The 72,089-nt window shown below is 43.6% G+C and overlaps 2 protein-coding genes across 3 annotated transcripts; one reads left to right on the top strand and one right to left on the bottom strand.

Annotated features, from left to right (window-relative positions):
- Positions 1 to 1,973: 1,973 nt before the first annotated feature.
- LOC148016285 (uncharacterized) lies at positions 1,974 to 3,347 on the bottom strand. Its single transcript, XM_087663890.1, has 3 exons — positions 3,046 to 3,347; positions 2,502 to 2,808; positions 1,974 to 2,180 (listed from the first exon to the last, which is right to left on the bottom strand). Exons 1-3 carry the CDS (start codon positions 3,345 to 3,347, stop codon positions 1,974 to 1,976), a joined length of 816 nt encoding a protein of 271 aa, XP_087520016.1.
- Positions 3,348 to 13,538: 10,191 nt separating this feature from the next.
- On the top strand, positions 13,539 to 71,155 carry ELO1 (Paxneb protein-like protein). 2 transcript variants are annotated; one of them, XM_087663563.1, is made up of 9 exons: positions 13,539 to 13,717; positions 13,820 to 13,965; positions 14,406 to 14,637; positions 14,737 to 14,842; positions 14,954 to 15,110; positions 67,991 to 68,069; positions 69,574 to 69,733; positions 70,104 to 70,195; positions 70,385 to 71,155. In XM_087663563.1, the coding sequence occupies exons 2-9, from the start codon at positions 13,832 to 13,834 to the stop codon at positions 70,562 to 70,564; spliced, it is 1,140 nt and encodes a 379-aa protein (XP_087519689.1). In that variant the 5' UTR covers positions 13,539 to 13,717; positions 13,820 to 13,831; the 3' UTR covers positions 70,565 to 71,155. The 2 variants fall into 2 exon arrangements, with proteins under 2 accessions (XP_087519689.1, XP_087519690.1); XM_087663564.1 differs by lacking the exon at positions 13,539 to 13,717 and having other exon boundaries at positions 13,768 to 13,965.
- Positions 71,156 to 72,089: the final 934 nt, after the last annotated feature.

Below are 72,089 nucleotides of genomic sequence, written 5' to 3'. Positions count from 1 at the left end.
GTGAGAAAGAGGAAAAATGGATCATCGAGTGGCCATACTTGTCACTTTTTGTGCAAAGTGACTTAGAGTTACGCTCGCTCACAAAAAGAAAGAGGACATTTTGATGTTTTTATCAAATAGCTTTAGTTAGAAACTAGAGTTTCGTGCGCGCTTTGCACGCGCAGAACGCTAGGCAGCTTCGCGGCAGCTCTGCACGCGAAGCTGCGGCTTCGCGACATGCAAAGTTGCTATCGCACAGCAACTTCGCTCAATAATCCATTTCTCATCTTTCTCCCTCCTATTTCCCCTCTCCATTTCCAATATGATTTATTTCTCTCTCTTTCTCTCTCCGACTCTTCTCTCTCTCTCTCTCTCTCTCTCTCTCTCTCTCTCTCTCTCTCTCTCTCTCTCTCTCTCTCTCTCTCTCTCTCTCTCTCTCTCTCTCTCTCTCTCTCTCTCTCTCTCTCTCTCCCCCAATTCTCTCTAAGCACCCTCTCTCTCTGTCTCGCACACATACAAAACTTAAAACTAAAAGTAGTTTAAAAATTTTGTAACACAAAATGCCAAACATAGAAACAATCTCTTCCATGCTCCATACTTACAAACTTTCCTCTCAACATCAATGTAAGCAATCATATGCTTGCACACGCGATACTTAGAAACAACAATGTAATACTGAAACGGGTCATAATCGAGACAAAGGCCAAGTACCACGAAAAGAATTTCCATAAGAGACCTAGTAAAAACGATGCCACAAAGGCCAAGTATAAGGCACGCAAGTGTTTCTAAGCACCATAGGCAAATGGCCGATGCCAACAAAAAAAGTGGTGTCTCGAAGATGCCTAATAGAAACAAAGCTTCCTCTTCTTTGAGTAATCATTAACAAAATCTTCCTCGTTGAGCAAAACATGCGAAGGCAAAGCCGGGAATGATTCCATAGTTTCCATTGGTAATCGTATGGGCGATGCAGTAGTTCTACCTCTCTCTTTACCACTGCATTGGAACAAAAATCACAAAATAAGTACGTGGAACAACAATGTTACACTAAAACGGGTTATAATTGAGACAAAGACCAAGCACCACAAAAAGAATTTCTATAAGAGACATAGTCAAAATGAAGCCACAAAGGCCAAGCATAAGGCACCGATGTATTTCTAAGTACCATAGGCAAATGGCCGATGCCAACATAAAAAGGCAATGTTCCCAAGATGCCTAATGGAAAGAAAGCCTCCTTTTCTTTGAGGAATCATTAACAAAATCCTTCTCCTTGAGCAAAATATGTGAAGGCGAAGTAGGGAACGATCCCACTGTTTCCATTGGTAATCGCATGGGCGATGCAACAGTCCTACCTCTCTCTTTACCACCTGCATTGGAACAAAAATTACAAGATAAGTACGTGGAACAACTAACAAAGATCATTCCATCCCAACAATAATAATACCTGGTCGAACATTTGTGAACCACTCCGTAGGTATTGACAAACGTTGATGTAGCGTCACAAAACAACCCAAATCCTTAAACCCATACTTGAACCAATGCCTCGGTATCTTATCAGTATGAGAGCATTGAAATCTCTTCTTATGGTCAACCTCGTACATATGCACCCGGAAACATTGTGTGTATCCAAGTGTCCTTCTTATGATATCATCAGGAGATATAGTGAGTGATGTGCACTGTAGCTCCTTTTGATAGTTAGAAGCTGGGTAATAGTGCCACTCTAGGGTAGGCATCTGCAAAAGTCAAATAAATAGTGAAATCTGAAAAAAATATACTTCCAAGAGAGCATATGCCAACCAAACAGGGCATAGAGAGTAGTTCACATATATACAAAACCATCGTCCCTGCATGGTCGTCAATAACTACATCTCTACAAAGAAAGCAATAGAGAGCAATTCACATATATGCAAAACCAGTGTCCCTAAATGGTCGTCAATAACTACATCTCCGCAAAGAAAGCAATGCACATTACTGCACCTTTCGAGAAGAACATCCTTCTATACAATGTTTGTGGTCATATCCCCATCCTCTTCACCCAATAGCACATTCACACCATGCGAAGATTTTACCCTTGAAAATCCAACATACAGCTGACCATGTGTAAATACTGGTGCCTTTAGATAAAGCCCAACAATGAACAAAGTCTGCCCCTGTGACTTGCTGATTGTCATAGCTAATGCCAACCGGATGGGAAACTGTCTCCGCTTCATAGTAAATGGCAATTGTGTAGCATTCGAAACAAAAGTACTCTGGGGAATAAAAACTTGTTCGCCCACATTTGCCCCTGTTATTATTTAAGCATCTATCACTTTCCTATTGAAAGCTCTACATATCAATCGCGTACCATCACACATACCCCTTCCTGGATTTAGATTTCTAAGAAGAATAATAGGTGCATTTATCTTCAGCAGCAATAAATGAGGAGGAAATCCACCTCCAAGGTCCAATGTATTTAAATACTCAACAGAGTACAAAAATGAGCCATCGGTCTCTGCAATTGAATTTGCACTATAATACTAAATGACCTCCCCTGGCATTAGTTGCAATGCACGATCATTCAAAGTAGCCACCTCTGTATTCTGCGAGGCAAGTATAGCCCGCTCACTAAAATACGACGTGTAGTCACCCACATTGGACACGTCACTGTAGACACTATCAATCAGTGTTTCGATAGACTGCCCTTTTAATATCATGCCAGGTGGGACACACAACGTATCACAACTTTCGGTAACACCCTCTCCATCCCCTATTCCTTGAATCCAACAGATGAACCCATTGTCCACCACACTACCAGCTATCGACACTCGCATGTTGCCAAATAGCCTTAGCACCCTTATATAACGCCACAAATCACAGTAACACAATGCAGCATTAACAATATCCTCACGTATTCCCTTTACCACAACTGGCAAGACCTGTCTAAAATCCCCCCCAAACAAAACAACTTTTCCACCAAATGGCTTATCACAGCTCATAACATCTCTTAGAGTTCTATCAACCGCTTCGAAGGCATATCGATGGGTCATAGAAGCCTCATCCCACAAAATAAGGCTTGTTTGTCTCAATAACCGAGCAAAGTCACTTTGAACAGGAATATTGCAAGTGGATTGATTATTTAATTCTACTAGGATTTTAAACAACGAGTGAGCTGTACGACCACCTAGCAAAAGCAAGGTAGCAATGCCACATGATGCTGTTGCCAATGCTATGCGACCACCACTGCGCACCTTTGCAAGTAAACATTTGTATAGGAAAGTTTTCCCAAACCCACCAGGACCATCCAAAAAGAATTCATCCCCAGCATCTGTATCAACAGCATCCATGACTGCACCAAAGGCAATTCTTTGTCCTTCATTCAACATTCCCTCCATGGATTCAGAAACCCTATGTTGTTCTGATATGTTGTATGCATATTCATCTTGCAAAAGAGGGTTAGCATGCAGTTGTGATTTTGGTTAATGAGGTTCAGGCAACCCATCAAAATCACAGAGTCTTCGCCCTACATGACGTAAAAGGTCTTGCAAATGCAACAAAGTCATGTTAGATGCCTCATGCTGCAGAACACCAAGAGAGGCGTGCACGTGCTGTAGTTGCAATCTATACATGATATCCTCTACTATTGGCACCAAAAATCTTTCCCATAGATGGCCAGGCCGAGCTGGCTCACAAAAGACCAAAATTGCAACAAATAAAGTTCGGAGTTGAGCACCAATTTGCACAGAGGCAACTTCTTCTAAGCACACAATATATTCATCATCGCTCTTCAACATGCCCCTTGCAATGCAAGCATCCCTAAAAGTATCATAGATCACACTATCAATAGTACGCAAATCTTCAAAATAAGTACATCCCCGACACTCTGTTAAAAGCATCCGCAAATAGTAGAGCTCACCACAGATAGGCACCACAAAATACATCCGACCACATGTATTCCCACGCTTCCTTCTAGTCCACATCTTATGTCGTGCATTCCACACCCAATACATTGGAAAGTCCTGATAGCGAATAGTCCTAGCCTCTGGATGAATGCCGTTGCACACAAACCATTCAGTAAGAGTAGTTTTCTAGAGGTCTTCATTCCACACAACATCTGGTATACTATCTGTATCCCGAAACACCACATAGTTCTCACCAGGTAAGTGTACCTACAAACATTGTATATTAGGCTTTTCATCATGCAATGCATAATCATAGATCCGCCAACACGCCTCAGAGGCAAAAACATATCGTGCATCCAAATAACTTTGTATCTCGTCCACCTCGTGAGCATCGCCACCATTCCAGACTGAATCAACCCCAACAAAAAATTTGACAGTTGCACGATCATGCCCCTTGTACACATACTTATACAAATACTTAACAGCCCCAATTGTCGAGCACACCTCCACATTTATGTGTGCATTGTATTTCTTACTCAAGAATGGATTATATGGAACAATCCATTGATTATCAATAACATTACCATTTATGATCACAGAGTTTTCATCATCTCGTCTTCAATAAATGGGATAGCTAGAACTATCAACCGTTGTCATGCCCACTAATTTTCGCGGGTAATATTTAGTACATCTACCCTTGTCCATATAGGGACTCTTGGGGTTCAATCCTCTGCAAGGGCCATGAATGTTGCACTTTGAAATTGTCTCAAATAAGGCTGTAAACTTAACTCTATTGGGTAACTCAGCACAAACCAGTCTATCGTAGTGACATGCTTCAGAAGGTTTGAAAGACGGCTCTAAAATTAGCAAAGTATGAGAATGTGGTAGCCCCCTCTTTTGGAATTCAATCATAGTAACATAGACTGCAACCTTTCCAAAGAGATCCTTCCGCAACAACATATATATTAAATCAGCATGCTTTTTATGAAACACGTGAGCAATCAAATCCAGACGGTCATAAGTACTTTGCCCAGGCAATAAAGCATTAGTTATCTCCAACCACTTTGGATTGCATGTCATTGTTATAAAAAGGTCAGGTTTTCCCTTACATCGCACTATAGCCATGGCATCCTGATATAATTGATACATGTGCCTTGGTCCACCTGTGAATGATGACGGTAAAACTATCCTCTTGCCAACAAAGGCACCAACAATCGGCATTGTCCCATTATCGTTTGCCCCCACCATGTCTGCCAAGCCTTTATAGGCCTCCGATCGTAACACTGATTGATTCTGGCGACACCAAATTAACCTAGACTGCTCTATACTACAATAAGCATCAACAATAAATTGCTGCAATAGTCGACCAGCACACAATATGCACACCTCAGTATCTTCGCACACTTGAAGACGAAATGCATAAAACTGTATCTGGGTAACACTATTTTTATTGGACAATTCATATATGTTAACAGGAACACTAACATTACTGTAAAGAACCTTTACATGCCAACCATCATCCCCCATAGGAAAAAGGAGGACATATAGCATTGGCATATATGCCCTATGCAAGTTTGAAATAGCAACACATCGACCTGCCCGAGTGTAAACATGAATATCCCGACGATCAAGAGTACCCTCGTCACCCTGCCCTGGCATGATAGCTGCAACCTCAGTTGCTACAGGAGCAGAGTATTGTTTACTGGTTCTTTGAATACCAAAAATACTCATTCTTAGTTCCTGCACGGGATTATTTTGCAATTGCAAACTCACTGACTTAAAAGCACGTGCATATATGTTGTGTCGATGCATCATACATTGAAGCTCCCCTAGCAAGTTTGGTAATAAATCATGCATAACCCCCAGCCTATTAAGCAACTCATGCTCGGTATCATAAACATAGAGTTGTGCAAATCTTGGCCTTTCTTGACGCTGCACATCAGGAAGCAAAGTACCTATACGGTGATAAACAGAGCCATGCACTCTAAAGGTATAACCATTCCCGATAACAAGTAGCTCGTCAACATTAGCTTCGAGTGATACAAATGCAAGAGAGTTGTTGTATGCTCGTATGTTGTTTTTAAATATCCTACTCTGAGGGTGCATACCATGCAACAAATCATGCAATGGCTGTGGTGGATGTTGCAATGGTGGCAACATTACTTTTCCATTTCGACAACAGTGTCTTCCAAATGAAATCGACCCTTGAACCCAAGTCTCGCATCTCCACAACTTAGCTGAACACCTTTCACACATCACACAAAGACTCCCAATGGAATGCACATCCAACTCTTGAAATAGTAGTATCATCTGTTGCAGGCAAAGCATTTAAAATGGAGCACAATCCACCACTTTGGGGATAAAAAATAGCAATATTATGAACACGTGACTCATTAGCCATTGAATTTTCCACATTGTGGTGATTTCCAAAATCTAAACCAACATGCTGTTCAACTGGCTCATTATCCCCATTTACAAATTCAACACGGTGAGACACACTCTCACAAACCACTCCATTAAGATTTCCCCCGTGTTGGCACTTAGACATTGAAACATTATTAACGTGTGACTCGAAAGTCACATGATTAAGACCATTGCAACCACCCACTGATGGCAAAGCATTCGTCAAATCCACACCAAACTGTCGCAGGGCTTGAAATCCCCTAATGGTTCTATCCGGTGATGGCGTAGTTCACAATGACTACTTAGAATCTTCTCATGGAACGTCAGGTTTTCAATGTCTCTTCGAATGGATCTACCACGATCTAAAATCCCTTTTTGAGCCCTGAGTCTAGCAACCTGTTGTCGCTCATACCTTGTGGAAGTAAGCATGTCCCTATGAACACGCAACACATAGTCTATGCCAATTGCTCGTTGCGAACACCCCATATTAATCAGTTGGCCACAAAACCTATTATCAACGTATATACACATTTAATATTTAAATATCTAAATATTAAGATTAAATATCAACACAAAACCACTACAACCCAGTCAATGTATCTGTCTACAAAGACGCTGCGCCCGCTCATTAGAGAGAGAGAGAGAGAGAGAGAGAGAGAGAGAGAGAGAGAGAGAGAGAGAGAGAGCCTGGTTGTTAAGATAGAAGTAACCTTGGTAATAAACACATGCACAATTAATCCATTTCAATTAATTAACAAAAGAAAGTAAACATGCAATCGCAGAAACGACTACCAATACACTTTATCAAAGGCATGGTTTGATTTCAAAACTAAATGTATTGTGTACATTCGATGTACACAATATATCAAATCTAAATATACCAACCATCATTGGACTATCAAATGTGCTCCATGTAAATATCAAGAAAGAGACATCACGTCATACACACTCAATACATTTTACTCAAATACGATTTGTTATATCAAAAGTGTTACACATCTTAGCACTTTCCATGTAGGCTTTACAAAAAAGAAGCAAATATTATCATAAAAAGTGCTAGGCCATGCACTTTAAAATACACAAGACAATCTGAACCTATAAGTTCCAACCTAAGCAATTCTTGCATTATATAAAGAGATCCTTCCACAACACATACACATAGCCTCCTTAGATGCGACCGTTCATCTGACGGCTCAATTGTTGCAACAAAGCATTAAACCTACTAACGTTTATTTGAAACTGCAAGAACGGCAACCGACAACCTCTCTGGCAGATCACAAGTTCGTGGTCATCTCCAAGCCCCCAAACTGAAGCCCACATATCGTTCACCAGCAGATTCGTTAATCTGCTTGTCTCAGAAATAATTGCTGAAAGTGCCCTTACTTTACCACCCAGGTCAGTCGACACTTGCTGGAGACCACCCTGTGTGTGCTTTGTCTTGCACACAACACCATACAGACCTTTAGCTTGTTCATGTAACTCCATTGAGTACATGGCAAGCGCACTATCAACACGCATACATAAACTTGTCTGCATTTCCATCAACTCATTTATCTTGGCCTCAAGTTTTTTAAAGTCCGAAGCACCTGAAGTAGCCCTTGTGCTTCTTTGAATCTTTGTAACTCTTGTACATTTAGCAACATGCATCTCTTGTCCCCTTGCCACCTCTTTCATTTTTTGCACATTCATTCTATTAGAGGCCATACGTTGGCTGCAATGAAACATATAAACAATCATCTCCAAAAATATAAATAGTAGCACTTTGATGCAATCACAATTAACAAAACTATCTTTCATACCCATGCGAATAGCTCCAAGCTGGCAAGCGTCGAAGAGATGATGTCGTTGCCATTTTGTTCAATTCAACTGAATCCACTACATTCAATGGAGTCGAAAGCACTACATCAGGAATATCTCCTATGGCTTCGCTTTGTTCCATGGCTACACCAAACTTTAAAGAGAACATAAGAGTTGCACAACAAATAAATCTCAAAGCTATTTGCACACCAAATGTCAAGACATAAGTGATAGACACATTCACAACCACAAAACCTAAATGCATGAAACAATATATGTACACTATGCATGAGTGTTATCATGCATACATGGCACTCACCAAGTACTAGCCATGCATTGCCTAAAGGCCCTGTGAATGGATCTTCATTCATGTACATCCGCACAATCTTCTTGAGAGAAAAGAACGTGTCCTATACATGAAGGTATCCCCAGCCTTGAAATACTTATTGGTGCCAATCCCACAAGACACACAATAACTTACCAACTCACATTCGCAATCACAAACCCTAAATGCGCGAAAGAATATATGTACGCTACACATGAGTACTATCATGCACACATGGTACTCACCAAGTTCCAACCACGCATTACCTAAAGGCCCTGCCAATGGATCTTCATTCATGTACATCTATACAATCTTGAGAGAAAAGAACATGTCCTATACAGGAAGATGTTCCCAGTCTTGAAATACTTATTGGTGTCAATCCCATAGGACACAATAACTTACCAACTCACATTCGCAACCACAAACCCTAAATGCATGAAAGAATATATGTACGTTACATGTGAGTGCTATCATGCACACGTGGCGCTCACTAAGTACCAACCACGCATTGCCTAAAGGCCATGCCATGTTGATCTTCATTCACGTACATCAGCACAATCTTGAGAGAAAAGAACATCTCCTATATAGAAAGGTGTCCCCAATCTTGAAATACTTATTGGTGTCAATCCCATAGGACACACAATAACTTACCAACTCACATTCGCAACCACAAACCCTAAATGCACGAAAGAACACATAAGCCACCTAAGTATGAGAGAGAGAGAGAGAGAGAGAGAGAGAGAGAGAGAGAGAGAGAGAGGCAAACTATACAAAACGTCCCAACATATCAAAGTTGCAATCATTCTATGCATCTAATCCAATCTAAATTATAAAAGTACATTAGCAAAATTGCTTAGTAATTGAGAGAGAAACATAAAGAAACAAAGAGAAAGAGGGACTATTAAAATGGTTTAAAAGTAGTTTTATAATTTACAAGACACATACGATGTGTTTCAAAATGAAGATTTTCATCAAACAATTAATTTAAGAAGTCTTACAGGAATTACATATACCAAGCAAACCACGACAAAGAAGCACTGGTTAACATTGCCAAAAACCTATTGTGAACCACTATTCAAAGATGCAACGTTCTCTAGTGCATATCAAGGGCAATGATCTCCAATGCCAGAAGATGAGCCTGCACGGCGATTCATTTGCGTTAACATTGCTGAAAATCTATTCAGATAAACTTTCAAAGAAGTAAGTTGCACATCAAGAGCAATGTTCTCCTGTGCAACTAAGCTCTCGTTCTTGTATGCAATCAGCTCACATACTCCATCCTCTATACGACCTGCACTATCAAGAATATCTTTTAACTTCTCTTCTTGATCGTTCGAAGATCCAACACGCGGCCACCAATTTTTCTGGATATATTCATAAATGTCACCTATATAACCCTTGATCTCTTCTAACTCGCCCTGTATTGTTACTGCATCAGCAAGGTGCCCTTCATCTTTCTCTTCCAACATTCTCTCAATCCTCTGTAGACGGTCACCAATGTTCTCAGAAATTGAAATCGAAGCTTTTTGACGCCGAAATAGTGTCTTCACTTGCTTTTTAATCCCATCCAAACGACGAATAAATCTTAAGGAACCAACGGAACTATCATGCCTACAACATGCTTAAGTGCACAACAAACTGCATTTTTCCTTGTGGCCTCCTTTATTTTATGTGCATTCATTTTCACGTTACAAGTGCATTGTATAATATCTTCTACAGACATATTCTTGTTTGCTGTAGAAGACTCCATACTGGACAAAAAGCACGCGTTAGCTTTGAGAGATATATAAAATATTATCGAAATTTAAAAATAGCAAAAACTCCCATGTCTAATACTGCCAAAGTTCAACTAACCCTCTCTCCCTGCTTCTCCCTCTCCCTCTCTATGCACCTAACCAACTAACCAATGCACTAACTAACCAACCTCTAAACTAAAGTAACCTACCAACTAAACTAACTAAACCAAGTAAGGTAAGCAACTAATCTAAGGTAAAACCAACTAACTTACTAATCAATCATCAATTTGTTTATTAACTTACAAAAAACAAACAACCTATTTAACTCACTTACTATATTTAACTAACTTACTATTTAAACCAATAAATGCATCAAAACAAATTTACAACCTAAGAGAGAGAGACACAGAGAGAGAGAGATCACTGAACTAAAACAAACTAGCTCTAAACTATATCTAAAGTAACTAACACAAATAACCAATCAATCTAACTAACTATTCGATAGATAATAAACAAAAATAATTTAAACTAACTAATCTAATAAGCTAACGTATCTAACCAAACTAACCCTAAACTATATCTAAAGTAACTAACACACAATCTAAAGTAACTACTAACTTACTATTTAACTTAATAAACTAACTAAACTAAATAACCAAATTAACTAATTAAATAACTAAATAACTAACTAATTAAACTAACTAAACTAAATAAACAACCAAAACTAACTAACCACAAACTAACTAAACTAATCTCTCTCTCTCTCTCTCTCTCTCTCTCTCTCTCTCTCTCTCTCTCTCAAAACTAAATAAACACGACCATATAAACTAAAACAAAAAAACGAACTAACCCTAAACTAACACACAATCTAAAGTAACTAAGCAACTAATCTAAGGTAAAACCTACTAACTAACTAACCCATAACACATATATAAACTAAAACAAAAAAACAAACCAACCCTAAACTATATCTAAAGTAACTAACACACAATCTAAAGTAACTACTAACTAAATAACTAAATCCATATATAACACACAAAAATAATTTAAACTAACTTATCTAATCAACTAATTGAATAAACTAACTAAACTAAATAACTAAATAAACTAACTAAATAAAATAAACTAAATAACTAAACTAAATAAACAACCAAAACTAACTAAACTAGCTAACCACAAATCTAACCAAACCAACTAACAACCTATTTAACTAACTAACTTACTATATTTAACTAACTAACTTACTATTTAAACCAATAAATACATCAAAACAAATTTACAACCTCAGAGAGAGAGAGAGAGAGAGAGAGAGAGTAAACCATACCAAGCAAACCAACCTCTCTCTCTCTCTCTCTACTAAAACTAGAACAAACTAACTAACCCTAAACTATATCTAAAGTAACTAATACACAATCTAAAGTAACTACTAACTTACTATTTAACTTATCTAATCAACTAACTAAATAAACTAACTAACTAAATAAAATAACCAAAACTAACTAAATAACTAATTAAATAACTGACAAAACTAACTAAACAACCAAAACTAACTAAATAACTATATAAAATAACTAAATAAACTAACTAAACTAACTAATCACAAACAACCAAAACTAAACTCTCTCTCTCTCTCTCTCTCTCTCTCAAGTAAGTAACACATATATAACTAACTAACTAACTTACTATATTTCACCGGTGGTTATTTAACTAACTAACTTACTATTTAACTTATCTAATCAACTAACTAAATAAACTAACTAACTAAATAAAATAACTAAATAACTAATTAAATAACTAACTAAACTAACCAAACAATCAAAACTAACCAAATAACTAAATAAACTAACTAACCACAAGCAACCAAAACTAAACTCTCTCTCTCTCTCTCTCTCTCTCTCTCTCTCTTAAGTAACTAACACATATATAAACTAAAACAAAAAAACAAACTAACCCTAAACTATATCTAAAGTAACTAACACACAATCTAACGTAACTACTAACTTACTATTTAACTGATCTAATCAACTAACTAAATAAACTAACTAAACTAAATAACCACAAACAACCAAAACTAACTAAATAACTAAATAAACTAACTAAGCTAAATAAACAACCAAAACTAACTAAATAACTAAACTAACTAAACTCTGAGCTTAATGCCTCTTTGTGAGCAACAATGCAAATGTGAACAATGGTCTTCTTAGCACACATGGAAATGCAACAATGCAAATGTGAACTGAAAATTAGTGAGCCTAATGAATTAGATTTTCACTCGTGGTTATTTCATGAACACAAATTTTTTTTCTCAAGTAAACTAACTCAAGCAACTAACTAACTCAAGTATAACTGTCTCAAATATAACTAACTCAAGTAAACTAACTCACTCAAATAAATGCAGGCAGGAGAAAGTGGACAGAAGTATATTTACTTTACTTCTCTCTCTCTCTCTCTCTCTCTCACGACGGACGTCAGAGAGAGAGAGAGAGAAGCACGCACCAAAAAATATATCGCAACCAGAGCACCTTCGAAATGTCTGTGGCTTGATGCTAGCCTCTAAACATAAAAAATCTTGCTATAACACAACAATAGGAAATGTTTTTCCCAACTCCATCACGAGAGAGAGAGAGAGAGAGAGAGAGAGAGAGAGAGAGAGAGAGAGAGAGAGAGAGAGAGAGAGAGAAGTAAACACGCTTCTCTCTCTCTCTCTGACATTCGTCAGAGAGAGACTCTCTATAATGTCTGTGAGAGAGAGAGAGAGAGAGAGAGAGACGTGTCGTCAGAGAGAAGCACGAGAAGTATATTATATGTGACTTCGAAGCTAAAGATGTGGAGTTGAAGCAACTGAAGACGTGTGAAGCTGAGCTGAAGCGTGGAACTGAAGATGAGAGAGAGAGAGAGAGAGAGAGAGAGAGAGAGAGAGAGAGAGAGAGAGAGAGAGAGAGAGAGAGGACTGACCTGTTGCTTACTACCTGCTATTGCTGCTTGCTGGCCTGCCTCCTCCTGTCCCGTGAGAGTGAGAGTGAGAGAAGAAGAGAAGGTGGTGGAAGGAGACCACGTTTCCTTCTTTCTGCCCCCAATCATGTGACATAAATGGTCACTTACATTTCCTTCTGCTCTCAATCATGTGACATAAATGGTCACTTTGGTTTGGTTTGGAAGCTAGGTTCGGGAGCACTGTAGTGGTTCGACACTTTCCCGAACCTGTAGCTCAAATAATAATGTAGTATAGATGAAAGGCTCACAAAAGAGTGATAATGAGGGGCCAATAGAGTGACACTCAAGAATGCATTGTTAAATTATATAACTCAAGATTAAATTTATATATATAATATGAAAAAGAATTATATGATAAAGTTGAGTGCGGGAGTGTCACTTTGTTGATCCCTTTGGGGCATATAGCTTTACAAGAGGGCGTTAAGGAGCCTTCGGAGGTAGCTGTCGTTGAAGCAGCGACCTTGGAGGGTGACCAGGCAGGAGTGCGGACCTGGTGTCCTTGAAGTGGCAACCAACCAGGCAGCAGTGGTGGCCTCGACGTGACCAAAGCGGCGACCAACTGGGCGAGCCTTGAAGTTGTGAGTGGGCGGGTGACCAGCGCTCTTGTAGTGAGCATCTTCACCTGGTCTAAAACCTTCGAAATTAAAGACATAAGAAAGTCTAAAAGAATCTCACAGGCTTGTGTAATATGCATTCTGTCTGGTACGTAGCTCTAGCTAGCCATGGCATCGAGGGGACGCAGTACCATCTTCACCAGAAAAGGGTCATCCTCAGCGGCCCCTCTCGCTCCAGGCGTCGTGAAACCCGGTCCTCATGGCACGTCCCTGGTGTCCTCAGGCTTCTCTGATTTTGATCATATCCTATCATTTGTGACGAGAGTGTGTGTGTGTGTGTTCGCGCGCGCGCGTTTCCTGTTATTCATGATGAGAGAGAGAGAGAGAGAGAGAGAGAGAGAGAGAGAGAGAGTGTGTGTGTGTGTGTGTGTTTTAACAAGACAATTCAAGAACTGGTAGAAAAATTAGACTTGTAGGATATGAACAGTTTGAAGTTACATCAGACCATGAAATTTTGTTTCCGTTTTACATTTGGCCATAGAGACGAGACTCATATGCGTGCGTGCGTGTATGTGTGTGTATTCCTAACTTTGTACTTCATGGCGGGGTTTAGGCCTGTTACAGGATTCCAAATTGACAGGAGTTATACATTTTTTACTCTTATCACACATCTTTGTGAATCAAATTCTGCGTACTTGTACTTGTAACAAGGTACAGGAAGCTCCTTGACATTTTGCTTACAGATTTTGGGTGGGGGTCTACCAGTTGGAAGTCTGGTAATGATAATGGAAGACATAGATACTCCACACCATATGCTCCTCCTGAGGTATTTCATGGCTCAGGGTTTGGTTCACGGACAACCTCTTTTATTTGCCAGTTCTCTTGTCTCTCCAACTGCATTTTTAGGTACTTTACCAGGGCTCCACAACTCAACAGAAGGGCAAAAAGATGACCCAACATCGAAAACCTCAGAGGTGAATAACATCAGACCTACTGCTATTATTGATTTTGAGTCCTGTTTGCATTCAGAAAGGCTGGTCTCCATCCATGCTAATGATGAAAACATGCTACAGCTGGAGGGGTTGAGGATTGCATGGCAGTATCGCAAATATATTGACAATCAGCAATCTTTAGAGGATCGCAGGCAACGGCAGCAAGATTCAATCTCTCCATTGAAAGGTAACTGCCGACATGTCTTGTAATATTTTGTTCATGTAAGTCTTGAAGTGTTTTCATGTTATTTTGGGAGTCCTTTCATGGTTTCTTATAAAGCAAATTGTACTATTTTAGGTGTCAAGCAAGACTACTGCAACACTTTTGATTTGAGAAAACCATTGGAACGGCAGCTGCTGGCTTCTGCGAATGTTGAATGCATAAGTCTTTTTGCGGGAACAACTCTAGTGCAACTGCAAGAGCAATGCCAAAATTTCATTTCAAGAATATCAAGGTTGCTTCTCCTAGGGATAATCGCCCTCTGGATTGTTAGTTCTCCAAAGCTTTTAATATCTTAGTAGTATATAATATATAGTTTTTCTTTATTGCAATGTTTCTAGGACTAAGTTAAAAAAAAAAAAACTTACTGGTGCATGTGAAGTAACATACAGAAAATGGCACTAGGCAAAATAGAAGGATAAAGCTGAGTGATCCTGGAATCTCTCAAAGTGGTTTAGTGCACGAAGGGCCTCCATGATTATGAAGGAGGGGAAGGTGTAGATAGGGGGGAGGGAGCCACCCCTTTAGAAAGGTAACTGTGTTGATGAGTGTATGTCCAGCTCCATATCAGGGCATTGTGTGTTTAAAGTTTTGGTCCCAGATTTTTTGCCTACTCACAGATAGTCCATTTTAGGTCAGACAAATTATGCATTTCAGATCAGCCAGTTTTTACACTTTTGCCTATTTAAAGGTTCACTTTGTACACACTGCTTATGCATTTATCAGTATTTCATCTGGCTTTGGTGTTCATCTCATTCTCCTTCATTGACCACTCTTTCTTCGTGCACCTCTGATTTCTACATTGTACCAAAGCACAGTCTACATTCTCACCATTGAATATCATCATGGAAGGTGCAGCCATCTCTTCATAGTAGCATTGCAGTCCAAACACACGTTTCCTTGTGCCAAGAAATCCTTACAGGTGATTGTTTTGCTGGTGCAGCAATAATAGTTGGTGTGACTGGAGCAGTGCCCTCACAATGGAATTGCTCACACACTCAAGTGCCCTTAGCTAATGATGATCATCCCAATATAAGGAAAAGATGATGCAAGGAGAAGATGAAATACAACAACAATTCTTAAAGTACCAAGGGAAGGGGGGAGGAGAAGCGTCAAATGAAGAGGAGTGAAGTGTTTGTCTCAGTTGGAAACCTATGAAACGATTGACCTGTATGGTAGCTCCAAGGAAGGCTATAGCTTGGCCTTCTGTAGGGGAAGCCTCTATGTTGGTCCGAGAGGGTGAAGCTCAACCAAGGAAGTGTGAAGAAAACTGCTAGGGTTTGCACTGAGGACACATAGGGTATACGACCATGATAGAAACACAAAGAGACAGACACAGAGGGCAAAACTCAAACCCTAAACACAAAACTCAAACACAAGCAAAAGAAGGGAGAGAGAGAACACAACTCTGAAGTGAATGAATGCTATAAATAAATGTAAGAGTGTACAGTGTACTCAAGGGCAGAGCAATGCCAGATGTGACTTTCACCAGAGACGGATCCCAAGTCTGTGATCACTAGTCGGAGTGTAGGAGTGCTGAATAGTGAATGGCAGCAGGTTGGTCACCAGAATGCAGGAGTCTGGAGGTTGGAAACTGGTAAACGCAGCAGTGTATCATCGATCGGAGACTGGAAACTGCGCATAGTCTATTGTAAACAGCAGGCTGAAACAATGTCTAATGTGGCTGGTGATGACTGGATGATCAGATCGTAGTAGATGATGATGTCGCCAATAGCCGACGTCAGTATGGATGAAGGCGCCAGCAGTAGGAGCAAACACGGATGGAGTGGCAGCAGTCTCGAGGGTTGGACAGCCACGTGGGAGGAGGCTGATGGCTGAAATCTGCATGTGGAGTGAGAAACCTGCACAGACGGAATAAGGCTGAATGGGGGCAGCTTGTCTATTTATAGATGTGGAAGGGTGCCCCAGAAATTAGGGTTTCTACTAAACTCTCTCGTGTTAGAGATCACAGCCAGGCAGGCAGACAGGTTAGGCAAGACCAGTCAGACAGTGTGCAGTCGGACTGCACAGTCGGACTGCCACGTGGCAGTCCGACCCGTGCAGGCAGTTGGCTGCATTTAATGCAGCCGACAGGGTATTTCTGGCGCCCTATTTTTTGGCAGATTCTGGCTATAAATAGCCGACATCCCCAGCAGTCTCGTACACTTCTCTGCTCGCAGATTACAGATCGGTGACACGTGCAGATTCCGTCTTTGTTCGCAGATTTCAGACAGGAGACAGTGCAGACTGCAGCGGACTTCGAGGTGAACAGCAAGTTGCATCGTCGAGGTGGAGACACGCAGTCCAGCGCACTGCGCCCGTGTATATATCTGCATATCTTTGTATTCAGCACACTTTATACAGCAGATCTTCATCTTCCACTGTCTCTTTCTCTCTCTTCTCTCTCTTCTCTCTTTGCGTTCTCTCTCTCTCAGTCCTACGCTTCCGCACCGTTGCACTCTGACATGGTATCAGAGCAGTGTTAGAGGGCTGACTGAGCGCAGAATCAACCTGAAGAGGAGTTTCTATCGCGACACAAATTTGCGTTTTTTGCGTTAAGGGCAGACAGGAGGGCTACGCCTTGGAACAAGGCTGAAGCGAGTGTGGGCGCGCAGGAAAGGAGTCCAGGTGGTGGATTTGCTGCTGTTTACTGCTGTTTGACGCGGAGGAAGTTTGAGTTTTCTTGGCAGGCTGAGTTTTCACAGTCAGAGGGGGCTGCTTTTGTGTTTGTGAAGGCATTACAGGTGAAGATGTCTACAGAGATTGACTTGGAGTTCCAGTCGATTATGGACCGGAAGGTGCCTGTCTTACCGGCTCTTCCTGCAGATCAGAAGCTCGACGGCGACAACTACCGCATTTGGCACGTCATGATGTTGGCCATCCTTGAGTCCTATGATTTGGCGGAGCTAGTACAGGAGGAGATCGACCGGCCCTCGGTAAGAGATGAGTCCAAACTCTCTTCCGATGCTCGTGCGGAGTTGGCCAAGGCTCAGTCTCATTGGGATAAACTGAATGCCAGGATTCGTTCCTTTCTTTTTCTATCATGTACTACAGCCGTGATCGCTCACATCAAGCACTTGATGGTGGCTCGGGAGATATGGCTGGAGCTTGATCAGATGTACAATCGGATGACCCTTATGAAGCGGGTTTCTTTGGAGGTATAGATGCGGACCTTGTCCGTAAACAAGTCTTCTTCGCTGCGGGAGCACATTAATAAGCTAAGGCAGCTTCAGATGCAGGTTCAGAATGCGGGGAAGCCGATTTCCTCCGAAGACACGGCGATCACACTTTTGTCCCAGTTGCCGCCACGATTCGGTACATTTTACTCTGCCCTTATTGCTTCGGGGCGAGAGTCTACTCTTTGGTGGGAAGAGTTGTTTCTATGGTCTTGGACCAAGAGGAACAGTTAAAAGGGACAGAATGCTTCCAAGTCGGAGGCGCTGACAGGTCAAGCCTCTCAGAAGAAGGGGAAGGACCAAAAGAAGAAGAAGGGGGATAACAAGTCCAAGAAGGACAAGGAGAAGGACAAGGACAAAGACTCCACATGCCATATTTATGGAAAGACTGGCCATTGGAAGAAGGATTGCCCTGACAAAGACAATGACACCAACAAGAAGGATGCCAAGGATTCTGGAGCGGTGGCTGCACCCTCATCAGCTGCATTTCTTCATCTAGCTGTCATTGAGGACGCTTCACCGAATGCTTCTGATGCTGCGATGACGGCTCCCCAGGCTCGAGAGTGGATCGTTGATAGTGGTGCCTCCCGGCACATGACTCCTTCATCAGATGGTGTTGCCCAGTTGCGACCCTCGCGTGGGCAGATTCTCATTGGAGACAGCTCTTCAGTATCTATTGCAGGTCGGGGTAAGATGCAGCTTATTCCAGATGGACGAGGTGGTACCCATACCTCAGAGGTTTTGCATGTACCAGGCTTAGGGTACCATCTCCTGTCAGTTCATAAGCTTTGCTCCCTTGGCCTTTTGGTGGAGTTTGACAGTACTACGGTGCGAGTCCTTGATCGTGGATCGAGGAAGGTTCTATCATCCGGATATGAGGAGAACGGCATTTATAAATTAAAGTCTTCCACTGCCCTCTCTACTCTTCTTCTTATCTCTCAGTCACAGTCAGAGTTATGGCATGCTCGGTTTGGTCACCTGAACTATGATTATCTTCGGAGGGGGTCACGTGGACAGCTTGTTCGAGGGTTGCCAGATATAGTGGTGAGCCAGCAGCCATGTGTCTCCTGCATTCGGGGGAAGCAGCATAGGGATGCCATTCCCCACACACCTTCGCGGCGGTCTACTTCATCGATGGAGCTTGTCTCTACGGATCTATGTGGTCCTATGAGGAATGAGTTGTTGCGTGGGAGCTCGTACTTCATGTTGATCGTGGATGACTACAGCAGGATGATATGGGCCTACTTTTTGGCATTAAAGTCAGAAGCTTTCTCACACTTCAAGGATTGGCTTCTCTTTGAGGAGAACCGATCGGGCCGGAAGTTGAAGACCTTGCGATCCGACAAGGGCAGTGAATTTGTTTCTAATGAGTTTGCTCGGTTTTGTGCAGATAAAGGAATTCACCAGGAGTTTGCCAATACTAACACTCCTCAAGAAAATGGCATTTTTGAACGGAAGAACCGCAGTGTGATCGAGATGGCGCGCACCATGATAGAGCACCGACAGACCCCTCAGGTTCTGTGGGCCGAGGCTATGGCTACTGCAGTCCACATCCTTAATCGATCCCCTACTTCGGCTGTGGAAGGGATGACCCCGTTTGAGGCTTACTTTGGGACGAAGCCAGATGTTTCTTACTTCAGGGTCTTTGGGTGTGATGCCTATATTCACATTCCCAAGGCTCACCGTGATAAATTTGAAGCAGCTTCTCGAAGACAGGTATTTGTTGGCTACAGCTCCCAGTCCCAAGGCTATCGATTGTATGATCCCGTCAAGCGGGATGTGTACACTAGCCGCAATGTGCGGTTTGTGGAGGTTCCGGCTATCTCAACAGGCGAGGAGCATCCCGTTCTTGGAGATCCAGGGGAGAGTTGGGCTCCTTCTACAGTTCCACTGGAGCCCGTGCCTTTTGATTATGATTCTGTTTCTGACACAGAGTCTACTGTTCCACCGGTCACCCCTGAGGAGATACCACCGGTGGATATTTCAGAGTCTTTTGCTGATGGCGAGAGACGAGGGGAGGTTCGGCCTCCTCGCTGGGCCCGTAACACACTCCGTGATTCAGGGATCGAGGGGGTTCCTGAGGAGTGGGGACCGCAGGATGGTCCGCGGCGGTCACGTAGGCACCAGGCACATTCTATGGAGCTTGTTTGCTCTAACTATTGTTTGATGACCCGTGTTATGCAGGATCGAGAGCCCACCTCCGTGAAGGAGGCTTTACAGTCCGTACCATGGAAGAAAGCTATGGAAGCCGAGTTGGAGGCTATTAAGAGGAATGGCACTTGGTCACTCGTGCCCCGCCCCCCGCATAAGAAGGTGATTGGCGTCAAGTGGGTCTTCAAGACCAAATACCTTAGCGACGGTTCTTTGGATAGGCACAAGGCTCGCCTTGTTGCTAAAGGTTTTGCACAGCGCCCAGGGATTGACTGTCATGATACTTTTGCCCCCACAGCTCGTATGGCGACCATTAGAGCTGTTCTTGCTTTGGCTGGCCATAGGAGATGGCCTGTTTACCAGTTGGATGTGAAGTTGGCCTTCCTCAATGGCGATTTGAAGGAGGAGATCTATGTTGAGCAGCCTCCTGGCTTTGGATCCTCAGATGGGAAAGTCTACAGGTTGAAAAAGGCCTTGTATGGCCTCAAGAAGGCTCCTCGTGCATGGAACAAGAAGATTGATTCGTTCCTCCAGTCTCAGTTGGGATATCGGCGTTCCAAGGCCGATCCGCAGCTTTATGTTCACACTTCCGAGGATGGTTGTGTGCTTTTTGTCTTATATGTTGATGATTTGATTGTCACAGGTGATGATACACAACAGGTCCAAGAGACGAAGTCAGCTTTACATCGGACGTTCGAGATGACGGACTTGGGTCTACTCCATTTCTTTTTGGGCCATGAGATTTATTAGTCTCAAAGGGGGATCTTCATCTCTCAACACGATATGTACAGGAGCTCTTGGTGTCTTTTGAGATGGAGGATTGTCGGGCCCTTTCTACTCCTATGGATCCGAACTGGAAGGCCACTTCCCATTCAGCTTCTCCTTTGGCGGATGCTTCCCGCTATCGTCAATTGATTGGGTCCTTGATTTGGCTTCTCAACACTAGGGTTGATCTATGTTTTGCTGTTGGGCTCTTGGCAGGGTTCATGAGTGAACCTAAGACGATGCATTGGCAGGTTGCTCAGAGAATACTTCGGTATTTGAGGGGACGTCTGATTTAGGGATTCATTACCCCGCAGGGACAGATGGTTTAGATCTTGTACTTGCAGGTTGGAGCGACTCGGATTGGGCCGGTGATGTGGACCACAGGCGGTCTACTACAGGTTACTGTTTTACCTTGGGTGCAGGTGTTATCTCATGGAGTAGCAAGAAGCAGCCCACGGTAGCCCTTTCGTCTACTGAGGCGGAGTATTGGGCCGCGTCTTCCACCACATGTGAGGCTGTGTGGCTTCGGAGATCATTGAAGGAGCCTGGGTGCCCCCAGACTCGTCCTACTTTGCTGCAATGTGACAATGAGAGTTGCATTGCCTTGGCACGGAACCCTGTTTTTCATGCCCGGACGAAGCACATAGAGATCCAGTACCACTTCATCAGAGAGAAGCTTCTGGATGAGACGATCACTGTGGAGTACTGCGAGACGGAGGACAATCTTGCGGATTTGTTTACGAAGGCACTTCCCCAGGCTCTACTTCGGAGACATTCCAGATCCCTCAGGCTTCTGCCCTGCCCAGGCTCTGAGAGGGGGGTGTTAGAGATCATAGCCAGGCAGGCAGGCAGGTTAGGCAGGACCAGTCGGACAGTGCGCAGTCGGACTGCACAGTCGGACTGCCACGTGGCAGTCCGACCTGCGCAGGCAGTCGGCTGCATTTAATGCAGCCGACAGGGTATTTCTGGCGCCCTATTTTTTGGCAGATTCTAGCTATAAATAGCCGACATCCCCAGCAGTCTCCTACACTTCTCTGCTCGCAGATTACAGACCGGTGACACGCGCAGATTCCGTCTCTGTTTGCAGATTTCAGACAGGAGACAGTGCAGATTGCAGCGGACTTCGAGGTGAACAGCAGGTTGCATCGTCGAGGTGGAGACACGCAGTCCAGCGCACTGCGCCCGTGTATATATCTGCATATCTTTGTATTCAGCACACTTTATACAGCAGATCTTCATCTTCCACTGTCTCTCTCTCTCTTCTCTCTCTGCGTTCTCTCTCTCTCAGTCCTACGCTTCCGCACCGCTACACTCTGACATCTCGAACCGCTCCCCGTTTTAGGGTTTCCATTGAACTCTCTTGAACCGCTCCTTGTTTTAGGATTTCCACTGAACTCTCTCGAACCGTTCCCCGTTTTGGGGTTTTACTCTAAAAGAGTATTTTTAAGTGTGTTTTGGGGCTGTTTAAGAGGCTAATCAGCAAGTAATACATGTTTTAGCTCAACACCCCCTGTCAGGCCCAAAATTGAGCCGAAAGGTTAGACCAACCATTGTGATGTTTATTTACCCCAAGGCGTCGCATCCCAAAGCAGCCAGGCTATCGGACAAAGGGTGCACGTCGGCTACCCAGTGGCCTACCAAGACTATAGAGGTCATGGTTATCTTACCAAGGGAATCCAAGTAGTTACCTCAGAGAGGACAGGGCATCGGACGAAGGGTGCACGTCAATTGCTTAGTGGCCTACAAAGCCCTACAAAGGTGGATGGAACCACATGGAACTTTTTTTTTTTTGAATAAGTGAGGTAAATTTTATGTGATGCGGCCGATTGAGTAAAAGTGACCCAGAAGATGGGAGTAGGGAGGGTATATCCAACACATCACAAAACAGAACAAGCTAACCCATCCACTCAGGGTGTCGATGATGAGGAAAAATAGGTGATGAGGTATCCATGTGATGGAGGATGGTGGTGTGGTAACAATAGCCGCCAGTGGACACAGTTTAGGATCCGCTCAAGTGGTGCTTTGCACAATGAGATGCAAAGTATGCTACATGCTGAAGAATGCTCATGTAGTATGTGCCACTTGGACAGTGTGCCTCCTGGGGAAATTGTTCACTTGCCCAAGCGCCCTAGTACAAAGATGATGAAATCATGCAATGCAAAGGGTAAGGTACAACAGGGGGAAGAAGCTAATGTTGAAGACAAAGTGCTGAAGTTTGTAGAATACCAAGAAGGGTAGGAGCCCTCTCTCAACCGGGATGTAGATGCGGAAGAAGGAAGAGGAGCTTGATGTTGGTCTTTGGATGGTGCCGACCATAAGGAATGAAAGAAGAGGAAGTAGATGAAGTGGATGAAGCACCCCGCTAGAAGAGTAAGGTAGAAGTCACTGCCAGGATAGCATCGAGAGAGATGCTACACGATTTGCCTCGGGAGGAAAAACCGCCATGCTGGAAGAAGAGCAAGCACTCCTAGGATAATGAAATTGCATCCCTACGTCTCTAGCCCAGGTAGGACCAAAGCAATCTGTAAGTTCGCTCTGCATTGAAAGACAAAAACCCTGCAAAAGATGAGAATCTGCAAACACAGAGGTTAGTAGTGAGATGCTCCAAAGCAAAACATAATAGAAATGAAATCTAACTCAAAATAAATGCAATGAATGTGTATGTGTGTGAGTAAATGTAGCGGAAGTCAAAAGAATGGAAAAGCTAAGGACAATGAATCCTATGGGCCCGACTCTAAGAGTGCGAAAAATGAATGCTAGACTGACCTAGGATATCCGAAAGGACCTAGAGACATGCTAGTCTAAGAAGGTGGCTACCATCGCGTACGTCTAGTAGCAAGGCTCTACCAAGGGAACACGTGATGAGGTGGGAAGGAAGGTGAGATAGATGCATGAAGTGCAACGGGATCGGAACCTGTAGACCAATCGGCCAGTCCCTCAGGGGTAGTGAAAGAGATGGGTTGCTGTGGCTGTACTCGAGCCATATGTCCAGCAACAACGGCGGGTGTTGAAGGAGCAGATGAAGTAGGAGCGGAAGGCGTAGCCCCACTGGACTGTGCAGTCGCAGTGGTATGTAGAGGCTTTTTAGATGGAAGATCTTGGGCCTTGGAGCAACACTCCTTGTCCACATGGCTTGCTCTTTGGCAGTGTGTGCAAAACCGGTTTTTCTTAGGGAGTTGCTGCCACATAGGTCTAGATTCTTTGGTTCCATCTGAGGAAGAGAAGTCACCCTTTGATTGGCTTGCCTTCGCATCTTGCAAGTTCTTGCCACTGGTGGTTTTCCCTCCCGAAGAAGAGGCAACCAACCCCCTCTGCTCTGAATAAGGCTGTGATGAGGATTTCTTGTGGACTTGATCATGCAGCCTTGCGTAACGCAAGAACTGACACTTAAACTCGTAGAAGGTTGGCAGATGATGTGTTGAATGAAATTAAAGTACTTTTCGGGCAACTTATTCAAGAAGAATGTAACTTGATCATCATCTGACTTTGGAGAGCCAGTAGTGGCGAACTCGGCAAGTAACCGTCTCTATTCAACCAGCTTGACTTTCAGATCATCCCCTTTCTTAATAGAGAACTCTGGAAGCTTAAAGTTGAGATTGATGCGCCGACTACGATCACGAGCTGCATAGCGGTTGAGAAGGCGACTCCAAAGCTCTGATGCGAGCGGGAAGTGTTGCAATTGAGAGTGAAACTCAAGAAGCGATCCTTGCATCAACTCAACATTGGCTGTGGCATTGCGGGCTCTCCATTGACGGATGTAGTCAGGGTGAGCTAGTCGAGGGTTCGGCATAGGCTCTAGACCAATGTTGAGATCCCAAAGACCCTGAGACTCAAGCACTTGTTGCATGAAATTAGACTAAGTGGTGAAATTTAACCTGTTAAAATGTGTCTTATCCGTGAAGGTATTCTTGGCTGTTGCAATAGGAGTGGTAGTGCTCGGAGATGGATAGTGTGAAAAAGTGTAGTGTGGGTAGGATGGGGGAGTGAAGTACACTTGGGAATGGGCTCTAGAGTGCCCACCAAGCATGCGGATAGTGTGCAAGGTGGATCCATAGGTAAGGATGGGCTGACTAGGCATGGGCATGGTAGCCACATGAGGAACCCAAGGAGGTGGAATGGGAACACAGGAAGCAGAAGATGGGAATCCGTGTATAGGTGTAACCTAAGTAGAGTGTGAAGACGCACTATAAGCTGAGGATGGAAACCCCTGCGTATGAGTGGTCATGTGAGATGTGAAGCTGGGGATAGTGAGGGGGGTGCCCATCACAGTCAACCTAGGAGTTATGATTGTGCTCATTTGCTGAAAGGTGAGAGGCATTGTATTAAAGGGTGGCATTTTTCTTAATGAAGTACCATGATGCAAAGAGGTAGAGAATGGAGTGGAGAAGGAAAAGGTGCTAGGAGCGGAGATAAGATCCAACCCCTAGGGTGTGATGCAGATGTGGAGTGTAATCCAAGGTTTTGGAAAGATGATGAGAGGTGATCAAGGTGTGATATTGAAGAGGGTGGGATGAGAGGAAAGTGAGAAGTGTATGTGATATGCTCAAATGAAACAAAAGCTATAGATGTACATGAATTCCGTCTGCTTCGTGAGCCCCCTCTATTGAAGTTCACATACGCAATTCCATTCGGATCTTGTACCTCAAAAGAAGAAACAGGCGAGAGTTTTGATTCATGCAACACAAAAGAATTGTACAAACCTGACATTGGACCTGGTTGAGATGATGAAGATGGATTGCCAGATGATCCGAATGCCGTATGTCCTCCATGATCGGAGAGGTGGCCAGGCTCACCAACTAGTCCAGATGTGGTAGCAAAACTGGTAGGAGGGGTGTAAACATCACTGTACTTGTTACGATAGTAATCCTCAAAGTCCTCCTCTGTCATGTTAGTGAAATTTGGTGAAGGTGGAGTGTCCTTCTCACCGAGTCCATAATACCGTCTCAAGGCCTCCAATGATGGAGAAGCCTGATAAGACATCATAGGAATTGGAGCAGGTGTCTGGGACATTGTGATTCGGTTATGAGTCGTATTGTGTGCCTTGCACAAGGACTAGCTCTCCACAATATCTGCAGGATACTCTTTACAAGAGCACCAACTCTGATACCATGTGAAGAAAACTGCTAGGGTTTGCACTGAGGACATACAGAGTGTACGACCACGATAGAAACACAAAGAGACAGACATAGTCATAGAGGGCAAAACTCAAACCCTAAACACAAAACTCAAAACTCAAACATAGAAACTCAAACACAAATAGAAGAAGGGAGAGAGAGAACACAACTTTGAAGTGAATGAATGCTGTAAATGAATGTAAGAGTGTACAGTGTGCTCAAGGGTAGAGCAATGTCAGAGTGTGATTGTCTGATGACTCAGAAGAAGACGATGAAGCCAGAAAAAATAGTTTTCCTTTGTGAGCACGAGTGATCCGTTTCTCCTCCCAACCACGCCTAGATAAGTGCTGGTACCTCTCTCCCCGTTTCCTCTGCCAGCCGTCCACTTTTGGTGATTCCTACTATTCTTGGACTCTCTTACTCTCTAGGCTCCCCTTAACCCCGTTCGGGTGCCCAAGCCCGGACGGTCATCCTCGTGCCTGTTCCCCTAGATTTACCTTAATGTCACATTAAATATTTGTGACCTTAACGTTACATTAAATATCACTTTTAATGTCACATTAATGTCACATTTCCTTTCCCTTAAGAATCGGTTTCGTCCTCGAAAACAATACTTGGAAGATCTAACTGTAAATCGGGAAACCTTTTCTTTAAAGTACTTACTCGCTCCCATGTTGAGCTTTCTTCTGAACAATCTTTCCACTTAACCAAACATTCTTGATAAATAGTATTCCTTGTTCGTCGATTACGAACATTTAATATTCTTTCTGGTTCATGTGGATTAGATTGGTCATTGAACAACTCCTCAATGTCATCATTTAAGATTAGATTATCCAAATCACCAAGCTTCTTCCTTAATTTACTTACATGAAAAACTGGATGTATTTTACTACCAGGAGGTAGTTGGAGCTTGTAAGCCAATTCTCCCACCTTTTTAAGTATTATGAAAGGACCACAATACCTTGGTGAAAGCTTTGGACATTGTTCCTTTTTCATAGTTTTAGTTTGTTCAGGCACCTTAAGATAGACCAATTCTCCTTCTTCAAAGGAGATGTCTCTTCGGTGAGGATCTGCATATGCTCTAGCTCGATTTTGAGCTTTTTTAATATTTTCTTGAGCAAATTTTAACATGCTATTCATATCCTCCAAAAAGTCTTTAGCTGCCTGAACCTTTTCCTTATGCAGTCCTACTGCAAAAGGAGCTCTGGGCTGAAACCCATACATTAACATAAATGGACTATATCTAGTGGAAGAGTGCTTGGCACTGTTATATGCAAACTCTGCTATCGGTAAATACTCTTCCCAATTAGTTTGCCTTTTACTTACATATGCCCTAAGCATATCTTCAAGAATTTGGTTAACCCTTTCAGTTTGCCCATCTGTTTGCGGATGATCCGCCGTACTCATGCTAAGTTTAGTATCCAATTTCCTAAATACTGTCTTTTAATAAGACTATAAGTCTTATTAACTCCTGGATGTCCCGCGCTAGGGGTATCATGACACTCAAAGAGTATCTGGCGCCTTATTTCTGTATCTTTCGGGACACATACCCTACCCTTGTAGAGTAAATAACCATTATCAATGGTAAAATTCTTCCACTTGAATCCAGTTTGAGCAACCCCTGATGCTCCATTTCCTTGTTGAACATCCTCAGATATTCCTTCCTCAGTAGAAGCACTTACATTTGGATCCCCATTTTTTATTGCTTCCCATATGTTGGAATATACCGGATCAACCTGGCATTTCCCTTTTAAAGATTCAAGCAAGTTGGAAGTGAACTGAGTAAAACTCAATTCATTAATGATGGGCATTCTGCTGAGTGCATCAGCTACTATATTATACTTTCCTTTTCTATATCTTATCTCATAGTCGAACTCTTGAAGGAGTTCGGCCCATCTGGCTTTACGCCCGTGTAAATTCGGTTGATCATTAAGCCATTTAATGCTTTCATGATCCGATAAAATCAAAAGTTTGGCACCGTATAGATAGTGCCTCCATTTCTTCATTGCATGTACTATTGCATACAACTCCCTCTCATAAACAGAATAATTCTGTTTTGCACGATCTAATTTCTTGCTTTCAAAAGCAACTGGTCGACCTTCTTGTAATAAGACCGCGCCTATTGCCTTATCACTCGCATCAGCTTCAGCCACAAATGGTTTATTGGGATCCACTATTAATAATACTGGAGCTGTAGCGATAGCTACCTTAAGTTTTTGAAAACTTTCATTTTGGTCTGTTCCCCAATTAAAACTTTTTCCTTTCCCTTTAAGTTGGTCTGTCATTGGAACAGCTATTTTGGCATAATCTCGAATGAATCTACGATAAAATCCAGATAAACCTAGGAAGATCTGCAGCTCTTCCAGATTCCTTGGAGGTGGCTATTCAATAATTGCCCTTACTTTTTCTGGATTCATGTTGATTCCCTCTTTCGAAATTATATGCCCCAGATATTTGACCTCTTGTGCAAAGAATTCACATTTAGTTTTCTTCGCATAAAGGGAATGTGTTCTTAACAGTTGGAATACTAATTGTAAGTGTTCCAAATGTTTTTCTCTTGATTTACTAAAGATCAAGATATCATCCAAGAAGACTACTACAAAATGTCCTAGATAGGGCCGTAAAACACTATTCATCAGCTTCATAAAGGTGGCTGGTGCATTAGTGAGGCCAAAAGGCATCACCAAAAAATCATAATGCTCGTATCTAGTACGAAATGCTGTCTTGGGAACATCTTGTGCCTTAATTCTTACTTGGTGATAGCCTGATCTTAAATCTATCTTTGTGAAGAATTTTGCCCCTTGTAATTGATCAAAAAAGATCTTCCATTCTGGGCATAGGAAATTTATTCTTCACCGTTATTTTATTAAGTGCTCTATATTTAACACAAAGTCGCATAGAACCATCTTTTTTCTTTACCAATAAAATTGGTGAAGCCCAAGGTGAATTACTGGGTTGAATAAACCCTTTATCCAGGTAATCCTTAATTTGTCTTTCAACTTCTTGATGCTGTGTTTCGCTTAACCTATATGGTGGTTTAGAAATAGGGTGTGTATCCTTATTTATGTCAATTGGGTGATTTATATCACCTCGATCTGGTGGAAAGCCACTTGGTAAATCAGAAGGAAATACATCTTTAAAATCATCTAACAAACTACTTAATTCATTATTAACATTCAACTCACAAACATAAGAAAATTGTTGTTTTATATTACAGAAAGTAAAAGTGTTCTGTACAGGAATAGACCATAACATATATACCTCACAAACTTCCTTCTTTATCAGCTTCTGAACTTCAGTAGAACACAGCAAAGGATTATCAGATACTTCATGTTCACCTCGAATGACAAAAGTCTTACCATCCCTTTCAAATTCCAGTGTATTATGGTGATAACTACGCTTTAAGGATGGTTCCAATCCCCATAGCCACTCCCTCCCTAGAGCAATATCAGCTCTTTCCATGTTCATAATTTGGAAATCAAGTTTATCTTTATATCCTTGAATCTCAATTTCCAAATTGGATACCATTGTATCCCATATTTTATTGTCTTGGCCTTGCATCATACGAACAACATATTGATGCCCACTCTTTTGTTGGGGAAGTTTCAATTTTTTGACAAGTGCATAATTTATAAAATTATGTGTGGCAGAGTCATCAATCATGACTCTAACCCTCTTTGCAGCTATCAATCCATGTACTCTAAGTAAATCATGTGGCCCAAAAGTAGGCTGCCACATAGAAGTTGACATACAACACTTATGTTGTACATCCATGTGCAAGACCTCTAAAGATTTGTACTTTTCATGCCCCTTTAATTCTAAGGTCTGCATTACATGGATTTGTTTTTCTTTTCCCTTGCCCTTGTCCTTATCCTTTCCTTTATCTTCCCCCTTTTTCTTTTGAGGGCAATTCCAAGCAGCATGGTTAGGGGATAGGCAATTAAAACACAACTTTTCTTTTTTGGCCTTATCAAAGTCATCAGGACTTAACTTTGGCCTCACATATGGTTTCTTTTCAAAAGGTTGTTTTTTACCCTTAAAGAATGGCATTTTCCTTTTAAATTTGCCCACAAATTTTGAGGTTTCTAATTCCTTAGACTTGGGCTCCGTATCAGTGAGACTAGTGAGTGTACCTGGACGCATACTATCTTCATGAATTAATGCAAATTTAATTGCCTCTTCCAGCGTCTTAGGTGAACTCCTTTTTACTTCCTTTTTACATGCTTTATCTAGTCCCCTAATGAATCCTCTTGTTTTTTGAAATTCATCTATTCCTTCCAATTTGAGGATTATCTCACGATATTCCTCCAGATATGTCAGCAGGGGTCGTCCCTTTTGTCTGACATAACCCCAATCTTCCCAATTTCTTTCCATTTCATTTTCAGGAAGGAATTCTTTCAAAAAGACGGATTCAAATTGAGCCCAAGTTTCAGGTATTTTATTTGCCTCCTTTAAAGTCCGCCACTACTTATATGCTTTGGGCCCCAAAGTTAAACTAGCCTCCAATGCTTGGAGATGTGGTGGGGTATTCTTAAGTTTATGTAAATCTTCCCATTTTTGGAGGAAATTAAAGATTGTATTTTTATTTCTGTCTTTTTCCTCCCCGTGAAACTAAGGTGGTTTCATATCCTTTAGAGCTGGATTATCCCTCAATTTATGGTGGGTTTCCTTAGGATCTCGCATAGTCACATCTAAATCTTTCGATGAAGATGGGACATCCGAGTTTTGTATCTTATTTTTATCTCTTTCTAACAATAAAGTTAATTGAGATTTTATTTTAGTGAGTGTTTGGGTTAAAAATTCCATTTGAACCCCCTGAGCTTGCACACGAGCAGTAAGATCATCAAATTGCTCTCGTGTAGCAAAAAATTCTTTCCACTGTTCTTCTTGCATTTCTGGTTCCTGGGGATCTACCATAGGATGGTCCCCAGAACTAGAACCTTCCATTACTCTCTCTTTCCCTTTTTCTGCCATTAATACACTGGAATTGGAAAGCAAAGATAAGAAATTTGCATACAAAGTAAAGTACTTCCCTGATTTTAATGGCAGGCAGTTGTTGCTGGTTTGAAAATAAACCCGAAGAGTAAGGAACAAATTTTATCGCCCGAACAAAGTCGGTTACGCAGGAAATGGAGCTTCTTTGCAGAAACGACTAGTATTCAGCCCCCTTCTTTAATAATCACGCAGGCCATCAATGCCCCTTTCCTGAATTTGCTCTCTGCTGAGCTTGTACTTGTGATGTAAATGCAGTCGAGGCTGAAAAGAAGAATTCCGAACACGCAGTCGACTGATCAAACACGCATCATAAAAATGACTTCGGCTTCAGTCCGTGAAAAGGAGAAGAATGTGTGTTTCGTCGATGTGTTCACGGACAGGCGTGACCAGGATTCGGGTGCCCACGATCAGCCTATGGCGTTCACGAACAGGCATGAAAAGGTAGCTGCCCCCTCGATAAGTGACGTGACATAGATACACGTCACGTCAAACTTTACGTGACGTGTCACCCAACACCTTTGACCAGCGACTTCACGGATTCGTGATAGGTCGACGAAAAAAAACCCGTCGACTGAAATTTCCTGCGTGACGTATGAAACCCATCGACTGAAACGCTGGCGGGCGAGCCTCACGCGACTGGCATCCTGGCTGGCAACTCGTCAACTGAAACGAACCACGAGACCATCGATGAAGAACTCCACAAGTCCACACGACACTACTTGTCGGCTCTGATACCAATGTCTGATGACTCAGAAGAAGACGATGAAGCCAGAAAAAATAGTTTTCCTTCGTGAGCACGAGTGATTTGTTTCTCCTCCCAACCATGCCTAGATAAGTGCTGGCACCTCTCTCCCCGTTTCCTCTGCCAGCCATCCACTTTTGGTGAGTCCTACTATTCTTGGACTCTCTTACTCTCTAGGCTCCCCTTAACCCCATTCGGGTGCCCAAGCCCGGACGGTCATCCTCGTGCGTGTTACCCTAGATTTACCTTAATGTCACATTAAATATTTGTGACCTTAACGTTACATTAAATATCACTTTTAATGTCACATTAATGTCACAGTGATGTCCACCGGAGACGAATCCCAAGTCTGTGACCACCAGTCGGAGTGTAAGAGTGCTGAATAGTGAATGGCAGCAGGTGGTCACCAAAACACAGTAGTGTGGAGGCTGGAAATTGGTAAACGCAGCAGTGTACCACCGATCGGAGGCTGGAAACTGCGCACAGTCTGCTGTAAACAGCAGGCTGAAACAATGTCTGATGTGGCTGGTGATGACTGGATGATCAGATCGCAGCAGATGATGATGTCGCCAGCAGCTGACGTTAGCATGGATGAAGGCGGCAGCAGTAGGAGCAAACACGGATGGAGTGGCAGCAGTCTCGAGGGTTGGACAGCCACGTGGGAGGAGACTGATGGCTGAAATCTGCACGTGGAGTGAGAAACCTGCACAGACGGAATAAGGCTGAATGGGGGCAACTTGTCTATTTATAGATGTGGAAGGGTGCCCCAGAAATTAGGGTTTCCACTAAACTCTCTTGAACCGCTCCTTGTTTTAGGGTTTCCACTGAACTCTCTCGAACCGCTCTCCGTTTTAGGGTTTTACTCTAAAAGAGCATTTTTTAGTGTGTTTTGGGGCTGTTTAAGAGGTTAATCATCAAGTAATGCATGTTTTAGCTCAACAGGAAGAAGCTGCTGTGGTAGTGTCGAAGTGTCCAAGTATCCAACCTAGCCTAATCTGGTAGGTCCATGCAGTGTTGGTCCCTAATTGAATTGTAAATCAAGCATAAGTACTTGCATGAGACCTTACAACATACATACCTCTATTTCAATGAAGATGTTTTTCGTGCTTTAGTGAAGGGATAAATAGGATTCCCGTTGTTAAAAGGTAGGAAGATTAACATGTAAGATAGTAAGAGTAGATTGTAAGAATATGGGATAGGAATTGTAGTGTGAGAAATTGCTGTAATAAACTGCACAAACACAAAAAGAAAGAAGATTACTGCAAAGAACGAAATAAATGAAGAAGGATATGCTCGAGAAATGGAATCCATGTACCAAGGCACAATACAACTCAAAGCTTGGACTCTGAGTTATGGGTAGTGGGCATGATCTTCCTCTCTCCACAAAGATTCGAATGAAGTGACTAATTGTGGAGGAGGGAGCTTGCCTATAAATAGACACAAAAAGTACCAAAGTGGATGACGAGTTGGGTATTAGCTTGAATTAGGTGTCCAAATACTAGTTGGATAGGTGAGGAAGTAGTGCCCGAAATCAAGGTAGCCAGCCTTAATCCTCTCTAGCATAAAACACACAAATGCCCACATAGATATACATATGCCAACTTGTGAAATGTACAGTTTGCTAATACCCTTTCTCAGACCATGAGTGATCTATATAATAAAAGATACTATGATAATGACTCATCATAGTATATACAATAATGACACTTGGTAGGACAATGGATACCTAGGTATTGGGAGATCAAGCCACCACCAAGGTGCCTAAAAAAGACACTGATGTCGATGTTGATTATGCGGATCCTTAAAAACACCAAGTGTTCCATGGTAGCTCTCAATGCCTGTCATGAATTGGCTCTGCTGAAAGTACATCATGACCGTGGATTCCTTGCTTGTGACTCGTAGACCACCAAAGTGTCCCCTCATGTGAGCTTAGACTAGGAGCAAAGCCCGTTTTGTGTCAAATAAAATAGCTCACCATGAACTTGGATGTTAATCCCAACTCCAAGATTTCAAAACTTGCTAGACTTAAAAAATGCATTTAGGAAGTTGCACTTGGGATCCATCGCATCTAGGTATCGATGAGGCTAAGATGTCCCACCACCACCATTGCCACCCCCCTCTCACACTCTCTCTTTGATATTGGGGAGTTGAGGGATGAGAACACCACTAGGGCTAGACAGTGAAAGAGGAGCCCTTCAGAGTCATGGCATTTAGCTTAGTCAGAGGTCTTGAAGTTTGAATATGAATCAGAAGATAACGATGACTCTTCAGAGGAGTCCCTACCTTTTTTTTTTCGTAAAAGGTAATTGTATTAATTACAAAAAAAATACAAGATTACTTGATTACAAGATACATGATGACACAAAGCCATCATGTGAAGAGGTTCTCTCTCTCTTTTTTCTGATTACAAGAGACACGAGGGCCCTAGGCCAACGTGTGGGGAATCCCCGTAGTAATGCACTAAAAAAGTTACACCAATCATGGCAACGACCCAGAGGCAATTGCCATATGCCACGGATGCAAATCCTCCCGAGGGAGCAAGTCGGAGTGTCGGATGAGATCTAGCTGCCAATGCAAGAGCCCTTTAAGCCTGGCAATATGTCGCGGTACATTAGAGGCCGAATCAAAGAGAAAAGCATTGCGCGTGGTCCAAATGTGCCAGCATCCCCAATATCTGAAAAAGTGAAATAAGATCTTCACATGCAACTGTGGCGGTGTGGGATACTTCGGGCGTACAAAAACCCAGTCGAAAGGAGTTAGCGAGGACCCCACCACCGCGCGCCAAATGTGCGACAAGAGTGACCAGATATTCTTGGCGAGCGGGCAAGAGAGAAAACGATGTCGGGCCGATTCCGCCGGTGTGGTACAGAAGAAACAATTGCCATTCGAGATGCGACGCTTGGCAAGGGCCGAGGCCAGAGGAAGACCACCAATCATCACCCGCCAAAGAAAGACCTTGCATTTGAAAGGTGTCTTATTCAGCCAGCCCTCCATCAGCGTTGTCTGCCACCATGACAGGGATTTCCGCAATCCCCAAACAGTATTAGCTTTCTCACCCAGCCATTGGTGATCTTGAATGAGAAGATGATACACCCGATTAGTAGAGGCCTTTTCCAGACTCAGCCGGCTTGCAAGGTCCGAGTCCTGCCAAGGGCGATCCACAGCCAGGGCAGGAAAGGGTTGCCTACCCTGAAGCTCCGACGAAAGCTTTTCCCATAAATCACGGTATCCACTCGGGATCTTGAAGAGTCGCCTAGCAGTCCGAAACGATACGAGGACATTGCGAGTGGCAAGGGTAGCATCCGCAACCGACGTCACACCTAAACGGGCCATGCGGTTAAATCTTGGTCTGAGCTGATGTTTATCTTCCCATGAAAGGAGTCTCGATACTGCTAACAATTCCAGCTGAAAGGAGTTAGTCTGCAAGCGGTCCCCTACTGGGTGCCAACGGGCCTTTTGGAGCACCACTTTCCAAGAGCCGACCAAGTGCAGTAACAAAGAGGAAGAGGGACTGGAAAAACGAGAGTCAGCATTAAGGACATGCCACCAGGAGGCCCGAAGCCGTGTGTTACCATGGCGGAGCCCGCTGTCCTCAAGAAAATAACAGGCTATGATGGTCCACGGGTGATGATCCACACACATGGCATGAAAAAGGGACCAACGGAGAGCTAGCATATGAGTTTGTGCATCCAAAATAGCTCCACCATCCATGCGCTTAGGGGTACATGCATGTGACCATGAAATCCACGAAATGCCTGCCTGCAGTGAATCCTTCTTCCATAGCATGAAACGGATGGGATGAGTGAGAGCCTTCAAAGTAGTAGGCGTCCATGGCAACAAAGGCAGGAAATACGTTAGCATTGGTAGCATGATTGTCTGGGCCACTTTGAGGCGGACATGGAATGGCCACGCTTGCGACTTCCAATACATAAACTTCGCCGCCAGTTTTTGTGAAATCCACTCCAGCAGGTCTTTTGGCCGTACATCCACCCCCAATGGGTATCCAAGATGCCTGACAATGGAGCCACGGGAAACCACCTGGCCTTGCCAGCCTAATGACTGTAAATCAGGCTCTGTACAACTGAGAAGGGCTGACTTAAAGGCATTGATGCGAAGCCCAGAGGCCTGACCAAAGAGTGTCCAAACATCTAATGCCCTTCGAATGTTGTCCCTGTCCGCCTGCAAAATCATAAAGGTGTCATCAGCCAAAGATTGGCTAACGAAGTGCTGACCCAATGGAAGAGACAGACCGGCCAGCTGAGCAGAGGCTGCCATGGAGGATAACATTGAAAGGACCGGGTGAGTCGCCAGGGCAAAAAAGAGAGGGCTCAAAGGACAACCCTGTCTGACCGAGCGTGCAAGGACAAATGGCTCTGTAACCCCACCATTAAGCATAACTCTGGAGGAAGCCGCAGCACTAATGGTGTAGATCAATCGGGACATCCGGGTACCAAAGCCCATAGCAGACATGAGATCTGCAATGAAAGACCAGTCCACATAATCAAACGCCTTTTCCAAGTCCAATTGAATCAATACCACTTCCTGACCGGAGTGCCGCGCATAGTCAATAGCCATTTGCACATTTAAGATATTATGCAGAATGTTGCGGCCCTTAATGAAACCATATTGGAGAGGATGCACAATAGCTGGAAGGTGCTTGTGAAGCCGATTCGCCAGCACTTTGGAGTAGATTTTATACATGGAGCCCATCAAAGAGATTGGTCGCCAGTGTTGCAGCTTTGACGGCGAAGGGACCTTTGGAATTAGTTTGATAAGGCCTTCTTTCCATGAGGAGGGCATGACCCCTGTTTCCCAAACCTCCTGAAACATGACCACCAATGGCTTCACCAACTGCGTGGCCGAGGTCTGAAAGAATTCATTAATGAGACCATCCCAGCCAGGACTTTTATCCTTCGGCAGGTGCAACAAAACATCCATAACCTCCTCCTCGCAAATATCCGCCTCCAAAGTGGCTTGCATATCAACTAGAACCTGTTGGCGGACCAGATGATAGAAGACCGAGCGGGCATGCGTAACTGGGCTAGAAGGCGAGGAAGAAGAACCAAGAAGTTCCATAAAATAATTTCTGCACATAGTGACAATGGTCTGCGGATTAGTGACCACGCGACCTTCCGAATCCTGGAGTCTGGTCATATTTTCGCGAGCCGGAGACGCATGCAAGGCGCGAAAGAACTTATGAGACTGGCAGGCACTATCTTGCAATGTGTCAGTCAAGTTGTGCAGCTTGGTCTGTTGATAAGATTTCAACTGAAATACTTGAATAAGATGGGCCAAATGCCTCTCCAGTGACAGCAGAAAATCATCATCTGGGGAATCCCGAAGCAAGGAACGGACCAAAGCCAGTAAGTCTTCTGCTGCATGTCGACGTCGGCGACAAAGCGAGGCATGATGGATCCCATACTGTCGAGCAACCCGCTGCACATTAGAGAGCAGCCGTGCAAATGAAGGCAAGCCCTCAGAGGCGAAGTCCAATAAGAACCTCTCAATCAACTGCTGCATATAGCCCTGGAAAATTGAATGCTTCAAATAAGAGGAGTTGAAACGTAAAGGGAGCCTATCCAGCAATTGCATAAAAGGTGCAATAGATTGTGCCCGTATCTCAAGCTGGAGGGGGAAATGGTCCGACAACGCATATTGCTGCAAGACCTTCATTTCCAGCATCTCGGGAAGAAAATCATCCCCCTGCATGATATACATTCTGTCCAGTCGCGACCAGGTAGTTGCATATTGTGCGGAATGAAAAGTAAACCCTGAAAAAGAAGGGTGAAGCCACGACCAAAGATCTTGCTTGAGTACGTGCAAAGCAAAGGAACTCCACACCCGGCTTTCCGGCGTATCCATTACCGAATGCCCTGAAGTGGACTGAGAAGAGTCAACACACATATTGAAATCTCCCATCAAAAACCCCCTTCGGCCGAGTGACATGGAGCCCTGCAAAGTGGACCAAAGATCCCGTTGGGATGCGGGATCATTCGGAGCATAGAGGCCCAACAGCCATAAAATCTCTCCTTCAAATAAGACTTCGATCACCAGAAAGCGGCCCTGCACATCATTTTTAACAAGGACATGCTGATATTTCTCATGGACAATCATCAGCACGCCCGAATAGTGCGTAGCATGGGTCCCTGCATAAAACAGACGGAATCCATGACAGTCCATCACTTTTCCTGCTTCACCGTGACTTTTGTGCTCAACTGCACACAATACATCCCACTGGTTCTCATGCAAGACGGTCCACATGGCATGTTGCTTATGGCGAGAGCAAATGCCTCGCACATTCCACGTGGCTATCTTCATGTATCCTCAAAGAAGGAAGTCAGGAACGAGGCGCCTGCTGCCTCGATTTCACCTTTTCCGCGAGAGCATCCAGGACACCCTCATCCAGAAAATCAGCCAATACTGCAAACGAATTCTGGCGACCTACTTTAGAGGTAGAAGGGAAATCCACTGCCTTGGGAGAGGGGCGGGGATAACGCCGATCCCAGGGTGTAATAACATTACCTTTGGCATCAAACGCCAGCTTAGCAGGTGGGCCTTTGGGGCCATCGGTATAGACTCTCCTTGGAGACTGATTACGGGTGGCAGACGGGGCCGTAGGACGCGCAGCCTGCTGTGAAGTGGCCATTTCTTTCCTGCGCGTATACGTGCGCACGGAATCCTGGGAAGCAGTAGGCACAGGATCCGCCAGGCCTGCATCCAACTTTTTACATTTTTTGGGACGTGCCTCAATCCAGTCAGTGCGACGGGAATCCACACTCAGGACCTGTTGTTTGCCTTTATCCATGACATGAGGAGACTGAAGGGCTTTCTAGGGCGTGGCATCAAGCACCATGTCATCCTTGGGCAGCACAACCTGCGCATCCTCCGAAGACGGTTGCCTTTCAGGGCATTCGGCCATGAAATGCCCCAATTTACCACATGAAAAGTAGTGTCCTGCAAAGTTGCCCCATTTCAAGCGAAAATACAAAGGATGCATGCCCGAACAATTGAGGCGAAGCCACGCGGGCCTTTTCCTGGCCGTGTCCCATAGCATGCATAAACGGTTTCGGTTCATCGCCCTGAGGCTTGGGGGAACCAGCACTGTTCCCACAACCGCCATCGCATCCTTCAACATGGGCCAATAGACCGCCGGACAATTTTCCACCTCCACCCACACCGGGCATTCTCGTTGAAGCAGACGCTGGAAGTCGGCCATGGGGCGCCATGGCACAACATGGACCAAGCGGCGATCAAAGAATAGTGGCAACTTGGACAGGAGCTCAGCTCGATGCGTTTCCGATTTCAACAGCACCTCATAAAAGCCGCGAGGTCCAAGGAAGATCTCCTTAACAGACTCCCCTTGCAATAAATGGTGCAACCACTAGTGAATATGCGAAAGCATTGGGATCCTGCCAGTGAAGAAAAGTATAACTGCACGGTCATAAAATACCGAGAAGGATCGCAAGACTGATTTGGGGTCCACCATGGCTTCCAGCACATCATCCGTTCCCGCAACAGAAAAAGATTCATTATTATGCTGGACATAATCGCCAAGCAGAGTATTGGCAAAGTCCAGCAAATGCTCCCAGTCAATTTCCTGCGAATCCACAGGATCAGAGGCCACTTGCGCATAGGAGCGTTCCGGAGGACTCATTGGCTCATCAGAAGTATGCTTGGAGCGTTTGCCGGCAGGCGGCAGTTCAGAACTCGGCGGCAACTCCTCCGTGCATGGCACCATATCTTCCGGCTCCTCTGCATCGGAATCAGGGCCAAGGGCTGCTACCGTCCGGTCAAGAAAATCCATATCCAGGCCAGCCATACTGCTGTTTTCGCACTCGCGCCCTCTCTCTCTCTCTCTCTCTCTCTCTCTCTGGTTCTCTCTCTTGCTCGCTCTGCAGGTCTCGCAGACCTACAAAATCAGTGCACCACCCGACTGCAGCAACAGGACTGCAACGGAGAACCGGACAGACACGCGCAGATGAACCGGGGCGTCGGGTGACGGGTGAAACACTGTTGAGGCTTAAACGTGGCTGCGTCAGCCCTGCACGCTGACGCAGAGCTGTCTACCACAGGCGGAGCAGACGTCAGGCAGGGCGGACGTCAGGCGGGGCAGTCGTCAGGCAGGGCGGCCGTCAAGCAGGGCAGACGTCAGGCGGGGGAGCGTTTGACAGGCGGGGCAGACGCCAAACGTCGACGAAGGCGGGCAGACGAAGTCGCAGCAACCGTCCAGGAAGCAAGCGCGAGGCATAGACGAAGGCGAGCACAGGGACAGACGACGGGGGAAGATTAATAGGCACAGGTACAGACGGCCGGCAGTACCTGCGACAGGTGTGGCAACAAGTACTGACGGGCGCAGCAACGGCACGTACCGACAGGGTCCGTGGCTGCGTAGAGTCGATGACGTGGTCGCTAGGTCACGAGGGATGAAGGTCCGCCATCGCTGTCCTCTCGCACGTCTCTCGACACATCTCCGGAGTCCCTACCTTTCTTCTTCTTTTGCTCCTTTTGCAATGCTAGTGGTTTCTTGTACTCATTTCAGAGATGCCCCTTCTTGCCACAATGACAACATTGTGCCTTTTTCTTTCTCATCTTGTCATCCCTCTCTAAAGCTACATAATCTTCTTGATGGCTACTATATTGAGATGGTAGCCTTTCTTGTAAATGCAAGAGAATGGAGGACATATGCTCAAAATTGATTGGTGTTGTCAAGGTTTGAGCTTCTAAGATGTTGGCTACACCATCAAACTTGGGAGGAAGCTTGTAGAGAATAGTCCCCCTCAAGATGTGCTTTTGGAAGGGTGGACTGCGTGTGTCAAAGTTGATCATGTGTATCTCACCTTACAAAAAAAGGATTGAATTGTATTAGTTGCCGTGAACTTGATAGTCTATAGTTGATTGTAGAGGGTCGTAGTTGTCAAAAGATGACATACCAGCGAGATACTAGGGTTTGTAGGGAGGAACATGGAGTGAACTCAGCAAACACTGAGAAGAGAGAACAAAGTGAATTGGAGAACCCAAAACTCAACATTGGGAGAGAAGCCACTAGCTCCGTGTATCCATGCAAGAAAGAATACAAAGGCCTCGTTACCAAGTCGCGGCTGAATCTCCAAGGTCTTGATCTAGGTAGATTCTCGAGATTCTGGGTATCAATAGGTGAGATGACTATTGGAAGGAAGCCACCCCATCCAATAGTAGGAGGAGGAGGTAAAAGGCCTCTGCTAGGGTGTGCGAAGGATTGAGCGGTGGGTGGGGACCCCCTTTGAAACTAGAGGAATAGGGAGCCCCCCGGAAGTTGCAGTAGATGTAGATGCCCCTCCGAGAGCAAAGAAAGATCATCCCTCTCTGAATCCCTATCTGAGGTAGATAGGGAATCCAAAAACTCATGGATCACGGACTCCGAAATGTTTGAGGATGAAGGAAGTATCGCCAGTTGTGCTGAAGAAGGTATTTGGGGTGGTGAAGAACTCCCAGAGGTGGCCTCTCGAACCTGAGTAGGCGAGGGTGAAAGGGTGGGGCTCAGACTGAGCAATGAGTGGGCAACAATCTTTGCTTCTCAATGGAGCAGACTAGGAAGCCGAAGAAGAGGAAGGAGTTGAGCAGCCACCGTCTCTCGAAGGAGTGGACCGACGAGGAGACGGTATCAAACAATCATTGTCTCTTGATGGAGCGGATTGTAGAACCGCGGGCCGTGGTAGCTACTATACCCGAAAATAGGTGGGAGAAGATTGCCGTTGGCATTGTGACGATCTCCAAGAGGTTGTAGCGTCAATCAATCCTCCATATGCTCGGAAGGACTTAGTGCGCATTGGATGCGTCTTATTGCCTTGAGCATAGCACTTTGATAGCCGATGCAGAATGATTTCTGTGTCCTAGAAAGGAGAGGTGGCACAGGAAGTGCTAGGTGGGAGACGGATATACTTTGGGGGGGGGGGGGTAGGGAGCAAAGATTGAAGTTGGCAAGCATCGGTGGTGTGTTCGGTGATGCCACAATAAGAGCACCCACTAGTCTGGTCATTTGTTGGTAAAGAAGCCATGGGTACTAGTGTGCCTTGTTGAAGAAGGAAGAGGTTAGCCACGAACCATGAACTCTGCCTCAAGGGCTGGGAGGGCAGTAGAAGGGTTGGAAGTGAGCTGCCAGTTGCCAAGGAGGAGCCGCCAGCTGCAAACACAACCTGCAGCAGCGAGGGAGGAGCTGTCGGCTGCAGAATATTACCGCCAGTAGTCTGGTTGAGCCACTAGCAGCAGAGAACAGCCGCTAGTAGTCTGGCTGAGCCACCAACAACAGAGAACAGCTGCCAGCAATTTGCCAAGGAAGAGCCGCCAGCTGCAAATGCAGCCTAAAAATGAGGGAGGAGCTGCCGGCTGCAGAATATTACCGCCAATAGTGTGGTTGAGCCGCTAGCAGCAGAGAACAACCGTGAGTAGTCTGGTTGAGCCACCAACAACAGAGAACAGTTGCCAGCAATTTGGCTGAGCCGCTAGTAGCATGGAGGAGCCGCCAGCAGTAGGGAGGTGGAGGTGGCAGCAACAACCCTAAACGCAAGCTGGAAAACAACAAACGCAGGAGGGAGCAGCCCCCAATTAGGATGTTGATGCAGCGGAAGAAGAAGAGAAGTGGATGCTGAACTTGCCACCGGTCTTTGACTTCACTGGAGTGGAGGATCTTTGTCGTTGTTTGATTAGATCTAGCTTTGATACCATGTCAAATGATGATGTACCAGTGAGACAGTAGGGCTTGCGGAGAGGAGCACGGAGTGAACTCATAGCAAACACTGAGAAGAGAAGAGAAGAGAGAAGAAACTTTGATGAATGGAATGATGAAGATCTGAATCATGGAGTGAATGTGATACAAGGGAACAAGGGTGCCATAGCACAAGGAAGATGATGAAGACATCCACAAACTACGAATTGCAATGTCCTCTTGAAGAGGTGTGAGGGCAGTTGAAGGTTGGAGAGAAGAGGTGATGGATTGAATGAATCAGCTGTTGTAAAGGATGAGTGACAGAGGCAGCCTATAAATAGGCAAGAGATTGTCTAGGGTGACGCTCAGAGAGAGGGCGTCAGTTGTCGAGGATGATGCCCCACTTTGGGCACCCAACCCCTTTTTGGGGCTGTCCACTGTGAAACCCTAAATGCAAAACGCAGAACGCAAAACTGCAGGTGAAGGGTTTCTCAACAATAGCTCACATGGTTGATGGAGCCTTGCACATAAGGTGGTGCTTCTTCTACACTTTTGAAGCTGTTCTTCGGGAGGTTACTATTGGAAGGACCTCTTTAGAGATGTATTTGAGAAGAGTAGAGTAGGCATGAGCATGTAGTTGTCTCGGTCCCAATGTGTTAGAATAGGATTTGTGGCTCTGTCATCTGGTGATGCAAGATAGCTCTTGCAACAACATACTAGAGGTGCTTCTGCACAAACCAAGCTTTCATCATGGTAGTCTAGGTGTCACAAGACTGTGACAACTATTACCTTTTTGTTGATTCTTTATTACATATTTTATTTGGTTTTTCTTTTTGGAAGAATCCCTCTCGAAATCTAAACGCCTGAGTTGCATGGCCAGTTTGTGAAACGGACAGGAATGTCTAGTGAGTCAAGACTGGACAGTTAAGGTCCAGTATAAGTCTGGAAGAGACTGATGGCACTGTAGATTGACAAGCGTGGAAGAGACTTGTGAAAGTGTATATGGATAAGTGTGTTGAAGAACTAGCCTGGAAGAGACTAGTTCAAAGTGAAGATGGACAAATCTGCAAGAGATTAGTCCATGTGGGGTCATCAGTGGAAATTCACTTTCAGTTGAGCTACATTACAGATTTGGATGTAGCCATAGTCTGCAAAGATGGTCAGAAGACTAGTGGGGATGCAATGGAAGCAACTCCTAAAATTTAGGGAGTTACTATTTTTGGACCCCAGAATGTGTTCGCGTCATTATCTTCGTTTTTGTACGAGGATTAATCCTTTGGTCTGTGCCGAGGTCAAATTTTGAACCGAGGATGGAGAATTTTAGTCCGAAAGGTATAAACAGGAAAATTGTTACATGTATGCCATGTGTCACAATTTGGGCATAAATTCCCAAAAGAGAGAGAGAGGGTAGCACAAAAACGAGTTTCAATGCATGGGGGGCTCATTTTTGTGAAAGGGAGATGGATTGCTGCAGATGGAGAGCTCTTGAGAGCTGGTCTATCTTGTCTATGGTGCACAGAGGGCTGGGCTTGCTTCCTACTCTCTCTCTCTCTCCCTGACAGTATGATTATGCTGTAGAATCAAGGGCCTCTCTTCTGATTCAGGTACAGCTGTGTGGAATATGCTGTTTTTGCATGAGGCAAGAGCCTCTTTTCTCCAGAAACAGGAGCAGTTGTTTGCTGCCCACAAGCAGGAACAGGTGAGGGTGGTAACCTCACCAAGCAAGTGTCTGAAACAGCATTAAATCAGTTCTGATTCTGGACTGTTCAGAGGTTATTTCAGAGCCCAATTGATGTTAGAATCAAGGGGCACTTGGCCCAGATGATGCAGGACAGTGCAGGGAACAATATGAGCTGAGAACAGGTGTCAGAACAGGTCTGAACCAGTAATTACAGTGGGCTGAATAGTACAGGGAACAGTATGAGTTGTAAACAGGTTTCAGAACAGGTCTGAACTAGTAAATACAGCAGGTTGAAATGGTCAATTTTGCACTCCAACCAGAAGATTCAGACTTGGGCAAAGTTTCCCCTCCTGGTCAACTTGATTTGGGTCAGTAATTGCACTGTTATGCTGTCAAATTTCACCCAGAATAGGTGAAAGACAGCCCATTGTACTCTCTCTCTTTTTAAAAATAAAGAAATACTGCAAGGGGCGCCTGACTTAGGGGCCAACAGGGTGTCTATGTCACAACAGGAGCATTCTAGCTTCTTGTATGTCTTCTTGATTCTGTGTCTTTAAGTTTAGGTAAAGTGGGCGACTATTAAATTGGGTGAAAGCATTTATATATTTTGGTTGTACACTACCGCCCTTCCCAGTGAACAGGCCGGTTTCACTAGGTGAGATAGTCAAGTCCCTTGAGCTTATCATTAGTAGATCAATAGGGAGGTGCCATTGAAGAGGAGAGGTAGAGAAGATGAAGTAAAGAAGATGTGTAGAGAGAGAGAGTTGCCAAGACTTCAGCCCAAGTAGCACAAGTCCAAGAGTCCAAGCAATGTAGGGATGTGCAAAAACATGTGTTGGAAGAAGATGACTGCCGCTCATAGGGAATAAATATAGGCAATCGGCACATGACAGGCTGAGATTACCCAGGGGTAGTTCGCAAATCATGGCGCAGTGTGCAGAGAAGCAAACACAAGTTTTGTAGCAGTTGTGAATCACAGAGGAGCATTGCCCAATCCTGAAAGTTGGTCCAAAACTGAAAATGCAGGGACTGCTGGTCAAACACAGGTTGGAGAGTGCAGAAAACAGGTCGAATTTGTGAGTGTGTGCAATGGAAGAGAATCTTCAATCATGAACATGAAGAAAAGAGAGAGAAAGATAGCAAGAGATGAAGGAAAGAGATCTGCATTGATAAACAAAGAATGCTGAATACAAAGGAGAGGACTGATCAGTCCCTACATGCAGTCCAACGCATCAGTGAGGGCACGTGATCAGGCTGAATAATGATGACAGCAATACCGATGGTGGCAGAGATGGAGAGTATGCAGCCTGTCGTCCACGTTGGACAGGAGAAGACTGCAGCCACCTGACGGAGAACCTGTGGGGCAAAAGAATGAGATGAACCGACCTAGGTAGTGATTGGCCATACACCAAAAAATTAGCGAAATGCTGTTTTGGCAGTGATCAGGTTGATGTGGCACTCCTAGGGTAGTTGCAAGGTAGGAGGGGCTGGAAACTGACATGCAGAGGCTGCACAAACTCTAAACTGCTTGACAAACCTAGGAAAAACACAGTTAGAGCTCCTATATCTTTGTCAGATTTTGAAGGAGCTCACAACTAGGAGATCACAGATAGATAGACTAAAATAGGCAGGCTAACAGAATTAGCAACAAGTAATGCCACCCAGCCTTGGAAGAGTGCACAATAGTCCATATTAGTTAAACACAAGCCAAATCAGCACTGAATCAAGGTAAACGCAGATCTGCTATAGAAAATAGCACAGAAAATCCTAACATGGATGTTTGGTACCATATCAAAATATGGGGCGGCAATCATAAGTGTGAGAAACTGTTGTAATTGATTGTACAAACACAAAAGAAAGAAGACCCTGTAAAAAACAAAAGAACTCAAGAAGAATGCCGTGCTGTGCTCCACAACCTTGGCGACTACATGGTCTTGTGGGAATTTGGGCTTGGCTACTTTTGGTTCTGTGCTAGAGTTAGATGACAACTCAAAAGTAGAGATCAATGGCATGTCTTGCAGATCCTCAATGGAGGCAAGATGTGTTGGAGGACCAAAGTTCAAGGAGTGGTAAAGTAGTTAGATAGGCGACAAGGGTGTTAGCTGAGGGGGGTGTCCATATGTTGCATGACTAGTGGATATCCATTGATTAGTGCGAGCACCTTGTGAGCATGGTGGATGAGCCATAGGTGTAGGAGGACATCCTCATGATTGCCAAGGAGGTGTAGCAATGCACTCTCTTGGGGGACGAGAAGAATCTTAGGATTTGGGAGGGATATTTTTCTTTGATTTTGTTTTGCCAACTTGACTTACGACTTGATTGGAAGCTACTTTGCTAATCACTAGTCATCTTTGGCATAGTGACAAGGGATGGAGAAAAGGGGCTCTCGAGATGCGCATGTTAAACGAAAAAAGGTGCATTATGCAGTAAACCTGTGAGAGTGCATAATGGAAGAAGGTACACGAACACAAAGAGAAAGAGACAATAGGAAGAAGAAGGAAGAAAGAAATTTGCATTGACTAAAATAAATGCTGAATACAAATAGGACTAATGAGTTCTTGCACATAGCCCAAGGCGTTAGTGAGGGCACTAGATCAGGCTGGAAATGATGATGGCAGCAACAACATCGGAGATGGAGGAGAATGCCCAAAGTTGGAGGAGCAATCTGCTGAAGATGATAGCCAAAGTGAGGAGAGACCAGCTATAAATACTTTAAATCCACTAAATCTGACTGACTTGCCATGCAATAAATAATGACATGGCATCTTGGATAGCTTGGAAGCAGGTAGGCACTGGCAAGAGATGTAAATCGACTAACAAACATAGGAAAAGGGCCTAAAACAAGAGAAATGCACACTGAAATGCTAGAGCTCCCATGTCTTTGTCAGACTTTGACAAGAGCTCACAACTAGGAGATGACAGACTGACCGCACTAAAATAGGGAAGCTAACAACCCTTCTCAAATCTTGGGAGTGTCGATAGACCCAACAACCTCATGTGATGAAGTATAGAAGCCTTGGGAAAAGGCTTCATGAAGAGATCTATTGAATTGTCCTCCAAGGGACAGTAGGCCATTGCCAACTCAGAATCCACGGTCCACTCTCGAACATAGTGGTATTGAACCTTGATGTGCTTCATGTGAGCATGAAACATTGGGTTCTTTGCCAAAGCAAGGGCACTTTGGTTGTCCATGCATAACTCTGTACGTCCTATATAAGAAAAGCCAATGTCTACCAGAGCCAAACTACCTTCATAGCTGTAGAACAAAGGGCATGATACTCAGCCTCTGTAGAAGAAGGGGCCACAATAGGTTGCTTCTTACTACTCCAAAAGGTAGCTTCTGATCCAAGGGAGAAGGCATAATCTGAATTGGACCATCTTGTATCCACATCACCAAACTACCTTCATAGCTGTAGAACAAAGGGCATGATACTCAGCCTCTATAGAAGAAAGGGCCACAATAGGTTGCTTCTTACTACTCCAAAAGGTAGCTTCTGATCCAAGGGAGAAGGCATAATCTGAATTGGAGTGTCTTGAAGCCATTGGTGCAAAAGTCTCAAAGTTATCTAAACCTGCCCGTTTAGAGAATCCCTTGGTAACAAGCCATGCCTTATGCTTGTCCAAGGTCCTATTTGCAAGATACTTGGTCTTATAGACCCACTTCACACCAATCACCTTTCACTTTTTCGGACGAGGAACCAACTCCCAAGTTTGGTTCCGCTCAATAGAATTGAGCTTAGCCTGCATAGCACTACGACAAACATCCTTTTCAAGAGCCTAATCAATTGTAGTAGGCTCATGGTCCTGAAGAATTTGTGACATAAGGGTATATTTCACGTAGAGTGAACTATCTTGTTGAGCCTATAGTCTAGCTGATTTGTGTGGGCCAAGAGGTATCTTAGGGAATTGAGTAATCCTTGAATCTTGCATGAGTTGTTGATACCACCAAGGAATGGTGATAAGCTTAGCTTACGGTGAAGGAGACCGAGAGGCCTTCGGTACCCGTAAAGTACCTATCTTTGGTAATGACTCCCCCTCACTAAGGGAAGGTAGTTCCTTCTCATCCGATGAAGAAGAACTCCCCCTTTGATGGCTTAATCCCCCCAAAAGAAACCTAAGGAGATGGTAAGGGGTAGAAATACTCGATGACAAAGTAGTAGATGAAGGAGCTATCACGGGTGGAAGGGGAGAAGGTGAGGAAGAGTTGTAGACGAAGAAGGGGTGTCAAGGGGTAATCGAGAAGGAAGGGGAGGGGTTGATGGGGAGGGAGGGGGAAGGGGTGGTTAGTCGATGATGAAGAACCACTTGTAACAGAGTAAAGCTGATAGTCCTTCGTGGTCGTACTGTAACCAACGAAGATAACCTTCTTTGACTTGGAGTCAAGTTTGCTCCCTCTTTTCTTCTTGTCCAAATGGACATATGCCTCACACCTAAAGATGCAAGAGTGAGAAATTGAAGGCTTTTCCCCAAAAAAGTGTGGTAGGGAGTCATATCCGTCAATGCGAAGTAGGTGACCTGTTGTGGATATGTACCGTAGTAGCCATTGCCTCACCTGATAATGAATGGGGAAGACTCTTGTGCACCCAACATCGATTAGGCCCTTGTGAGCATGGTCTGATTGGCATGCTTCACCACATCATTTTTTGATGGTGTGTTTGGATGCGAGTACTCCACCCGAACATCGTGATCCTTGCAAAACTCAAAAAATAGGTTAGAACAAAACTCGCCGCCATGATCTGCTTAGATACCTCGACCTATGAAGGAGGCTTGCTTCTCTGTAAACATCTACCACTTGTAGAAGTGGGAGTACGCCTTGCTCTTGTACTCCAAGAAATAAGGCCACACATAACGACTGAAGTTGTCAATCACCAGCATAAGGTACTTGGCCTTCCCAAGGGAGGCTGTGCCTATAGGTGCACAAAGGTGGGTGTGAACCAACTCCAGCAGGGTAGAAACCCTCAGCATTAAATGATGGTGGACCTGCTCCTATTTTGGGATTATTTTGTCCTTTATATATTAGGCTCCTTTCTCATTCAGTCACATCATCACCTATAGGTTTTGTGGAGAGAGGGAGGCAGTGCTAGTGCTTATGAGCCAATGTCTCACTGTTGTATGCGTCATTCTTGTGTTTGGTATATGGATTCCATTTCCCGAGCATTCTTCTGAGTTGTCTTCTTTGCAGCGTTCTTTTGTCTTTTTCTCGTGTCCTTGTGTTCAGCAGTTTATTACAGCATCTGTTTATACTTCCATTGCTGCATCCACTTCTAACAAGGTATCAGATTTCAGGATCTCTGCTTTTGCTGCTGTTTTCTGCTGATTACAGGTCTTCTATTGCTGATTACTGATCCTCCTTGTTTGTTGCTGCTGGGCGACCAGTTTTCGGGGAATTCCAGCCATCAAACATTTTCGTTTTGTTGCTGTGCTCCTATAGAGTGTGTTGACTGCATTTAATGCTGTGTTGCCTGCATTTTTGATTTCTTGATCATCTTCCAGCTTGTGACTGCATTTAATGCCTCTTCTAATTGTGTTTTGATCAGCAGCCCTTGTGTTTACAGCCGCTTGGGCTCCTGAAGATTGAGCAACAGCATTTTCAGCTTCTTTCTAACTTCTTTTGGCTGATTCTTCTCAGTTTTTGTAGATTTTGTGATCCGACACTACATGTGAACTTTGTATTGTGGAGTCTGTGCTGCTAGTTGGCTGTCCTCTCTCTCTCTCTCTCTCTCTCTCTCTCTCTCTCCTCTTGTTGCATTTATTTTCTATTTCTATCCTCTCCAGATGGCTCCCCCTTGTTGTTCCACTAATGACAGGTTACATGGCCTTGATTCTCTCAGATGGAGTGCTGTTATGAAAGCTTGGTTTGTGTAGAAGCGGTTATGGTATGTTGAATTTGAAGCCTATGAGCGTGAAGTGTTCTAATCCTCTTCCTACTGATTTTGACGAGAACTCTATGAAGAGGTTGTACTCACATGGGATATTGATGATGCTTGTGTATATTTTGCTCTTCTTCGTTGCATCTCCAAAGAAGTTCTTCTGACAGTCACTTCTTGGAGGACTTCTCTCGCGATTTGGGCGAAGCTTTAGATGTTGTACAAGGTTCCTTTGCTTATGCATGTCGTCACTCTTTATGGACAGCTCTTGCAGATGAAGTTTGAGCAGAAGGATACTATTCAGCCTTTCTTGCTTCGTGTCACACAGGTCCAAGACTAGCTTCAATACATGTGATGCACCCTTCTAGAGGCTCACCTTGTGGGGATTGTGCTCTATAAGCTCCCTCCCGAGTTTAAAGGAGTGGCCAAGTGTCATGAGGACATGTATTTTTGAAACCTCACTTAACATGTGGATTAATTTTTAATCACATGATTAAGTAAATGTTGCACATGTGAGGTGCAATCGGGGTTAGAGTAAATTTATGAGCTTGGGACGACCCAAGAAAATCACGGGATGTCAAAGGCAAAAGTTGCTATAAGTTATGTTGCACAGGTACTTGGTGATATCTGGTGTCAATTGTTGGCCTAGGTCATTCATTTGGCCGTAAGTGTCAGTTGGTGACACTAGAGATGTGGCGTTTAATGGTACCTAACACTGATCTAATAGTCAAAGGTGGCACAGAGAGACTCGGGAGTGAAAGATGCCTAGCCAATTTAATTATTGGCCAGCTAGATTATTTTTTTGGGCATCAAAATAATTATTAGATTAATTTTTAATAATTAAAGGTTGAAATTAATATTTAATGATGGATAATGTTGGAAAAACCATTTGGAAAGGTTGTCACTTGGCAAACTTACCCATATAGGCTGGTAAAAGGCTGAAGAAAAGGAAAAAAGAATATGGCTCCATTGTGCGTGAATGCTCATCCTGTTGAACAACATCCTGGCCATTACTATCACCATCACTATCATCATCGTCATCGTCATCATCGTCGTCATATTTTTTCCAACATATAAAAGAATCAGCCTTTGCAATTGATGTACGAGCTAGCAAGCAAAGATTGGAGCTCACATAAACTAGGTCATTCGTCTTCATTGTACTTAGACGATTCCTCTTCTTTGAGTGAATGTGATTGAATGAGCTCCATAGTTGCTCTGAACAAGAAGAGCTAATTGTTTGGCTAAGAATACGAATAGCCAAACTTTGCAACTTTGGAGCTTCTGGCCTGTAGTCCTTCCACCATAAAGCAGCCCCAATATTTGTCCTATCCTCTAGTGCATCCTCTGTACCAAACATCCCTAATGTTTGCCGATACACAAAGAGCTGATTTTTAATTTTGCGTTGCATTTCATGGCTAGGATCAAGTCTTGCAAGCAACGTGTTCCAAGCCTTGACCACCTAAAAGTCTATTTCTTGCATATTTCCTTGAAACTCAGGATCAAGCACATATGCTGCAGCATGTATAGGAGAGTCATACTCATTCCATCTGTTGATGCATAACTCCTTGATCTGCTCATACCTATCTGTATTTGGTTCCAAACTCTCCAACTTCTCAATCATGGGATCCATACCTTCATAGATCTTCCCAATGCATGGATCCATGCCATCTGCAAGCCTCGACATGTGTATAATAGGATTAACCATTTGGTTGGTGCGATTCACCTCATCCCAAAAATCTCTATCAGAGACATATGCATTACATAACACATCAGTAGTAGTGGCAGTGGCAGCCCCAGTCCAATTTTCATACTCATCACTAGAAAATAGTTCCCTAATTGCACCTTTGCAATAGTGCAATCGACCAAGCATAAGAAAGTTATATGCAAATCATATATCCGAGTATTTGAGAAGTTCTTTGTCACTTCTCTTGCGAAACTCAGGATGCAAGTACTGATGATTATATATAAATGTGATAATCTTGTTGCCTTTCGCAATAAGAGATGTAACCCATGGCAAGTCTCCAATATCCTTCGACAAGTTATTTAAGCAATGCGCCATGCATGGACTAAAGGTGATATGTGGATACATGCCATTAAAATGTTTCCTACTGCCTTGTTTGTAGGTTCACCATCTGCCACAAACTGCACTACATTTTCTATCCCAACAGCCTGCACTGCCTTGCACCACTCGGATACCAATACATTTGCACTCTTTCCAATCTCTGAAGCATCATGACTACGAATGAAGTATACATCCCCATGAGAATATGCGACAACACCATGTATGGATCTATGGCGTGTGTCACTCCATCCATCTGCTATCAATGTCACTCCATTTCTTGCCCATTGATTGCGAATATTTGCTGTTGCAATTTCTATGGCTGCTTTCTCCTTCTAAAGCAATGTAGTCTTGATAGTTTCTGATGAAGGGGGAGTTATATGTGGGTCCATACTCTGCAATCTTTGTCACCATATTCAAAAATTAAGGTGACCAGGCTGATTTGAATGCAATATGGTCATGGTAAAAAAAGCGTGCCACTGTTGCATCTGTTTCCTCTTTTTTCTTTGGTTCCCATGAAGTGTGCAATGAACTCTGTCTAACACCACAACCTGTTGCCATTGATGGCCCATGAGAAGGTTGCGTAGCCACTAATCCTGGTGGTCTTCTGCATGAAGCACCATGCCCTGTTGGCCTTGGAGTCCATGTTGTTGGATCCACTGCTATATTTGGCGTCCTCTTGGTATGTGAATCCCCCATAGAAGTGGCTATGCGGTCAAGTAACTCCTGCCTTTTCTCAATTGATACATTGGTTCAAAAACGTACCTCTTTCCCCTTCTCATGTAGAAGATGGGCTCTCACTTTATCAGCCCCACTAGTGCGAGCATAAGAGCAAAGTTTGCATTTCCAAGGGCGAGCCCCTCCACCTCTCAATGGCACCCTTCCATCTACCTCATCCCACCATGACCAAGTAGTGCTTCGACTTCGTCCAGTTGTTGACGAAGTACTTGCTGAGGATGATGAAGATCCCATAGATGTCAATGCTGCCGTCTATATAAAAGTGACAAATAATTAGTAAAGCTCAATGAAATTGCAGAAATTTGCAGCCAAAATTTCAACATGCATGTGTTAAATGTTTGCTAAAAATGCTTGAACTTTGATGCTACTTCAGCTTGCATTCCTTTTACTGAAAATGCCACAAATTTGGGGCATTCCAGCTTGCATTCCCTTGCTAAAAATGCCCCAAAATGTGACGTATTTTCAGCTCCCAAATTTGGGGCAATGAGTGATTCTAAATGCCAAAAATTTGGGGCATTCCAGCCTGCATTCCCTTACGGAAAATGCCCCAAAATTTGGTGCATTTTCAGCTTCCAAATTCAGGGCAATGATTGATTCATAATGCCCCAAATTTGGGGGCTCTTTCAGATCCCATGATGATGGATCCCAATGCCCCAAATTTGGGGGCTCTTTCAGATCCCATGATGATGGATCCCAATGCCCCAAATTTGGGGACATTGCAGCCAAATTTGGGCCCCAATCCTTGAGAAACCCCAAATTTTGGGGCAATTGTCAACAACTGATCCAAAATGTCCCAAATTTGGGGGAGATAATGATCCCATCGAACAAAAATCTGTAGTCATTAGACAAATACTTTGGCACTTTACACGAGAGTCCTCACATGATCGCGGGCGGGAATCAGACTAGGCAGGTAGGAGAGGCGGGCCAAGCAAGCGGGAGAGGTAGGCGGGAGAGGTGCTAGGGAGGCGGGAGAGGCAAGAGGCGGGCCTAGCAATCGGGCAACGAGGCAATCGAGCTAGGTAGTTGAGAGAGGCGGGAGGCGGGTCAGGGAGGCAAGAGAGGCGGGAGTTGGGCCAGTTGGCGTGAGGCGAGACAAGACAAGAATGATAGGAACGTTCTGCCAGCGTTTCCTGGGTTCAGATCTCTTGGAATGCGTTAATCCGTTTCTAAGTTTCGGAACGGGCGTTCCTTGTCTCTATGATTTTGGGCATTTTATTATTGCATTTATGATGCTTATTTGGGGTATTTTATGCTGGCCGACCAGCATTAAATGTTGGTTGGTCTGCTCCTACTATGGCATTATTTTGTCCCTTATATATCAGGTTCCCTCCGCATTTGTTTCTGTGGAGAGAGGGAGGCATTGCCAGTGCCAACGAGCCAGTGATTCACTGTTGTATGTGTCATCGTTCTCGTGATTGATACATGGATTCGATTTTTTGAGCATTGTTCTGAGGTCTCTTCTTTGCAGTATTCTTTTGTGTTTTTCTCTTCTGTCCTTGTGATTAGTAGTTTACTACAGCATTTGTTTATGCTTCCATTGCTTCATCCACTTCTGACAAGCTCATCTCTCATGTTCTCCAATTTGTTGATGTGGTTCTTCATGGAAGAGAATAATCAACACCAAGCATCTGAAGTTTCTTCTCAAGGGATATGCAGTGAGCAAACGTCTTTTGATGGTAGAGAGATACAGGCTTCTTCCAAACCTCCGCAATAGTCTTCAATTTGCGAACATGCACTAGGACAAAATCGTGTAAGCTTATAAACACAAAGGATCTAGCTTGAGAGTAGAACCGATCCCACAAGGTAGTAGGATCCATTGTTGATCCGATAGCCAGATTCTCTCTCGGATAGGAAAAGGAATGAGAAACAAACTCCCAAAGGTCGAAGGTGTTGAGGATACTGTTATGAGGATGTGAAATTTTGAGATGTTTTAATCTTATTGATAACATTTGATTAAGTTATTAATCAAATGTGCAAGGTTGTTTAGCACATGTGATGCACATGGCAGTTATTTCATGGTAACAAGCCAAGGACCTCGAGGATGCAGTGGTGTTAAAGGCAAAAGTTGTGGTAAGCTATGCTAGCTGGGCTTTGGGGGTTAGTTGGTGTCAATTTTGACCCTAGGATAGTTATTTGGTCAATAAGTATCGGTAATGACACTAAGGACTAGCATTAATTAATTAATTAAAGCTAGTCCAAGGGTCAATAGAGGTTGGGGACCATTCTAGGTTACAAATGGGTAGCCAATTCAATTATGGATGGGCACATTTAATTTTGGGCAGGTTTAGACGGGCTGAAATTAATTTTCAGAATTATTTAAATCAGAAAATTAGTTAAATGGCTAGGTAATGCTGAAAAATGGGTTTAGAAGGTTGCTACTTTGCAAAAAAAATGTCCATCCAAAGTGAGAAAACGTTTTTGGGGGTTGGGTCTCAGTCCTTAAGTGAGATTACAGTTTGGGGGAGAGAAAGAGAGAGAGAGCGAGAGAGAGTTGGTGGTCCATTTTCTGATCAGAGAACAACAATTTGCTGTAGAAGACAACCATTTGGGGGCCTCAATAGGTAGGGGCCAGCAGAGAGTCACCTTCCAAGGGTTGGCAACAACATTGCTGATCAAGTGACAGCATTTTGGAGGTGCCTAGCAATAGATGACTGCATTAAATACAAGCTGGAGTAGGCAGTGGCCAGTATTTAGGGTTTTCTCACAAAGAAAATCAGATTTCTCTCTCATCTTGGCTTTTTTGCACCTTCTCCAACCCATTCTCAGGAGATCTCAACATTTCTCGGCTATTTTGATCAGATCTCAGACAAATTTGGTGGACAACAAAGAGATCTCTGTTGTAAACCCTAAATTTCTGCAGCAATTAGGTTTTAGTAGTCACCTTGGAATCCGTGCCCACAGGAGAAGGCATCGTACACTGAAATCAATACTTGAAATTCGTGGGATTGACAAAGATTTCAGGTGCGAGGCTATCCATTGTGAATTGGGGCAAGATTTGGCCAATTGGTGGTTCCATTTGTACAGTTCCTGGGTGAAAATCAAGGGGCAATTGGCCTAAAATTCTTGCTGGTTGCATGTACAGCAGGGGCTTTAGGATCAGCAAAGGAGATTGTAAAATCTCAATTTGTACTCAATCCATTAGTAATTAAAGTCAAAGAAATACCGAAAGGGGCGTCATTTTTGGGGCCAACCGGGTGTTTATTGTCCAAGATTATCAAGGTAAATTGCGCATTTCAATTTATATGTATTTGTTGATTGCTATAATTAAGTGCTTAATCAAGGAATTACCACCCTCTCCAAGAAGGAAGGCTGGTTTCAGATACAATCCACCTTACATGACCACAAAGAATAGTTGGAACCATTCAAGCAGTTCTCCTTGGGCGAGGAAAGAAGCACGGGCACTTGTGCAGAGGGTGCCATTGAGGGCATCCTAAGACCATGGTATCGGCTCTTGTGAGAAATATGGAGGGAGGGAATAGGAGAAGGCTTCCGGACAAACGGGCTTGGTGACCTCTGTTCTTCTCAATCTTTGCATAGACTAGCACGTGCATCTTTAGCTACTCTTTAGCATGCATTGAGCCATTTCCGTAAGTGATTGATTCTTTTGTTCCACTACTTTATTTTGTGTGGGAGTACAGGTGGAGCTAGGTATCATTTGTCTAGAGCTTGTGCCATCACTAGGTACTTCACCAACATGCTGATCAAACTGGTCAACCACCTGATCTTTAAGTATCTTCTTTAGCAAAAAGAATTGGGTAAAGTCTTACTGTTCAGCATGCATCTAGCCATTTTCATGAATTAGTGATTCTTCTATTCTACCACTTTATTTTGTGTGGGAGTAAGGAACGATGCACTAATGATGGATTCCAAGGGATGCAAGATAATCTGAAAATGGTTTGGAGAAACATCCCCTTGGTCAGTATGTATAGTCAGAATTAAAAAAGAAAACAGTCATCATGCCTAAACCAGTGAGAAAGCCATTTTCATCTACCACATCATTGAGACCTTCCTAATCTTTGACAAAATGAAAATCAAGAAATGTCATCATCACATCTAAAGCAATGAGAAAGTTGTTCTGATATATCCTATCATTGAGACCTTGCTAATGTTTGACAAAATCAGAATTCACGTAAGAGATAAAAATTGCATCATATTTGTGAGCAAGAAAATTCGTTAGGTGTGCCACAAGGTTGTCTATGGACCTTTCTACTTAATTGGATACATGTATGGTTAATCAGCCAATCTTTGATTGATATGATGTCATGGATATCAAAGCAAAGGGACTTCTTGTATTGTGCTCTTAGTCCGTTAGTACCATGATGAGGGATGCACTCCTAGCCTCTTTTAATCTTTGTGGAATATGCATGTTGCATTCTGTTTTGGTAAGCAAAAGTTCAAATGCTGATTCAATTAACTAGCTGTTGGTTGGATTTTTTTGTTGGGGTCCCCCACACATAACTTGCATTGTCTCCTCGTAAAAGAGAAGCGCAAGGAGAATGCATTTGGAATAGATATTGAAAGAAATATTAGTAGTGGTCCAAATTCACTTTATGGGCTTTGTATGAAGCCATAGGAAAAGGGGGGGGGGGGGGGGAACTGGGGAAGGTTAGATAAAAGATGGGACAAGTTGGGGCATTTAAGGTTGATCATCTCAATGAAATTAGAGAAAGAACAAGTCAGCGATTTCCACCATATGTGCATAACATGGTTGAGAAGGGATATGGTTAAGTAAATAATACTCTTCTTGCCTCCATACTAGAAACGATATCATGATTGCAACTGACAACATGTTATAATTGTGAGAAAAGCAAACTGAAAGTTGTGAAGTAACAAATGTTGATGTTTAGGTTTCTCTATAAAGCATGCTTGTGGCTGGTGTAGACTAAGAGTTGTAAGGTAATAAGTATTGATGTTTAGCCAATCATCATTTGTTGCAGGGTTCTCTGTTTGTTCTTGGTTACATGCAGAGTAGGACTATGGACATCTTGGCGGGCAGTCCCTCCAACTTGGACCTAAGAAGTAACTCGATGCAAATATGACCTTCCGTAGTCCTTGGATGTAGTGACTGGGAGGCACAAAGATCGAGACAGTCAGTGTTCGTTAGCAGCACACACAGAGAGAGAGAGAGAGAGAGAGAGAGAGAGAGAGAGAGAGAGAGAGAGAGCAGAGGAGAGAGTGCACGATTTGTGGGTACAATGACGAGTGTACCACTTTAGGTTTTTAGATAGATATATATATGAAAGTACAAATGCTAAGGGTTGGTTCACACCCGAGCACATTTAAAAGGCACGAGGGCCTTTATTTCCAACGGCCTCCCACCTAAAGGTAATGTGCCTTAAGAGGAGAAAAGAATCAACTAAGTCTAGGTATGTACAAAGCTGAAATACATATATCTATCCAACTCCCATCATGTGTCGGCAATGAGCAAACCGCTCTGCTAGAAGACCCTTCGTGAGAAGGTCTGTAGGATTATCATCTGTATGTACTTTGACAAGCTCAATGCTGTTGCTGTCAAGTACATCTCTAATGAAGTGGTACTTCACCTGTATGTGCTTCATCTTTGTATGAAAGACGGGATTCCGTGCTAGCATGATAGCACTCTGACTATCACAATGGAGAATAGGTAACTCTGTAATGCCTATCTCTCCCACTAGACGTGAAAGCAATAAAGCCTCCTTGCATACCTTAGTGGCAGCCACATACTCTGCCTCTGTAGTAGACAATGCAACACACTTTTGTAGCTTGGAGATCCAAGAGATTGCTCTTCCTATGAAGGTAAACACATGCCCAGAAGTGGACTTTTTGCAATCCGCATGACTAGCATAGTCTGCATCCGTAAAGCCAACAACAGATGCCTTTTGCTTTCCGTAGGAGATGCATAACTCCTTTGTGCCTTTGAGGTATCTCATAATACCTTTCACTGCTTCCCAATGCTTTTTACCAGGGTTTACAATGTATTTGCTAACCACTCCCACTGCAAAGGCAATGTCAGGACATATAGCAACCATAGCATACATCAAACTGCTAACAGCTGAAGCATATGGTATCTTGACCATTTCAGCCTTCTCATCATCAAATGTACGGCTGTCCTCTGCATTGAGTTTCACATATGGAGGCAATGGAACCCCAATTGTTTTCCCCCCCTCCATATTGAAACGCTGCAAAACCTTGGAGATATACTGCTGCTGAGATAGATAGAGCAATCCTTTTGACCTATCTCTGAGTATTTGTATGCCAAGAATGTGATTTGCATCACCAAGATTCTTCATGTCAAAGCTGGCATGAAGACTTTGCTTCAGTGAGTTCAAGGCATGAGTATCCCTACCAGCGATCAGCATGTCATTAACATACAAAACCAAGATAATCAGGCTGCCATTTGCTGCCTTCTTGGTGTACAAGCAGTGATCCACTTGACTTCTATGGAAACCTTGAGACTGCATAAATGTATCAAACTTATGATACCATTCTCTTGGTGCTTGTTTCAACCCATACAAACTCCTTTTGAGTTTACATACCATCTTCTCTTTCCCTTTTTTCACAAACCCTTCAGGCTACTGCATATATATGTCTTCATGCAGATCATCATGTAAGAAGGCAATCTTTACATCCATCTATATGATCTCCATATCTTCAGCTGCAACCAAGCCCAAAATGGTTCTCAATGTAGTCATCTTGACTACAGGAGAGAAGATCTCATCAAAGTCAATTCCATGTTTTTGCTTGTATCCCTTTGCAACCAATCTTGCTTTGTACTTTAGTGAGGAACGAAAAGTGACCTTCATCTTGTAAATCCATTTGCATGGAAGTGTTTTTTACCCTTTAGGCGCTTTATACAATTTCTTGCTGTCCTGTCTGTCCATTGCTTCCTTGAAGCAAGACGGTTCACCACAGTCTGTCAACATGACATAATTAGCCACATTGTTTGCACCACGAATGAATCTATTAGGTTGTCTAGTAGCCCTAGAAGATCTTCTAACCCAATGATCATTGTTTGTTGGCTGTTGAGCATTTTCAGCTTGCTGTCCTGGCATTTCAGCCTGCAAATCAGCATTAACAGCTTGCTGTCCTGGCTGTTCTTGCACATGTAGTGGCTCATTATCATGGGCAATAGTTGGCTGATCATTTTCAGCATTTACAGGTTCATTTACAGCAGGTATTTGCTGCTATACAGCGGGCATATTTTGCTGTCCAAAAGACTTCTTTCCGGAATACAACCTACGGACCTCCTTAGTTTTTTCAGGCTGTTTATGCATGCGATCTTCCCAGAAGATAACATCATTGTTGCGTACTACTTTCCTTTTCTCGGGATCCCATAATCTATACTCCATTTCACCCTCGTCATCATATCCTAGGAAAATGCATTTACAAAGCTTTGGCTCAAGTTTACTGCGTTTTTTTTTACGAATGTGCACAAAAGCCTCGCAGCTAAACACTTTCAGGTGAGCATATGAAGGTGGCTTGTCCGACCACGCTTCCTGGTAAACTCCCCCCCCGCCCCCCCCAAAAGACCTGTTTGGTGACCGATTACTTAAGTGTATGGCTGTCATAACAGCCTCTACCCAAAAACCATGGGGTAATGTAGCATGAGACAATATCGTACAGATCTTATCCTGTATGGTCCGATTCATACGCTCTGTAGCTCCATTTTGGGGTGGATCTGGCAATGAGCTCCCTCTTGATCCCTTTGTTGTCACAAAATGCCTGAACGGCCTTGGACACATATTCCCCACTATTGTCAGAGCGAAGACACTTAAGTGTCTTATCTGTTTGATTTTCAGCCAATGCCAAGAATTTTTAAACTTGTCAAGCATTTCATCCTTGCTACGAATAGGATAAACCCATACCTTTTGTGTAGCATTATCGACAAAGGTGACAAAATATTTCTTTTCGCCTAAAGATAATCCTGGTATCTGACATACATCTGAATGTAGTAACTCTAGAGGGGAAGATTTCAGTGAAAGAGACTTTTTATGAGACGTCTGTGCATGGTTACCATAAACACAATGATCACAATGCTCAAAATCAGCACAACAAAGACAAGGCAAGTAACCCAAATGAGAAAGCACTCTCATTCCTGTTTGACTCATGTGTCCCAACCGGCCATGCCACAACGAAACACCTGGCTGCTCGGTCACGGCAACAATATGGACACACACACTAGATACATGAAGTGGATACAAAGTATCACTCTTGCAACCTCTGGCAATAACTCTAGATCCCTTACAGATCTTCCATTTCCCATCACCAAAGGTGGTATGAAAACCATCGTCACCTAGCTACCTTGTGCTAATCAAGCTCTTCTTGAGCTGAGGTACGTGCCATACATGCTGAAGTGTGAAGACAGAACCATGCTGAAACTGCAAATGCACACTGCCAATACTTGCAATGTCACATGCATAGTTGTCCCCAAGATGGACAACACCATGTCGACCCCTTGTAACCACCCACGATGAGGGGTGACATGAAAGGAAGCACTTGAATCGAGAATCCAGATATGCATGTCATCATCTGTATCTGCAAGTAAAGCATGTGTACCAAAGTGTGAAGAGACCAAGAGTACGTCATTCCCGCTGTCAATGTCATGAGTGACTATATTCATCTCTTCAATTTTGACACTGCTTTTCTTAGGTTGATTCTCTTTCTTCTCTTCCTTGCTATCATCTATCTTCTTGCCCTTTCCTTTCTCTTTCTTCCATTTGTAGCAGTCACGTTTAAAGTGACCCTTGCCACAATGATGGCATTCAACATCTTTGCCGCGTGATTTACTGCGTCCCTTGCTATTAGATTTGCCTTTCTGCTGTGATCTGCCCCTAGTATGCAAAGCACTAGAAGATTTACTGGATGCATTGTTCTGCCGATTCATTTCTTCCATGAGTAGAGCACTCTCTCTACATCAACATATAAAAGAATCGCATTAGAATTGCTCATAGCAGTCCTGAATGTATCCCAACTCTCTGGAAGAGTGCGAAGCAAGAATGTAGCCTTAAATTCTTCATCAATCAAGAACTTTAAGGCAACCAGCTGGCTGAAAATGGAGGTAAACTCACTCAACTGAGTAGACATTGCTGTACCCTCTTTCATACGCAAATCCATAAGCTTTTTCAACCAATACACTTTGCTTGCAGCACTCTTTTGTGCATACAGTTCTTCCAATGGAGTCCAAATAGCATATGCAGAATCCAAACCTTCAATGTTAAATAGCAAGGCATCAGAAATCGATAGCTCGATGGTTGAGCGTGCAAGCTCATTTAACTCATCCCAATCGTCCTGTTCCATATTTGCAGGCTTTGCCCCTTTGGTCTTAATCGGCTTTGCCTGTTTCTTTTGCAATAGGATATTGTAGCACTGTTTTTGCCAGACTGCAAAGTTATGTGCTCCTTCAAGCTTTTTTATGTGCATGAGATTACTGCTGTCACTGCTGCTAGCTATGATTTTCAGCCCAAATGTGACCAAAAAATCAGCAAATGTAGGCCCAAACTGTCACACAAGTGCCAAGGTACAAACAAGTACCAAACAGCAATAAATGACCATGTAGAAGCAGAGATTTCGGGTCTGTAATTAAATTTTTAGAAGCACCAAACCATGTGCTACAGCATTCCACAACTGATTACAGCTGTTCCAAGGGCCAATGCATCACATTACATGAGAAGTCCCAAATGTTAGCTGCAATTTCTGTTGTACATGTATCCACGGGCATAAAATTTGACACGCATGGTGAAAACTCCCAAAATTTTGGGCTCAAAGCATTAATCATACTTCTGAACTGTCTCTAACATGCATAAAACATGCCAATTTTGCCAAAATAGAGCAATTTCAGCAAAACCCCCAAATTTCATTGACCAGTCTATCCCAATTGCATTAATACATGTTTCTGAAAGCATAAAACGGGCAAAATTAGCAAAATTTCACAAAATTTTGCAAAAGCCCCAAATTTCTGGAGTCCAAATGTGCACCAATGTCAGCAAATTTGACTCAGCTGAACAGAATTTCACCAATACAGTAAAAGCCCCAAATTTTATGGGTCCAATGTTGAGAAATTTCACTCAGATGAGCAAAATTTCAATAATTCTGGCAAAATCTCCGATTGAAACGCGCACAATGTCTACAATTTCTAACGCAGATGCCTCAATTTTGCATGAACAGCACTCAGTCTGGAGAAGCCACAAATTTCTAGGCTTAGATTGCATGAAAATTTGAAGGTGTGCCTCCATGCGTGAACCCTTGGTAGGGGAATTTTAAAAAAAGGATTTTGAAGAGAGAAAATAAAAAGTTGAACGACAGGTTCGTTGACCCGCTGTGCAGGTCACCGCCTGGTCACCTGCCCATCCCGTCGCGTGGTCGTTCGTCAGCGCCCATTGTCTTGTCAGCTGGTCCCATCCGTCTCGTGAGTCCCGCTTGTTCGTTGCTCCTGTTGTTGCCCGTCATGCCTGGTGGACCGTGCTGTGTCTATCGTCAACACCTCAAATTGCCCTGACTATCACATGCCTTGATTGTCGCCTACAGTTTGCTACCCATCGAGACTGTGCCACTCGTGCGACTCCTGAAACGCCTCCTGCTGGTCCGTCAACTGCCTCTCCTACACCTGCTGAACACTGACATGCGCTTGTTGCCAAGCCTACGCAATCCTGTCGATTATCTTGAGACGCGTGCACACTTGAGCTGTCTCTTGCCCACTCTGATACCAGTTTGTAGTGACCGGGAGGCACGAAGATCGAGACAGTCAGTGTTCGTTAGAGAGAGAGAGAGAGAAAGAAAGAAAGAAAGAAAGAAAGTTATATTAACGTCTTTTAAAGACCAAAACTGGCCTATGAGACAAACTGTGATACAACTAATGAGGTCCAGCTATCCAAAATAAAAGTGCTGAATGAAAAGCTAAAAACTGGAAACTGAAAATACGGTGCTGTAAGTGTGATAAGTGTCGTGTATGTGTATGTGCGTATGTAGCTTTGGTACTCCAGATAATGGCTACAAGAGGGGAATAAATGTCGGCTGTGATAGGGGAACAACTGTCGGCTGTGATAAAGTGGTGCGATGTGTATATGTAACAGATGCAGGGAGATATACTATCCTGGGATGTAGTAGCAGTCGTCGAAGTCGCTAATAGCAGGTGATCCCTCCTGGATGCAGGATGTGGTACATCGGCGGTGGAGAAAGAGCAAACTGGAGATCTGAGATCCAATGTGTCGAGTGTCGTCGGATCTCAGTCTGCTGTCGATGTAGATCAAGAATCCTCTGGATCTCCTGTCGGTGTGGCTGTGGGGTCCGAAACCCACGGATCCTTGTGCGGCGTCGAGTACGCTGGTCCTCAGCCTGCTGTAGTGTGAGCCCGGAGGTCTGGCTGGAGGCTGGTACAGTAGCTCTCACTCTGTCTGTCTGAAAGAACTGTGTAATAGTCGTCTGGGTGGGCCCCTCTCTGACTGGGACCCGTTGTGTGCTCCGCTCTCTGATGTGCCATGCCTCTCCCAGAAAACGGCCAAATGATCTCTGATCCATATCAGTCATACATCCCTGAAGTGAGCTGCTTAATGTGTATCTAGATCTCAACTCTGAGTATGCCGGGTATCTGAGAACAAAATGCTCCTCACTCTCCACCTCTGATCTGCAAAGGGGACATATCCTCTCCTCCCGTGGGATGCCACTGGCTCTGCCACTCTCAATCATAAGCTGATGTGATGATACCCTGAGCTGTCCAATAAGAACTCTCAATCGATGTGGCATATAGATCTGCATATATCTCGGAATCTCTATGAATCCCTGCTCTGATATGCTCAAGAACTGTGTATAATAATGTGCCATCTTCGATGGCAGTGGCTGTGCAGGGCTGACCCATGTCCTCTGTATATAAATATGCCATATCTCCTGTCTGATGACTCTGTTCCTCTCAGAGAGAGAGAGGGTGTAAGTGGGAGCCTGAGTATTATATAGAAGAGGTGGGAGTCTATCAATGTCCAGCCCATGTCTGTCAAACCAAGCTCTAGTCTGTGCATACCATGATGTGGTATCCCCCGCTCGAGCCATCTCTTGAGATGCCATATATGCTCTGTATGCAATGCGATCTCTGTCCATATCCTGAAATCTGTGTAGGAAGCAGACTGTCTTAAATAATGCCTCGACTAGCATGGGCGGTGTGGCAAGCTCTGCTTGCACAATGTCATGTGGGACTGAGGCCTTGCTGTGAATCAATCTAGATATCATGATCACCTGAGGTCTCTCCATCAATGTCCATACATAATCGGCAAGGCCTGGCCCCCATATAGCTGCTCCATACATCAGTGCTGGAGTGACTAGAGTATCAAAGAGCCACCCCTTGGTGCGGGGCTCCTGGAAATGTGCCTGATGACACTGTCGCTCCATAAGAGCCAATGCTGAGTATCCTCTAGTGAGGCGGTCACGAGCTGCCTGTGTCATCGAGAAAATCCCTGAAGTTGCTGTAAAGGTGACTCCCAAATATACATATGATCCAGTGACCTCAATACTCCCTCCTGCTGCCATGAAAATACTCTGTCTGTGTATCTGAGCTGATGTATGGAATATAAGAACCTTGGTTTTACCAAGGTTCACTGTCATGCCTCTCTGTATGCAAAAATCATCCAATGCTAATAAATGCTGCTGTAATCCCTGAGCTGAATCTGAGACCAACACAATGTCATCTGCATATAGTAAGATATGAACTGTGGCTCCACTGAGATCTATACCTCCACCGGCTCGCTGTTGAATAAACTCTGCTATCTCATCAACGTATAGCCAAATAGAGTCGGTGAGAGTGGGCATCCTTGTTTCACACCAATGGTGCTCACAAGGGGATCTGATATACCTCCCGGACATCTGACTCTGCTAGTAACCCGCTCATATAGTGCATAAATACCCCACATCATGTCATCGTCCACCCCTAGATCAAGTAGGCGTCTGAAAAGCCTCTCTCTCGGAACCATGTCAAAGGCTTTGCGGAAATCCACAAAGCAACAATACAATCTCTGTTTCTTCACTCTGTCTGGTCGATCAGACAACGGAGAGTGAAGATGTGGTCTATGGTAGAAAATGCCCGTCTGAACCCTGCCTGTCCGGGTGTACTGTAACCGTGAGGTAGCATGTTTCACCATACTAGTGGTGAAAAAGGATGAAATACCCGGTCTCGGTGTACATGGTGTGGGTATCAGCGGCTGTGCGGGTACATGATATAAACTCTGTGCGTATCCATGCCATACTGCAGGGTCATGTATCGGTGTGGGTGAGCGTGGTTCTCTGATCTGCCTCCATGCCTCTGCACAATCTCTGCTCATAAGAAGGTGGTATTTATCCCAATATCTCTCCTCTTCCCATTCCCGCTTTTTACGGGGGTCAAGTGGTGCATGCGCCTCTGCGCCTGTCTGTGTGTGATCTCTCCTCTGGCCTCCAAATCGCGTAGCTGTCGACGTAGATCTCTGCACTCATCATCATACCACCTGTTCTGTGGCATGGTACCGGTCCGAGGGGGGTGCGTGTATGTGTGATGTGGAAAACTGAGTGTAGCAGAATCATGCAGAATGCGTGTGATATCAGTGGTCAGTGTATCAAGGGGTGCGTATGGATCAAGTGACGTGATGTGCTCCTCCAGATGCTGTGAGTAAACATGTGAAAGCTCATGAGTGAAGTGTATGGCAGTATGCATGTGGGGTATGATATCTGCAGGTGGTGATGGTAATGAGGTGAGGAGTGAGAAACTGAGAAAGGTGTGATCGGCACCGAGTGGAAGTCTCCCAAGGCCGAAGGACTCAATAGTATGCATCCCATCGATCTGTCCGAGCAGATAATCTACAGTACTCTCGCCCCCCCCATGTGGGAAGCATGTAAGACCTCCTGAATATGGCCATCGTGCAATCCCGTTATAAATAACGAGATGATGTCTACTACCAAGCTCAAGTAAATGCCCTCCATACCCTGTGGCGTCTGGCCCAGTATCTGCTGACTCCCGACTGATCCCCAACTCCTCAGGGTCTAATGCTCTCATGATCTCTGGCTGCTCCATATCAAAACTCTCACACTGTCGGCTCTGTGTGCACCCGTTGAAGTCCCCCATAAGGAAGACCTCACCCAAACTAGAATACAAAATAATGTCCTCTGAGAGCTGTGAATAAGGGGAGGGGGAATCTCTGGCCTGAATATCACCCCGCGTAGTAGCATATCTGGACCCTCGTAGTGAAAAGTAGCATACTGCCATATAGATCCATCTCTCATCTGATATTTGCACTCTGATCCATATGTAACTGGCCTCCTCATCTCGTCTCACTAACTGGATATGTCTCTGTATCCCCTGACGGAATAGAACTGCCACCCCTCCTGAGCCCCTAGATGTACTCTGCCTAGTAGTAGCCCGGTATGCAGATACCCACTCAAATCCTGTAATGCGTGGAAGCCCTCTCTCTGGGCTCTCATGTGTCTCTGTGAAGCATATAACATCATGGTCAGGTAAAATCTCCTCAAGTCTGTCCGGTCGTGACCATAGGGAGCCGTTGCAGTTCCAAACTGCCACACGTATCGGGGTCTCCTGTACAGTCCTCTGCCCCGTCTCATAGGCCACGCCCCCCTATTTGGTGGGGCGTCCATCTATAAAAATCCGGCCATCTCGATAGAAGGCCTTACGGCCTTGTCTACGTGCTTGGAGTATCTGTGGCATGCATGCTCGTCTGTGTGCAATCTGCATCTGAGTCAGGAGAGAGAGAGAGAGAGAGAGAGAGAGAGAGAGAGAGAGAGAGAGAGAGAGAGCAGAGTAGAGAGTTTGCACGATTTGTGGGTACAATGACGAGTGTATCACTTTAGGTTTTTAGATATAGATATATATATATACGAAAGTACAAATGCTAAGGGTGTGTTCACACCCGAGCACATTTAAAAGGCACGAGGGCCTTTATTCCCAACACTTGGATTGGAGTTTAACTGTCCAACTGCTGAATAGTCCCGAAGCAAGGGCTTATGCAGATTTTGTACTTGTCTCAAAGGAGTTGATAAGACCTTCAAACTATGGTTTTTATTAATATGTTTTGTGGAGGATGACTCTATAGAGCTCCTCATTGATAGTTCCTTAGGATGTACATGCAATATATTTAATCTACAGTCTACTATTGGAACAGTTTCTGGGATGTATTCTTACCATTTGTTTCAACCTTTAGGCCTGTGGGTGGGGTACAGCAAGTTGGTCGAATCGCATTACAGTCTCTCTGTTCACCTGATGGAGTTTGTTTTGAGCAGGTATGTGGTGCTATGAGTTATCCTTTTGAGAGCTTTCCAAGGTGCAATGTCCAAAAGAACAATAGATGAAGCAAAGTTTTGAATCTTACCAAGTCTTTCATATGGTTGAGCTTAAAGGATCTTTCTAAATAAGCTACAAGAGAGAAGATGCTTGCTAATACATGTCTATTTTGTATGCACAGCATTCAAATAAACCCTTGTCCCTAGACTTTATCTACACAATTCAAACACACTAACTATGCTTTTCCCTATGATGTCAATCCACTCGAAAATATTGGTGTCAGAACTATGAAACTTACGGGAATGGTTGATAGCTTCAGTACAATGAGCATTCTTTGCAGCCCCCTTGTGAAGCTATATAGCCATGTGATGCAAAATGAGCTAGAACTCACCAGGTGTATGAACCAAAAAGTATAGATTGGAGCAGCAACCCTCAACATGCAAGGCTCAGCTATGTCGTGATTTTTTGGTGGAAAACCTTCCTCTCGAGGTAAGGCTTGCAGTAAATCCTAAAAGAGATAGAGATGAGTAGTCATTTCTATATTATTGACTTTAGGTGTTAGACAGCGCATTCATTTCTGCTGCCTTTCCAGACAGGACTTTAACCAGCCCACAAATGGTTTGTTGTTTAGAATTTCAAGATTTAGGGTCACACCCCCTCTTAAGTATTGAATCATTTATCAGAGATTTTTAGTATCGAATCATTTATCAGAGATTTCCTTTGTTGCGTTCCAATGCATATGATTCAGATAGATTCCATATGAGTATGAATAGGGGCAATCATGCTTGACCATATTTGGGCCCAAAAAAAACAAAGAGCTTTTTTTTGTTCTCCTTCAAACTGCTGTTTTGCACAAAATGAAGTGCGGACACCTTTTTATCTTTGTGTTTTGAACTTTGACTAGTCTTTATTTAGTATCTACTACCTATCATCTACCTGGTAGAGTTCATTGCAATGGATATGGGACATTATATCTATGTCACTTGCAGTTGCATGTCCAGACCTCGAGTCTTCAGTCTTAAAGTTGGACCAGTGATATGTGAATCTTCTATTTTGGGAAATGAATGGTTGACTCTCGACTCTTGAGCCAATTTTTGTGCAAGACTTCACATGGTTGAACAAAGAATTCTAGGTTTTACTCATCCTTTTGATTAAAATGATCACAAATGACCAGTTTTAATTACATAGTTCTTGATTATTTGAATAAAAATTAGGGCAACAAATGATTCAGCCCCAAGGTCCGAATCATACTTTCATGCTTGTATGCATTTGATGTATGATTGCAGTATTGAAAAACTATGGATATTTCTACTCTGCAACAAAGATTTCAGTACTGTTGCACTCTGAATGTATTGATATCAGTGTAAGAGATGGTTCAGACATTCCATGTATGAGATAATTAAACAGACATAATCTCCTATACAATTATGTCTAGTCTGTAAGTAGTTGGAGTATACGGGTGACAATGTGCTGAAAGACTGTTTTTTTGGGTTGATTGTGCAGGATTGGCAGATGCTAGCATTTTTGCATTTTTTGAAGGGCTTGATTCGGGCCTCGAGTTCAGTTGCATTGGTTACTTTCCCTGCCTCTCTGTTGACTTCATCTTTCTCTATCCGGTGGCAGCACATGGCTGATGTCCTGCTATCTGTAGAGGCAATACCTGGTAAACAATTTCTCACCATGTGTGCGTGGATGATGATTTACAGTTAGTGAAGGGCTGAGTCAATAATTTGCAAGTTATATTTTGTTGTGTGTGCATGGCCAATGTTTTACTATTCATGTAACCAAGAATCTGTTAAGGCTGCAATGTTTATCTGCACACATGCATGCATCTAGTCCCATCTACATTTGTATGTACAACATGTTGCACAATTTTTTTGTGTACAGTTTGAAGTAAAGTGTGTTCTTGATGCCCTTTACAAGAGAGCTGCTCTGATCCATTTGGAGTGGCAGTCTTGACCCCATGTATACCAAGTCTTCTCAATGCTTTCTGTATCTAAGTAGTTAAGTCAACAATTTTGATGCATGAGCAGATGAAAAGAAGGAGATGGCGGCACTTTTAACTGACTATCATGACATGGTTGGTTTCTTGCGAGTTATAAAGCTTCCCTGCATAAACACACAGGTAGGCATGATCCTTTAACAGATTTTAGTATTGCCAAGACCTATTTTGATTTTTCTAAGATCTATTGCACTACAGCCCAGCAATCTTTCTGCAATTCAGTGAGAAGTGCTTCACTCTACCACTGATTGGGACTTTCTTTCTTTGATGACATCTGCATGATCCTGAAAATTGTTGCATAACTATGCACAGGTGCCTACATTTCCTGAGGCTGCAGTGTATGCATTTAAACTTTTGAGGAGGAAAACTCTCACTTTGGAGAGACTTAATCAGGCTCCTATAGATGCTTCTGCTGAAGATTCAGGCACTAAGAGTGCCAGTAGACTACTCTGTGGTGGACCTGTGAATGCTAGCTCTGCTCTGGATTTTTGATCAGGAGCTAAGTTGCATGTGTCACCCGAGTTGGCATTTTATGGGACTGTGATCTTGTCTAGGAGATGAAATGCCCATTTCAAAGGCATTGTGACAGTATGATGTTGTGAGCATCATTGGCTAGGCCCGCCTTTTACCTTTCTTCGCTGTCATTTGATATTGGCACATTCCCAGAGGCTGATTGCTGTTTAAGTGAGGGAGTGTGAGAGGCATGGCAACCAAGGATATAGATATGTACTGGCTCCAAATTTCTTGTGTTACAAGGGCAAAACTGACATTTAGAACAGGAGGCAGATCAGGATACAGACATTACTGGTACAATCTCTGTCAGTATGCAAACTTACATTGGAAAACATGACATATGCTAGTACATCATGTTTCAGTTTTTTGGTGATCTCCAAGAGGTCAGCTATAAGTCCTTATTGATCTTCAAATGTGATTGGGGAATGAATTTCTGTATATAGGCCTTGGAATCTACAGTGAGGACATGATGTATTGTGTGAGGGATCAAAGTCTGAAACCTTTTATCATATGTTATCCCAATCAAGGGTTGGATGAACCGCCTAAGTATACAACAATTTTGAGTTTTAACGAGTGCACAGTGCATTCCAAAACTGCCTTATCATGAAGCAAGCTTGAGCTTGACACATGCACATATGCATGCACACAGATGTCTTTTGAACTTCTCGTATCAAATTGAAACTATTGTTTTGTTCGATTATAGGAAAATTTAATGTCCTTTGGACATCATTGTCCTAACGAGTCATGAGTGGTTTTTACATTCTACAAACACCAATAGCAAGCAAACCTTTGCTTGTACAAGGGGGAAATCTCTGAATCACTACATTGCAAATTTTGATTTCTATTTGATTCTAACTTTATTAGTCCATTTGTTGTTTCTGCATTTTTTTTTCTAGGTTGCAAGTAAATCAAGTAGGGAAAACTTGATTCAACTATCAAGCATAATAATAAGCATTCCATGGGGTTAAAACTTTTCAAGAGGCTTGTCAAATTAAGGAGATGCATGAAGATACATGTTTTGATAGGGTTCGTCACTATTTATCTCCAAATATGTGAGGATGAAAAGCATGAGTACTTGCTGTAAGGTGGTTTTGGAGGACTGTTTTTGTTTTTAAAATGACATACATACAACTTTATGCCATATAAGTGGATGTGTATTTTCCTTTTTCGAATTGGGCAACCATATTCAGCCAATAAATAATATAACAGTATATGTTGCCAATGGTTATGCAATCAATGAAGATAATTGGATGAGTATGAGAATCATGGTGGTAGTTTGTATTTTTGAAGTATCATTCATGATCACTAATGGATAAAGTTGAAAGCAACATAGTAGAGAATGCCTTGCTTTAACCAAAGAGTTGTGACATTGATCTTTTTCACATGGTTGCATGCAATTATTGTTTGGTATCAAACAAGCAGCACTACAGAAGTATGAAACATATGATAATCGATCTTTGGAGGCATGTGTTTTAATTCAAGCTGAAATTCTATGTACATATGA

Source organism: Lygodium microphyllum, chromosome 23, assembly GCF_053477565.2.
Source record: "Lygodium microphyllum isolate KBCC chromosome 23, Lygodium_microphyllum_v1.1.10, whole genome shotgun sequence".
NCBI classification, from domain to species: Eukaryota; Viridiplantae; Streptophyta; class Polypodiopsida; order Schizaeales; family Lygodiaceae; genus Lygodium; species Lygodium microphyllum.
This window is presented reverse-complemented; position numbering and strand designations above follow the sequence as displayed.

Bases quoted from the DNA above. Each gene is read 5' to 3' on its own strand.
- LOC148016285 (XM_087663890.1), bottom strand. From the start codon at position 3,347: ATGGAGGGAATGTTGAATGAAGGACAAAGAATTGCCTTTGGTGCAGTC. The intron at 2,809-3,045 runs GTTATTGAGACA...GCGTTATATAAG, and splicing joins GTTCAAAGTGACTTTGCTCG to GGTGCTAAGGCTATTTGGCA. The intron at 2,181-2,501 runs GTCATTTAGTAT...TTTACTATGAAG, and splicing joins TGCAACTAATGCCAGGGGAG to CGGAGACAGTTTCCCATCCG.
- ELO1 (XM_087663563.1), top strand. From the start codon at position 13,832: ATGGCATCGAGGGGACGCAGTACCATCTTCACCAGAAAAGGGTCATCC. The intron at 13,966-14,405 runs TATCCTATCATT...ATTTTGCTTACA, and splicing joins GGCTTCTCTGATTTTGATCA to GATTTTGGGTGGGGGTCTAC. The intron at 69,734-70,103 runs GTAAACAATTTC...ATGCATGAGCAG, and splicing joins ATCTGTAGAGGCAATACCTG to ATGAAAAGAAGGAGATGGCG.